The sequence below is a fragment of the Rhamphochromis sp. 'chilingali' genome (genome assembly GCF_963969265.1).
Source record: "Rhamphochromis sp. 'chilingali' genome assembly, chromosome: 2".
NCBI lineage: Eukaryota > Metazoa > Chordata > Actinopteri > Cichliformes > Cichlidae > Rhamphochromis > Rhamphochromis sp. 'chilingali'.
This window is the reverse complement of record NC_137930.1, coordinates 55,493,657-55,548,427: the sequence shown is the minus strand read 5'-3', so window position 1 is coordinate 55,548,427 and position 54,771 is coordinate 55,493,657. Positions and strand designations below refer to the sequence as shown.

Genomic DNA, 54,771 nt, shown 5'->3' with positions numbered 1-54,771 from the left:
GTTTCATGGACATCTATGGCTTTATTTCTTTTTGTATGTAGATTGGATGGGTTGCTACCACATCTGGTAAGAATTTCATGTCCATAGCACCTTTTGAAATATACTTACTTGGAAAAAAAAAAGGTGTTCAATGCGTGTTTGTGCTTGAGTAGGGCGTTTTATTAGAGTGATGTTAGACCCCAAGAAACTAATGTTATATTTCTGCTCATTTATTCCACAAACTGAAACTAAAGTTTTTTTTTATGCGTTAGTGAATAAAAGCAAAGTAACAGCAGGATGTGACTCAAGCTGCCCACTTGCTCTGATGTCCTGGTGTCCTCACACGGTACAAACGAAACAGGGACACTCATAAAAGTGTTGTCCTAGAGCCAGCGATCAAAAACTTCACAGGATACCTCGTATTTAGCCTTACACTCTATTTGAGAGGTTCAATGTATGTGGCTGGTACTGACAGAGGACTGGCGCTTTTCTAGTCTTACTGCCCAAACAAAGGACTTCAGACTACAAGCTATTTTAAGCACGCATTCATAGAGCCCTACGTTTTATCTACCTTATCTATTTTTCCCACAGCCCACAGGAGGACAGGTGCAGCACTGGAAAGCTTAAAAATGCAATAACGGAAAATACGATGGTGATCTTTATCTTTGGAGCTTTTATTAATTAGTTAATTATAACATAAATATAACTGAAAATGTTGTGTTTAGAAAATCCGAACGAGGACAATGCATCTAAGTCTGACTGCTAAAGCAAAGAGAAAACTTTTAGTGTGACTGTGGAGCCGATGGGAAAATGAGGAGCTTTAATTTGGAGAAAGTGACGTGATGCCTCTGGGGAACAGGCCGACAACAAACAGTGTTTCTGTGTGGCCTGAAGAGTGTGCTGCTGATTTAATTGGATATATGTACGGATAAGATAGCAGCCATTTGAGCCTGTGACATAACCGGTCTCATTAAACTATCAGCATTTAAATAAAGTTTACATTAATGTCTTGCTTTTATGCACAACATGAAAAGTGCACCTGACATCGCCAGTAACACGGAAAGGGCATGCTGTTTTTAACAGAGCATCTGGATTTAATTAACTGACTTTAAACTCCACAGTTAATCCAGCCCATGTTTTACATGAGACCTGAACTAAATCCAGATTTTCTGTGCTGCACGACACAGGTCTCCTCCTACAAACGAGTTAGAGCTACTTCATCAACAACTTTCGAGTGCACTAGATATGAAATCTCGAACAAATAAAAGCACATAAAGTTTTGGGTTTGTTTTGTTTTGTTTTGTTTCATGAGTTGAGCCCTAAAGAACAAGCGGTTTGGGATCTCGTCCGGGTCTCGCCTGGACTTTGGTTTTCCTGCATTCTTCTTTGTTACGGAAACAGATGCTTCTTCCTTCTCACGTGAGAATAAAACATTCCCGCTTAAAGTAATGAGTTTAAGGACTTACTGTACGTGTTTGTGCATGCTGCTGGCAGCAGCGACAGAGCTTTAACTTTAATGTGTTTTGAAACCATGATTTTACTTGATAAGGGGACATTTTATCTTTATTTGTGTATTTTTGTTTTTGCGTTGCTAAATTTCAACCAGTGTCTGCATGACACATCTTATGGTTATATTTAGGCATGGCTTGTGACACATAAGTGTCAAAGTCTACACTCTGCAAATGGTCTTACTAACGTGAACCTGTGAAAAATAGAGGGTCCAGGTCCACAGAGGAAAAAAGCATTTGAGATCTACAGTCTTATGTTTGCATTATTAATCTTAATGTTTTTTCACTCCAAATCAAACATTTTTATCATTTAGGTGAAAACTTCCTGACTTCTTGGTTTGATTTGAGCCTTTAAAGTGAAGGTAATCTCCTCATCATGTCCTGTGATTCGGACCCTTACATCTTCACCACCGACACCCTCCCTAGTAACCTCCGCTTCCTCCCTCCACTTGCGAATGGCCATCTGGGCTGGAGGGTGTACAATAATATCATGCACATGGGGGGCGTTTATAATGGGGAGGGCGGGCGCTGCCACAGAGCAGATGTCCCCTGCCCTCTAGCTGTTAAGGTGGAGCTAGAGGAACCTGTCCAACACACCTACAGCCTGGACACCCACAAAGGTAGACTCTCCTGTGCAGGTGTTTTCTCAATGGTGTTGTTGCCGATCTGGTCTCATACTTCTCTCTCCTGTTCTTGTGCAGGCATTTTTATTCACACTCTGAGCTCCGCTAGCGCCACTGCCACACAGTCTTTGTACTCTCACCGACACTATCCCAACCTGATGGTGATGGAGATCCTGCTGGAGCGTCAGGCGACCTCACAGGAGCCTGTCACGGTTAAGCTGGTCAGCTCATTCACACCTCAAAGCAAAGACATCAGGTTTGAGACCGGTCCTGATTACAGAGGAGGCAGGTGAGGCTAACAACATTTTTTTAGTAAAAGGAAAAACTGTTGCACAATCTAAATCCAGCCCTCTCTCAGCCACATCCAGGGACAGACAACCACAGCTGAGTACCCTGGAGGTTCTTGTCCTACTGTGCACCTCATCTGGACCCCCGTGCCCGTGACTCTGATGCTCCCTCCCGAGCACAGCGAGGCTCGCTGGGGTTTCATCCTGGTTGCAGCCAGCAGTTTAGACTTGGCTGAGGCCAGTTTTGATGAGGGCCTGAATCTGATGGCAACTGGTAGTCTGCGTCCATCTCACGAGAAGGCCTGGCAAGAGCTGTGGCTGCAGAGCAAAGTGGAGGTGACAGGGTCTGAGAGCCTCTGCAAGGCCCTGATTGGCTGCATGTTCTACCTCCTCAGCGCTTTCCCGTCCATACATGACACCTCCAGCTCTTTTGGTGGAGTCAGTCCAGGAGGGCTCTCTAATGGTGGAGAAGGCCAGGACTACTGGGGCCATGTTTTCTGGGACCAAGTGAGGCTAGATTCAGCCAATGGCCATGTGTTGTTGATTCTGTTATATGTTGTGTCACACAATGACTCTTCCTTCCTGTGGCAGGACATCTGGATGTATCCCGGGATAGCCCTTTTTTATCCGAAACTAGCCCGAGCTGTGCTGGAGTACAGGGTGGGGACCATAGATGGTGCTAAAGACAACGCCCAAAAGCAAGGCTACAAGGTATAAGACGATCGGTGGAGTGTTTTTGTTTTTTGTTTCTACTGTTTTTTTTTCTGTTCAACTCTGAAAACAGAACACACAAACGCACTCATGATGTGGTGGTACATCAGAACACAGTAAAGTAAATAACAAAGTTACAATAATAAAAAAATAAAATAAAGTTAAGTAAGTAAGTAAAGTTTATTTATATAACACCTTTCATCGACATGTGTCACAAAGTGCTTTACAAGGTAAAAACACAGTACAGTCATAAATACATCATAAAAACCCTGGTCTAGTTAAAAGCTTTTTGAAATAAAAATGTCTTTAGCTGCTTTTTGAAGGTCTCCACCAAATCCAAACACCGTAGAAATTGGGGAAGTGCATTCCACAGTCTGGGTGCAACAGCTTGGAAAGATCAGTCCCCTCGAGTTTTAAAACGAGTGTGGGGGACCACTAAAAGGTTTTGGTTTGATAACCTCATGTTACGAGAAGAGGTATGTGTACGAATCAAATCAGCAACATAGGGAGGGGCCTGTCCCTGTAATGCTCTAAAAGTTCAAACTAGAAGTTTAAAATGGAACCTAAATCTGATTGGTAGCCAGTGCAGCGACTGTAACACAGGGGTCATGTGAGCTCCCTTGTTTGAGGGGGTCAGTAGCCTCGCTGCAGAGTTTTGAACAACCTGTAGACGAGCTAGCCCTTTCTTGTTTAGACAAGTAAACAGGCTGTTACGGTAGTCGAGTCTTGTAGAGACAAAAGCATGTATTATCATCTCGAGTTCACTTATCGACACGATAGATCTAAGTTTTGTAATCTTCCTCAAGTGAAAAAAGCAGGTTCTTACTATCTGATTTAAATGTCCCTCCAAAGAAAAAGCTTCATCAAAAACAACACCCAGGTTTCTAAGGTTATGTTTCTGTGAGGAACCTAAGTCACCCAGTCGCCGTTTAATATCAGGTATTGCACTGTCTGGTCTGGTGCAATAATCAAAAGTTTCTGTTTTGGCCGGGTTTAGCTGTAACCAATTATTGTTCAACCATTGTTTAATGTTGGTTAAACAGTCAAGTTATTCGTGTTAATATTAGTTTCCACCAACAGTGGTGATTCCATTTGGTAGATTTACACAATTTCCACCCAACCAAACTCTCTAAATATTTGGTTATGGACTAAACAATAACATCCAACATGTTCGTTGTTCAGTTTTAGAGGCTCGCAGGCGGATTTTGTTATCAGAACAGGTCTTAAAACACATTCCTGACACAGTGGAATTAATATTCCTGTGCAGATATTTACAATAAAGTCCATTAAGACATTTTTTCAAATGTTGTGCTTTTTTTAATATAGGATGTGACATATTAACCTTCTGAATACTTTCACAGTTACCTGCAAGGATGCTGTATAAGCAATACTACAGGTTGGACATATAATCTGTAATATCAAAACTACTCAGAACCAGAGCAAATCTTAATACTATTAAGAGTTTCTGAGGAATTTCAGGCAAATAACTCAGTGTTAGATTGTAAAAAAAACAAAACAAGCAGTGGGTACAACAGTGAGGCAGAAACGACAGATTCAACTGTAAAATCAGATATACTGTAAAAGATAAACAGGACGACTTTGTTGAAACCTGGTATCCTTCCATCACTTACTTGGAAAGAGATTATGATCGTAATAGCTGTTGCGTGTCCTGGTGCATTCACAGTGCCCATATTTAGTGGAAAATCCATGTTCTCTTATAATCCTTTTTTTCTTGCAGTTTGTTTTTGTTTTGTTTAACTGTGTGACATTTTCTGAGAGTAAGAGTAACAACTGGGATATAATAATGAAAATCCTAGAATAAAGATGAACTTGGCATGAGAATAAAGCTGTATTAACACCTCAGACCCTAGTGGTTGTAATATTTTCTGTACATCTGCACCATTGGTGCACAGTTAGTATCTGCTGTATGCTATTGTAGAGCCATATATTTGACTCTCTGTAGGTCCGGCTTTACTTTTTAATAATAACAATCAAACAGAGTCTGAGTCTTCTAAAGAAATATGCTGTTTTACAGGGTCTAAAGTTCCCGTGGGAGAGTGCTGTGTCAGGGAGAGAGGTGTGTCCAGAGGACATTTATGGACAACAAGAGATTCACATCAACGGAGATGTCACATTGGCTTTCCAGCACTATCTCTACCTCACCGAGGTATGCTCGTTCACATCCCCACTCACTGTCCCTCCTACCTGGCGTCGTTAATCTAGCTCTTTGCTTTAGGATCTGTCCATGTTCAGAGAGGGACTGGGCAGCGAGGTCATCTATGGTGTGGCTGATTACTGGGTTTCAAGGGTAACCTGGAAGCCCGAGGACCAGAAATATCACCTAGATGGTACTCAACCTCGTCACGCCAAATAAATTCAGTGCATCAGTTACCCGCTTTAATGAAAGGATCTTACTCACACTTTGGTTTATTTTATATTGAACGTTAACTTCATGTTGTTTCCATTCAGGTGTCATGCCACCCGATGAATATTACTACAATGTCAATGACTCTGTGTACACAAACACAGTGGCCAAGCTTGGGTATTTGTATTCAAGATTAAACTTATAACTATAACACCTTATAACTTATGTCTTATCAATACCAGTAATAATGAAAATATCTTATTTGTCTTCAGTCTTCAGTTTGCTGTTGAACTGGCTGAACTCCTTCAGCACCCTGCGCCCAAGGAATGGCAAGCAGTGGCCGAATACATTAAGATACCTTTTGACGAAGAGCATCAGTACCACCCTGAGTACGACGGCTACATTAAAGGTTAATATTTGTTTCTGTTAAGAAAGAACCTTAAATATTCTTAACTTGATGCTAGAATATCCTCTGGGTGACAAACAGGGCATCCCGTGAAGCAGGCGGACACAGTGATGCTGGGATATCCTCTTGGATTGCCGATGTCCCCAGAGGTTAGAAGGAATGACCTTGAAGCATACGAGCCAGTGACAGACCCTCACGGTCCAGCCATGACATGGGTATGAAAGACACAGCATCCTCTATGGTCACATGAAACTGCTGAATGAACTAAATTTGAGGTTTGTTGAATCTGTGTCAACAAGAATTAACCTCCTTGGACCTGACATTCACATATGTGGACATCATATTTTGTCCCAATAGCAGAAAGAAATTAAAAATGCATGCCATGAAAGAGTTTGGGTCTTAGGAGGTTAAAGTAGTTATTAAGACAAAAGAGGATCCAAATCAGTACTTAATGTACTTAATAAGAAGTCTTACTTCTCACTGTGGTGCAGTGACTGACTTTTGTGTTCATATTTGAATCAAAAACTTTTTACTTTCCTTTTTCAGGGGATGTTTGCAATCGGCTGGCTGGAGCTCGGGGAGGCTGAGAAAGCTCAGCTTTTACTTGAAAAGTGCTTCAACAACATCCAGGGCCCGTTCCAGGTACCCTTTGGCTCACACATCCACATAAACACACACCTGACATTTACTGGGTGAAAGATTGATTACCTTTCCTCGCAGGTATGGAGTGAATCATCCGATGGCTCCGGTGCAGTCAACTTTCTCACAGGTATGGGAGGATTTCTGCAAGCTGTGCTGTTTGGCTACACCGGTTTTAGGTTAGTTCTTAATCCAGGAAATAAACACTTCGGTGTGTTCAGTCCACAGTGTGTTCACAGTGATACAAAGCTTCACATACTTGTTTTATATCCTAGAGTTCAGAAGGACTGCCTGGCATTCTCGTCACTGCTTCCCAACGACGTCTGCGAGCTTTGTGTCCGTGGTGTGAACTACCTGGGCAGCCAGATGGACTGGCTGCTGAGGAAGGAAGAAGTCTGTATCATACTGAGGGAACAGGAAGGCAGTCCAGGCAATACTAAGCCCTGTAATTTACAAGTTGTCCTGAAGGCATCAGGAACTAAAATCCCCCTCACACCAGGTAAAGCACAAGTTCAAACATGCAGTTTGAACATGCAGTTCTTCAGAGAAAGTTTTATTCATGAAGATAATTTGATAGTTTCTATGTTAATAAGAGACAAACACTTCTCACAGTATAGCAAAAAGAAATTATCATTTAACTGTTTATATGGGGACACAATATTGATAGAAGTGAAAAACATATGAATCTCATAATCAGGGAAAAAACTTCAAGACTGTGATCTTCTCCAGCTTACCTTATCTAGGCTGGAAGTGATGTCAAAAAAATAATGTGTGGGGCATGAACTCAAAAGCATAGCCTGCCAGAAAAAGATTTGAAACCGGTGTGCATACCTGAACCTGATCCAAACTTGTATACGTCTATATTTTCAGGGCAGCCGGTAACTTTCCCTCGAGAGCCCGGATACGTTTGCAAACTGATTTCAGCTGCTTCCTGCTGGCCTTTCTGAAACCTGAGCACCGATCCTCCGAAACATTTCACATGCTGACAGTTGAAAGCATATTATTTGTTTTTATTATATTTTGCTTGATTTACTAAATGTATGGAATAAAGAAGGGCAGTATTAATTTAAGTCCCCCAGCAGCTACGGATCTGAGCAGGGCAACAAATACAGTACTACACTGATGGATTTGTGTAATATTTGTGGACTTTTAAAGTTAATTAAAGAAATACAGAGAAACTTTGAGTCTAAATTACTGAGTTATTGAAGTTTGTGATGTCAAAGGAAATATGATTATCAGAGTTATTATAATTACGTATTTTTATTTAGTGTTTTTGTTTTAGTTTTGAATCTCTTCCTTTCACTTTAGTTCAGAGCAGCTTTGACATTTGAGTTTAATCTTTGTATATTTTTTATATTTTATGTATGCTAATTGTCCTTGATCAAGATGGGACTCACCAGGCACCGCATTGTAACAATATTATCACTTGATTTAACTCATGATATGATACTATAGCAATTTTAAACATTTTGTCATATGCAGAGTATTGCAGTAACATTTACTGTGATTTACCAACTGGAGTATTATCAGAATACAAGCCGCTGGCAGCCAGTTGAGTCGAGTCCCCTCGAGTTTGTTTGTTAATCAAGACTCAGACATCTGGAGACTGATGGCAACATGTTCGCCATCTGTCTGCATTTATAAATTAGACAGCAATTATTTGCAGACCTTCAGCAATCTGTCTGACAGTGATTGCAGTCAGTCCAACTCAGACTGCAGTTGTTTGCAGGAATGCATAATGTGATCAAATTAAACAAATCACCAGCCATCAATTTCTTTTATAGGTTTAAGGAGGTTGGTGTTTAATTTTCACTCATGTGACCAAGCCAATACCTTGAATTAGGAGATAGACTGGTCAAACTAAGTGTATAAAGTGTAGGATGTTGTTTTGTTTAACTGATTTAATGTAAATTTGCTCTTCCAAGGTTCCTCAGGAGATGTGGTGCGTGAAAAGGGCCCTCCTTTCTGCAGTGTTTGAAGAGTATTTTAATTTATTTGAAGAGATATAGATATTTGGTGTCTTTGTATTGATACATTATCACCGTGTAAAATATTGTGACACTCCCTAGTGTCTCTCTACTTGGGGATAATGAATACTTGCACCATCTCCTTTGACTACATTAAGAAAAGACTAATTTAGGGAGTAAGTTTTAGTGAACTATGTTAATTTGCCTGACACTAAGCACATCCACACTTTTTAATGGTGACTGTTAGATGATTAGAGTTGTAGTTAGATATGCCATGCAAAAAAGCAAAACACTAAACAACTTACAATAATTAAAATGCATTATAGACTTTTATTTATGACTGGAAGGATGAGGGAACAAGAGTATATACACAATGCATTTCTGTTTACTTTGACTTACAAACTACCACGACCTTTGTAAGATTCATGACTTCAAGCATCCTGTAGCTTTGCTTCCTGACAGGAGAAAACTATTTCAGTCTGCAGGGGGGAAAAAATCCAGAGGAAGGTCATCACTGTTTACTTGAAATACAATTGTGTCGTCTTCTTGATTTAGGCACACTAGAGTGCTTGTGTTGTGTGTGCTTGCGACCCTCTACCCTTTAATCGTCAAATCCCCTGTGGTAAACTATTATATAATCCAACACCATCTAGAGTCTTAGGTTTTTCTGATAATGAGCACATCCACACTTTCCATCCAGATGTTTACTAATAAGAGCCAGCCGAACTCTAAACCCACAGTTTCCAAGCGTGATTTTAAATAATAAAAAGAAAAAAGAACGAAACAAAGAATAAAATACATTTTTCTAAACTGGTCCACTTTGGTTATATTGCACTGTCATTCCTGCATGTTTGAGTGCTGGAGGGGCGGACCACGACAGATCTCCGATTGGTCCATTTAAATCTGGGCAGCGCAGTAACTCCGCCTTGAACGTCTGCTCGGGTTCGCACGATTTGAGTTCTCGTGTCACGAATTTCGGCACTCCGCCTCATCCCCAGCTATTCTGACCGGGGTGAGCTCCGCCCATCCAAATATTCCAATCCACAAATCGAACGCCTCCCGGGGACAGCGCTTCATGATTGGCTGGAGAGGTTTGAACAAGTTATAAACGGTTTCAGCGGGACAGTTTGTAGGGTCGCTGTTGTCTTCTTGAGTATTCATTAAAGTGGGAAGCTCCTCGTTTTAGCAAATTTGTCTTTTACGCAAGTATACAATTGATGTAGCTTTTTAAAAGAACGAGCCGTCAGAAAAGTGAACATCAAAGGTAAATATTTTGACATTATAGACAATGTTAGCTAAGGTCATCAACGTTAGCTGGCAAACGTGGTACTTTTAGGACACGGCAGAGCAGCTATCAGTAAAACGCGATAAAGATGTGTTATATTATGCGGATGTGTCTTAAAATTACTGTTGCAACAGTCTTACAGTAGTATTTAAAATAATATGCGTGCACTGTCTTAAGTGTCTTGTGTTAGCTAACCTAGCTTGTTCATTTGAAAACGTTGTTAATTTTGTTCACTTCAATACATTATTCAGTGCTTTTGGAATATTTAGCTCATGTAATGATGCTATTTTTATGGTATCTCAACATGCCAGGTTTGCAATAAGATATTAAAAACAAATCTCTTGGTCGACAACACTGTTAAATACCCACCGACCTTAATTGTCATATAGTGTAGTCGCGGAAGTGGAAAACTGCACTGTTCAAGTTTAGTATACGTTATCAGGAAATCCCACACATTAGTTAGTCTAATATTACTTGTATTCTTTGCACAGCTGTCCAAAGGTTAAAGTCTTATTGTAAAACGTTTTATTCTATAAAACAGTTTTTTAACAGGAACGATAGATAGATAGATAGATAGATAGATAGATAGATAGATAGATAGATAGATATTGGTTATTGAGATGAAAAAATGGTTAGTGCGTTAATCCTTTTAAAGGAACTCCGGGGTTTCTTTTTAAGCACATTTGGTTCGGATATTACCCGTGTAATACTTACATTCAGTGGCCACTTTGTTAGGTACATCTTGCTAGTACTGGGATGGACCCACGTTTGCCCCCAGAGCTGCCTTAATTTTTTTTATAGCATAGATTCAACAAGATGCTGTAAACATTGCTGAGAGAGCTTGGTCCACACTGACTTCAAAGCATAACACAGGTGCTGCAGATCCATGATGTGAATTTCCTCTTCAGCAACATCACTAAGATGCTCTACAGGTTTGAGATCTGTTGCTTGTTTGGCCGTTTGAGTGCAGTGAACTCACTGTCATGTGCAAGAAACAAGTTTAAGATGAATTTAGCTTTGTGACCACTGTCAGAAGAGGAGTACACTGTGACCTTAAAAGCATGGAAATTGTAAGCAACTGGTAACGGGGTGAAGTGTGGCGAGAAAATATCCCCCATATCCTCACCAGCCTGAACCATCAATGGATTTGTGCTTCCAAGTTGTTTTCACAAGATTCTGACTGTATCATCCAAATGTTGCAGCAGAAATTGTTGACTTATCTGATCAGGCAATGGTTTTCCAGTCTTCTTTTGTCCACTTGTGGTGATCCAGTGGAAAGTGTCACCTCTGTTTCCTCTTTGTAACTGACAGGAATGGCCCCCTGTAGTCTTCTGATGTTGTACGGCATCTGCTTTAACACTGAATGAGTTGGGCATTGAGAAATTTTTTTTTTTTTTTTTTTTGGTTTGTTTTTGTATTTTTTTTTTTCCCCATGTCGTAATTGTAATGAGTGTTTATTTGAGTTACCTTTGCCTTCCCATCACCTTGAACTAGTCTGGCTAGCCTCTTCTAACCTCTGGCATCAACAAGGCATTGTCACCTAGAGACCTGCCACTCACTAGATAATTTCTCTTTTTCAGGCTATTCTGTTCTTCTTTCTATGTTAGGAGATCTCAGTAGATCTGCAGTTTATTGAAATACTCAGACCAGCCATTTTTCACCGATTGACATTTATTATAATATTGGTGCATTTTATTTATTGGTGTGTCATATAAAGGAATTAAATATGTCGTCCTAAAACTGATTTAAAAAAATCAAAACAAAAACACTACAAACAAGAACAAAGAAAAGAAATGCAAAAAATATTGAGACAATGAGAAGGATTTAAAAAAACCAAACATTGCTGCATATGAAACATTTTTAATAAGCTATTTTGAAAAGGACATTTCAAACGCTGATGGTGCCCCATTCAATGAACTAAGTAGATTCCCCAGCTGCATTAGGGCTTCATAAGTCCTTGAATAAGGTGATTTAATGCTTTAAAGGGTATGGGTAAAATTTTAAGATTAGTAATTATTTTCTCAGCTAAACTGTAGCTGATGCTCCGTGTGGGGCTGCTTGAAACTAAGGTGACTCTTAACAGCTGATCCATAATCTTGGAGAGGGGAGAAGGGGCTCCACTGCAAGGGAAAAAGAAAGCAAGATCATAGCAAAAACTAAAGGTTTTCAATTTCCCCCCCAGTTCAAAACTGGTGTTTGGGAGGTGACTGTACATAAGCATGATTTGGAAAAATTGCATTTTCCTCTCTTTGATAATAATGTACTGAAGCTTCAGTACATTACATTTTTCCCCCATATCAATTTAACCTCACTTAAAGAAAAGACATATTTTTAGGAGAGCCCTGCTGATTTTGGCACTAAAAAAGATAAAAATGAGTCTTTTTTTTTTTTTTTTTTTTTTATACCCCTGTAAATTGGGTCTTAACTATTCTTGTGATCTCAGAACTGTCGGCTTTTTGTGCCTCAGGTCGTCACCATGAACCCTGTACTATCAGTGCTATCCCTCACGCAGATGTTAGGTGGCAAAGCACAAGACATCGTCGATGAAATCGATAATGTCCACATGGTTTGGCTTGAGGAGATACAACAAGAAGCCAATCGCATGTTCTCAAGGTAGGCTATAAATATGTTCTTCTATGTAGCTCTACTCTATAGATGTGTTTAATTTTTCTCTAATGGAGTGCTTTCTTTTCTTTGTTTCAGAGATTTTAATGCTGAACCAGAGTTGATGCCAAAAACGCCGTCACAGAAGAAAAACAGTCGCAGGAAGCGTGTGTCTTTGGGTCACCAAGAAGAAAATCAAGGAAAGCAAAGGTTTGTTTTATCAGTTCCTGGTTTTAGTGAAGGCAGTCTGAAGCGTGCTGTACCTTTTTTGTAACTCTTACGTTATCCTTTCCTGCTTAGATACTCAAAGGGAAGGCGCAGTAACCTTCGTGGCTCTTCTGTTAAATCACTGCAATTCACTGCTAAAGAGGATCCCATTTCTGAGGTCTCCACCTCTGACACCAGCAGCACTGGACAGTCCAAACGCACCACTCGCAGAAACAAACAGACAAAGCCTGAGGTGGTAGATGATGAGAGCCAGTCACCTCATGACAGCGATAAAGCTGAAGAAGTGCAAAACAAAACGCAGATGCTGGAGGAGGAGGAGGAGGAGGAGGTGGTGGTTGAAAATAAGGAGGTGAATGATGCTAAAGTCAAACCAAATGACACAGTTGGCAACGCCACACCTCCTGAGTCTCTTAAGATTCCCTTACCTGAAGCCGTTGTCAGCATCTCTCATGCAGACCGCTTGTCTGCTGAGCTTGCAAAAGAGCCTGAGCCCTCTCCTCGTACAGCTGCTAAGATTGCAATAGCTGAATCTGCTCAAACCTCAAGGCGAAGCTCTGTGCAGTGCTCCCTGAAGCTACGTCACTCTCTGGCTGGCCTGCGGCACAGTATGACTCAGGAATCTGTCCGCCGTGCCTCGCGCCGCTCCATGCTTAAGAGGAAAGCTACTCGTGCGGGTAACTCCACATGTAGCACCAAAGTTAGTGGTAAGAAAAGGACTAGTTTGCTTATAATTACTTAATTTCCCAATTATTAAAGGGCTGTTTGAAATGTTTGACTTTTTATTATTGTAGATGACTCTTGCGTGGAGGAGGAGGAAATGGAGAGGGAAAACCAGGAAGTGTGAGTGTTATTTTAAAAAAAGGATATGGGAATCGTAATGATATGGTTTTGTAACAGAGCTTTAAAAAAAAAAAGTTCTGAATGGTCTTCTTGAATCTACTGATCCTTAAACTAAATCTTTACCCAAAGCCAATAAGCACGAAACCTAGGAGTGATGTTGGATTTAACTTTAGGGCTCATGCAGCTGAGGGTGGTAGACATCTCATTGTCACGTTCTGTGATCAACAGATGCCTTCATGAATGTAAATGCACAAAGTTGGTACAAGATGCAAACTACAAATTATGCTCAAGAACAGGAAGCCCACATTAGACTTTGCCAGAAATCATCTAAATGAGCTGGCTCAGGTCTGGAAAGAAATTCTTTGTACAAGTGGAAACAAGATAAACTTGTACCAGAATGATGAGAAGTAGAAAGTATGGAGAAAGAGGGAAACCAAACTGAAGCATACCATATTATCTGTCAGACATGGTGGAGGTAGTGTTATCTCATGGGCCTAATGTCTGCCAGTGGAACCAGGTCATTTTTTGATGTGTTTATTGATGAAGTAGCAGGATGAACTGTGACATGTACAGGGCTGTGCTCAGACTCAGCCTAATGCTGCAAAACTAAAAGTGAAAACTAAAAAGCTGTAATTCCCAAGCAGTTAAAGTAAAATCTTTGTTAAACCCCCTGCATTAAAGCTGAAAGTCTGCACTTCAATCACATCTTATTCGTTTTTAAAAATCCACTGTGGTTGTGTACAGAGCAACAACATGTCTCGTGCGCATCACTCGTTCCGTGGCTGCAAACTCACCCAAACTGGCGCCCCCATCGTTGTTTATCAGTGAGATGACTCCTAACCGAGCAAGTATGGAAACTATTAACAAATACAATATATATTTTTTTTTAAGTCTAAATGTCATTTCATTTGAGACTTATTTGCACTGAAAACATTGTTTTCTTTCAGTTGTCACTGAGAAGCTGAATTTGCTGCCAGTTCGGAGGTGGGTGCTATATGACTGCTGTGATAAAGAGCACATTTACAGGAAAAACTAAATGAATTGTGTTTTTATTTATTTATTTATTTCTACCTGTGTTGTGTGGGGTTTTTTTTGTTTGTTTGTTTTTGTTTGTTTTTTATTAATTAATTAATTAATTTTTTTTTTTTTAAAGGTCAAGTCGCAGCACTAAGCGTAAAGCACCTGATACTATAGATGAAAGTCCGACAAAGAGGTGCTCTCCTCCCAAGAAAAGTCAAAGTGTAAGAAGCTCTTAATATGGTTGATGGACATTTTCATGTTTTAAGTGGATTTCTTAAGGTTTGACACTTTCTGTTTGCTCTGGATGAACAGGCAATCAAACCCCACATGAAGTCTTTTCTGCACACCGTCCAAAAGAATCAGATGCTGATGATGACTCCGAATTCAGTCGGCCGGACCGCAGTGATCAAGTCCTTCATCAAACACAACACTCCTCTGAGGATTGATCCTAAGGTAGGCTTCACACGCTGCAAGGTAGCATTATTTAATATGTACCAGCTTCTCTCCACATGCTCGGTATAGTCAGTGTTGCAGTGAATTTAAAGTTGCATTCAGTCACTTTTAATCTGACTAATGTGAAAAGGTCCTTTCATCAGTGAGCATCCCATAAACCTAAATCTTGTATGTATTTGAGAAACTTATGGGAGCTTAAAATGTGGGGGGACAAATAAAAACAAAAAAACACACTTCATAAATGTTGTGGGTCATATTTGTGGTCTGGTATGAATTATGCGGACCTTATTTGGATGTGCTTTCTCCTCTCCTCAGTTCAACACTAGCATAGTGGTAAGTGTAATGTCAAACATAGAAGCACTTTGTTTTTGGGCATTGCTGGTGTTTAATATTCCCGTTGTGTGACTTGATTAAACTTGTACTCATTTAGCACTTTCCCCATCCAAGCCTCTTTCCCACTGGCATGACATTTGGGTGTTTTAAATAAAAAGTCAAGTACTAAATGTAAAGGTGGACTCTGCGCTGCACTTTCTATGGGCATGAGATCGACCTGCATGTAAACAACCTGAAGCTTATCAAATGCATTTGTTTCACAGCGGCCGTGTGTGGAAGGGGCTGCTCTGTAAACATTTCATCAGCCTGATCTCACGGGTCACTAATGGTCTTTGTTTGTCATGTTGTAAGCTAACAGAAATCAAATCACTTTAAATAGCTTTGGTAATCTCAGTGTTGTCTTTGAGACATTATTTCATCATAAAGTAGAAATCCATCTTAACCTAAGCTTTTTATTTATTTTCTTTTGAATGTGATTGACCTGTTTGTGGATTAAGATAAAACTGGGGAAGTATATCGCACTGTTACTTTTGGGATTTGTACAGTGCTGTGTTTGTGCACTTGGTGGTTTTTCCCTCATGGCCTTCTTAATGCATAGTTTCCTTATTTTAATCTGCACATTTGATTTAACTGAACCTTTTAGAGACCATGAAACTGGCATTTTGGATGGATTTTTGCTTTATTTTTGTAGGGGGCCTTCTCCTCCCTCCCCCCCCCCCCTTTTTTTTTTTTTTTTTTTTTTAAATTTTATGATTGTTTGCCACCTTTTCACCTTACAGCATCTTGATCATATTTCTTTGTGACAGGATGAGGTTTTTATTTGAAAATCTACTTAATTTGTAACCTCTTTGTTCTATATTCTCAGACAAAAGAGCGTAACAAACTTGAAGCACTTAAAAAGAAGCAGGAGCAAGAGGAGGAAAGGATGAGGAAAATGGAAGAGGATAAGAAGAGGAAACAGGAGGAACTTAAAAGGTTAACCATGCACATATTTCAGAATCAAAGGCACAACTTAAATTTCTTTTAATTAACTTCTAACATCGTCTTCTAGGAAGAGGGATGAGAGGTTAAGAAGAGTCGTTGAGGCCAAAGTAAAAGAGGAGCAGAGGGAGGAAGAGAAGAAGAAGAAGATTGAGCAAAAAATGGCTCAGCTTGATGAGAAAAATGATAAGGTATGCAACAGCTCTGTTGGGCCTGAATCTGTATATTCCGCTTTAAAAGAAACCAACTCACATTTGCTCGGTCTTTCCCATTCTACACATTCATGCAGCGCGTGGCGGAGGAGAAGGCCAAGAAGAAAGCGGCCCTGAAGCGTCAAGAGGAGCTAGAACAGAAGAGGAAAATGGAAGAGGAGGCCAGAAAGAAGAAGATTCAGCAGGTTATTTGCTTTTTGTGGAGTATTGGCACTACAGCTCTTGTGCAGAGGGTTAAAGGCACTATATTTTCTTATACTGCATGCATGTTTGTTTGTTTGTTTGTTAAATCAGGAGGAAGAAAAGCGACAGCAAGAGTTGCTGGCCAAGAAGAAAGCTGAGGAAGAGGCTCGTAAAGCTCTCGAGCTGAAGAGGGAGCAAGAACGCGAGAGGGAAAGGGAGCTGGAGAGGGAACGGCAAGCTGCTGCGGAAAGGTCATATGATGATTTCAATACTTCTCACAGTATACAGGAATGCAGAAGAATAATATGTGGTCCTGATTAAACAAGAGCATATATTAGTACTGTTAGGTTTTGATTGGCTTTTCTAAGAATCCACTAACTGTAACGGTTTTTTCCTCTTAAACTGAAAATGTATCCCCAAAAAAAAGAAAGGACCGGGGTCTTTTCTCTTGTTTGGCTATACAACCAGTCTGCTCCATATTATAAATGACCCCGCTGCCAATTTAAGGACACCTGTTACTTGGGCTTATCAGATAAAATATATCCACAGTTGTTAACATTAACAGTCACCGTTACAAATATAACTCCAGATGTTTAGCTTAAAAGGCTATTGTTAACTTTAGTGCTAAGAGCTGTGGTGGCTCTGATATCATCCTGCTGCACTGGAAACTTTTTGCTCTGCAAAGTAGGACTTAAACAATGTGAATTTCAAATGATTAATAAATTTCTCACTTTCCAAACATCCATAAATTGTCCTTTATTACTCTCTGTCCCTCACAGATGGAAACAGTTAACAGGAAACTGTGATCAGTGATGTGGAGGAGTAGTGTATATACAAAACACCATACCTAACATACCTAAAGTGTTAATTACCTGAAATGACAAACAAAAAAGATTGTTAAAGCCTGTAAGAAAAGGATGTGATTTCACTCCAGGTTTTGTTTTTGGATTTTGTTTTTAAAGTTGATGTGATGTTTGTGCTTGCAGACAGCGAGTGGAGAAAGAAAAAGCTCTTGCTCTGCAGCGTGAAGTTGAGAGAGCAGCGAGAGAGAAAGAGATGAGGGAACTCGAGGAGAAAAGGAAGGCACTCGAGGAAAAAAGAAAACTGGTAAGAAACGGAATTTTAAACAAAACTTGATGTTTGAGCACTCGCAATAGTTACTCCTAATAAGAGAAATAAAAAGTGAGTGGAATTCCCCATGTTTGGGCTTGATATTTAAAAACAAAAAATAGAACTTGATTCAGATGATTAGGAAACATGGGTGTGAATACCCTGAAATTAAAGATGTGAGTCTGTGCGTTGTTGTTGTTATTATTATTGTTATTATTAATAATATTAGCAGCATTATTAAATAAAAGGACTAGATGTTACAATCCCTGATGATGCATATTACAAGCACCATTTTAATTGGCCCAAACTATAAGGTATTGGTCCTAATGTGAACCTGTGGTGGTGTTTGTTTTTTCTCTGTGGTGTATGTACCAATATGTGTTATTGCTGGGTGCTTTCCCAGCAAAGAAATGTGATGCAGCATCACAGTTCACTTGTCAGTGGCTTCAGTATTTCAGCTCATTTTTGTATGTGGCAGAGAAAATTACTTCAGGTACTTTCAATTTAGCAGAGCAAAGGAAATCAGATTTACTTCAATGTTTAGTCCTAAAGTACTGAACGGTGAAAGTGCACACACATAATCAGTGTGGCAGAAACATGCAAGTCTGTGGCTTTCTTGCATTTGATGTCATGGTCAGTGAGGTATGTAAAGACTGCAGCAGGTTCTCCACTGTCTATGCTAGAGCTTCTCGTTCACGGTGTTTGATGGGGATCCACTTCAGCAGATGTTAATTAGCAGGACTCTTTCAGGAAATGACTCGGAAAGTTTTCTCTTCTCATAAAAACTCAACACGTGGTAATCTCATTAACTTAATGTATGAGGACGTCTGTCAGCAGCTGTTTGTGACTGCAGCTGCTCAGCTGTCTGGTTTTTCTTCCACTAGGAGGAGCAGCAAAGGCTGGCAGCAAAAGAGAAAGCTGCTAAAGAGCTGGAAGCTGCTAAGCAGAGGGACGCTGCTGCTCAAGAGGCTGCTAAAACACAGGTACAGCAAAACCTTCAGTTCATCGAGACATCTTAACATGGGTACAAACTGGGGAGCAAACCCAAACTACAGAAACATTTCCTGTGTTTCTATGCGTTCTGTTATTTGAGATCATATAGTCAACAAAAATATTTCAAATGAAACCGCTTTTAAGGGTGTTTTTTTTGTTTTTGTTTTTTGTTTTTTTCCTAAACCTTATTAAATTTCCTTCTCCCTCTCCCCATGCAATACAGACTGCTGCTAACCTAAATGTGACTGTGGATATTGAGGTAATAACAATAGATATTATACTTTTTACATTAGATTATATTCATTATACCATGTCTCTTCATCTGAAGCCTTAAGCATGTGAAAATGATTACGTGTGTGTCCATGACAAAGGTAATAGATTAGCATTTAATTTAGTTTCTCAGTAGCAAACATTTATAATAAATGTTTCAAAGGGTGTAAATTAACGTGTAATTTCCCAATTTTCTTGAACTGTTCAGCGCTCAGTAATGAGCACACCTGTAGGAAAAGGTGGTGATCTCAACGTGACTGTTGATATTGAGGTATGTGATTGTTTTTATGTATTTTTAACACGCGTATATTTATTCTAAACAAAGACTAAATTATTTTTTTCCCTCCTCTTTCTGCAGCACTCCTCGCCACAGTCATATGCCATCACGCCAAAGGGTGGAGATAAACCTTTGATTTTGTCCAAAAATTCAGAAGACTATGGGATGGACCAAAACAGTGATGACTCTACTGATGACGAGTCTGCACCAAGGAAGCCTATTCCATCCTGGGCAGAAGGTATTTAATGATCTCTTAACTCTTCAGTATACCTGAAGTGCTTATGTGTTACATGTTAATCCAGCTCAGTTATAATTGATTGTCTCAAATTGTTACGGTGGATTCATACTAAGCTCAAAATTCACCATGGAGTCCTACTACTGCTACTACACAGCTCCAGTCAAAGAAATATTGTAACCTCCATGAACTAACTCTAACTCTAACTCTCCTCTATCTGGGTCACCAAGCCTGAATTTGTTTGCCTCAGGAAGACTGAGAATTTTTTTTTTTTTTTTTTTTTTTTTTTTTTTTTTTTCTCTCCACCATGTCTGGCGTTTGGGGTTTTCTTTCTTTCCCCCCTAAATTTAGGCTGAAACTCTGAGCCTAAATTTAGGGAATTGCTGGTGAAATGAAATGGCCCAGCACCATGATGGGTTTTTTTTTTAAGACCCTGCTTTGAAAATCTGAGACAAGTTGAGGTGCCCGAGATTCTCAGAATTTAGAAAGCCACTATTTTGTGATGTATATCAGGGCTCTAGAGTGCGACCAATTTGGTCGCAAATGCGACCAAATTTTTCAGTGGTGCGACTTAAAAAAAAAAAAAGTAAAAAAAGTATTTGGTTGCACCTGTGCGACCAACTGTTCGGGTAGCAAAAAAATAATAAAATTCTGCAACCTTCCCTGTGGTCAGCAACAGACACACATTATGCCCCTATCGTGGACTAAACCAATCAGAGATAGTAAGGGGCGGGACCTCTCTGATTGGCTGTGGTCCAGTTGAAAGTGCAGGTGGAAGAGAGAGGTGAGTAGCTTGAATAAAGCGATATCGATTCATTAAATCCTGAATCGACTTTTAAATATAACTGAGTTTTTTTTCCCTGGCAAAACAATTTCAACAACAACCAAACAGCAAATGAGAGCAGGTACACGGATTCCACACAAAGACGTAACACAGACCCGACGCATCAGAATCAGCTTTGTCTTTCTCGGCTTTCTCAGCCGACGGCCCGCAGACGGACACGCTGTCGGAGCTCGGCGATTCTGCGTCGGGTCCGCTCTGTGTTTGCGCTGATTCTGAGCTGCAAAAGAAGCAGCAAACTGTGCTTCACATTTGATCAATGTCGTCATGAATTTTGCTTCTCTCTCGCTCTCTCTCTCGCTCTCTCTCTGTACTTTCAGTTTCCCGTCTCCAATCTGTTTTCTGTATTATTCATTCGCTTATTACCCACCAGTCTACCGTTGTTTACAGCGCTGTCGGCTGTGTGCCGGTACGCCTAACTTTTTAAAGTTGCGCCCATGGCAAAAAGTTAGTCTACAGCCCTGTATATTGTTATTGGGATATGAGATTTTGGCCATACCTGCACATGTGCAATGTGAACATTTACAGTGGTTAAGATTGTATAGTTTGGCCACCAGAGGGCACTCTGTAACGTCCACGTTTTCATGTGTTCTGCACCCTGAACAGCCAGCTGGTCCAAGCATTTCATTCCCAGTTGGGCAGAGCACAAACGAATAAATACTAACCACAAAAACAAAACAAAAAAAATCAAACTTATTTGTTGGCACCAGTGGAGAGGAAGAAGTCTCTTCAATAGGGAGAGGCAGAAATCTGCTGAGATCTGTTGGACAACTGATTACTTGATCACAAATATAACTTCATTTCCTGACTGAACTTGAAATGTAATGGCTCCCTTGATATTAGCACACTTTAACTTGGGATGAAGAATCCTAGGTATGACACTACAGGAAACTTGAACCATGATAAGATATTTCAGACATTTGTATCACAGTTCTGGTCTCTACGTCACAATTTTACACCCCTACCAAACTGAGCTAAACCCACATGTGTTTGTGGATATTGCATGCTATTTAAAGCCCCTAAACAGACCTGTTTGTGTTCTCTCTCTCTCTCTCTCTCTCTCTCTTCCAGGTCCCAATCTGCAGCAGATAATAATGAAGCAATACTTCACCCCTCCTGATTTGGACTCTTTCTTTGGAGCAATCGAGTCACCACGACTAGAAAACATCTTTTACAAGAGCAAGCCCAGATATTTTAAACGTACCAGCTCTGCAGTGTGGCACTCGCCTCCAGCTGGAAAGTAACATCTGTACACTCATACAGATGTATAAACTGCTGTATAGTTAAAATTCTGAAAATCTGTTTCAAATAAAGTCATTTGTTTTGTTTTTCTGAATATTCTTTTTAAATGTATGTTTGTGTTTCACATCTTTGTCTCAGTAGGTTTTTGTATCTGTGGTTTGTTTAGCTTTTAGAGATGTAATTGTTTTGTTTTGGCTTGTAAATTAAAAGCAGGTTAACTGAATAACAACGGTGATGGTTGATTTTTGCTGGACAGTAAAGCAGAATCTCTTTTATAATATTTATGGTTGTTTTCTTCAATCTGGTATGTCAAACTTTCTCTATTAGAGGTATGTGCTGTAAAAGGATTTTGTCACTCAGCAGTTGTCATGACTTTTAGTTCAAAATGCAGCACTGTGTTGAAAGCTGGTTGTAAAGCTTAAAGCTCAGGGAAATCCTCTGCTAAGAAGTCTGCTGTGTGTTCCAGAATAGCTACTTAATAGTTTTGGCACCACGGCTGGGGAAAATTTTAAATTTGGTGCGTTTATTTCACTAAAGTAAGGTTTAGCTTGACTTAAGTTACATCGATCTAGATCACACATGCAGCCTCTCAGTTATAGACTTTGTAATTGGTTTAAAATCTGGGTTTTTAATTTCGTTTAGTTTCAGGCTACAACCGAGAATTCTCTGCATTTATTATTATAAAGTTCAGATGCTCTTTATTCGGGTTTACTGATCCCTAAAATGGGTGTCAGACAGGTCTTGAGCCCAGTATTGGACCCACTGGACAGCTTTGGTAAATGTAAAGGAAGGCCTACATTTTGGACTTTTTGTCTTTGTAGCTCCTGATAAAGAACAGTAGCTATAAACTTGAATGCTTTTAAATGTTTATTTCTTAGAATTTAAGCCTAAAGAGTCATGCTGACAGATTTCATTTATTTACTACAAAAGCAATTTTCTTCATCGCGTAGAAAAAACAGACGTCCTGTTGCAATTGCATTTCTTTTTCTTATATTAACATTACAAGAATGAACTGTAAATGTTTTTATCCTGAGAGAGAGCGGGGAGATTCTGTAAAATTAGACTGACATCTCTGTCAGACAGCATAATAAAAGAAATCGAAATTAAAAGGCGGCATTAAATATGTACCAGTTTCCATTGTAGTGTTTTACCTTTGGTCTACGGAATACGCAATGCATGAAAGACAAGACAGGTCCCAAGATCTACAAGATTTACTTGTTTTTGTTATGAATATTTTCATAGTTTGAATCTTCAGTGTTTAATTTTTGGGGAATGTGTCAGTCTTTAATTTAAACATAAAAAAAAAAAACAATGCACAATGATTAAACATAATTTCAGACTAATGCAGCCGCTGGCACACTGGTTTGTGTGCTGTCCACATAGCCACAAAAGCTTTTAATTTTAACGTGTCCATTCCGCACCTTTAACGGCTAACGTCAACAGCGTTGCAGTCACCTAAGTGCGTTTGCGCGTCGGCAAAACAGCGAGTTAAGTCCTTAGTTGGAAATTTAATGTCGCAAGCAAGCGCAACTATCAGCGATAAGTTTAGCGAAACGTGTGAAATCGTCGAAGAAGGTTGGTTTATATAACCGCTTCCTCCGCAGCTGGGTTTAAATGTGCAACCTGTCCTGTTGTTTGTGAGATCAGCTGACTAAGATTTGGTTGCTAGCAGCGATTAGCTGCGCTGAATATATTTGGCAACGCAACTGTTGTTCAGTTAGCGTGGGCTTCGATGCCTGCAAGGTGCACGAAGCTTAAATTTTGATATAATTTAGCCACCAAGTTGGCCTTATTCATGCCACTGCCATAACCTAACGTTCCTCATAGCTGTTAAGCCAGCCTCCGCTTGGGTCACGCAAGCAACCAGCGTTGTTTTTCATGTATTTATACTAAGCATTACGGTAGTGTAAGAAATACCTTAACGATAAAAGCGCTTCTGGGGAATTGGAATATATATATACTCCCTTCAAACTTAGTGACTTGCGTGTAACGAGATCGATTAAGAGTTTTAATATTTCAATTCAACACCAGACTGTTATTGTGCGGGAGACACCGAGAGGCAGCTTTTATGTTAAAAGCAGCACTTACCGTAATGCTTAGTATACGCAGGTACACCACGGCCAACAAGAACAACAAATAAAACAACGCGGGTGGTAGCCCGTTATTTGGCAGTAGCTGCAGGCTTGAACGCTGTGGTTTCTTTGCGTGTGCAGGTAAACAATGTTTGTGTCTCGTCTTATCACAAGTTCAGTGTCACGAAACACGGATTCTGTATTAACTAGGTGCAAATTTAAGACAGAAGTTGTCTGCTACTTTACTATTAACTTTGACCAACAGCTGCTCTGGTGTTTGCCTTTTTTAGTCCCAAGGTCATTTGTCTGGATTAATGTGAATACAGATGACGTTGTAGTGTCCACTCGATTATTTATATGTAGGGACATTTTTCAGATGTTTTAAAAGTAGTTGTGTTTAGTTTGATGCAGGCAAACAAACACGTGAAGTGTAAATTCTCAGTGTCTCAGTATTGATGGCTAGATACTTTTTTAAAATGCAACATACTGCAATTAACTGCCTGAATAATCTGCTTCTCCAGTTATGAACAGCCTTACATTTGATCAGCATTTAGTTATTGTTATGATCTTTCCAGAAATGACTTCTCAGATCCGTCAAAATTTCCACCATGACTGCGAGGCTGCCATTAATAGACAGATAAACCTGGAGCTGTATGCCTCTTATGTTTATCTCTCTATGGTAAGAAATGTTTCTGAGTCAGTGGTGTTATGTATCACAGCCCTGTGTTATTTCAAAGGCATTAAAAAGAGTGTTTTAATCTTTTTGTTTGTTTATTTTTGTTTACTCTCCTGACTTTTAGGCATATTATTTTGAAAGGGATGATAAATGCTTGCCAAATTTTGCAAAGTTTTTTCACAATCAGTCCAAAGAAGAGGTTGTGCATGCAGAGAAGCTGATGACCTTCCAGAACAAGCGGGGAGGCAAAATATTTCTGCAAGACATCAGGGTATGTAAGGATATTTTCGCTAATGAGTTAAAAAAAAAAAAAAGCCAAATTCATGTCTTTTTATATTAAAAAACAAAACAGTCTTTTTATTCATCAAGGCTTTACAATGTTTTTTAATTATAAAAATGGATGGACTGCAGTGCTTCAGGTTGCTTTAATATGAATAATTTTACATGAATCTGATCGGTGCTGAATCTTCTTGAAATATTAATGCGTTAGAAACCGGATAGAGATGAGTGGGGGAGTGGCGTGGAGGCCTTGGAGTGTGCCCTGCAGCTGGAGAAAAATGTAAACCAATCCCTGCTGGACCTGCAGAAAATGGCCACTGAACACAATGACCCTCATGTAAGAAGCAGGCGTGGAGGATGTACAGTCTCCGCTGTTCGGATATGACTATCTAGTAAGATGCAGCATATTGTCTTTTTCCGTCCCCCGCAGATGTGCGACTTCATAGAAACACATTTTCTGGACGAGCAGGTAAAATCCATCAAACAGCTCGCCGACTGGACCTCAAACCTACGCCGGATGGGAGCCCCTCAGAGCGGCATGGCTGAGTACCTCTTTGACAAACACACCATGGCTGAAGAGGGCAGTTAAATTGAGGCACATGTGATCATGGGTAATTCTGCTGCATGTCTGCCAAATACAGTATATACTGCATATGTTATAAAAGAATGCTGCTTTATTTGTGTTCATTAGCTGTTAGCAGAGGCTGTAGCGCAGACTGGAGTTGTGTAACCCTCACCTCATACTACGTGTAGTGTGTAAAAAAAAAAAAAAAAAAAAAAAAAAGACTAAGCAGGCCTTTAAATCATGCTAGTTATGCATTCAGGTTTCCTTACATGTCAGGTTTAGGAAGATTGGACCGTGGCACTGAAACGTTTTAGGCTGCAATAATTTAAATTACATGCATTGAAAAATTGTTAATCAACCATTTTTGTTTGAGAATTTAAAAAGCAAAGAGAAATTCTGCTTTGTTATCTGTTATACCAGTGGTGTTTAAAATTTTGTGACTGTAAAGTAAGGTAAAGGCACTTTGGACAGAGTTGGACCTACCATGTGTGTCATCACTTCATTAGCTCTTATTTAGCACTTAAGTCCAACCATCTTGGTGCATTTTTTGGCTTTTCAAGCTCCTCTTCAGGTAGTGTGGCACCATGTTGGCATTAAGCTACACCTCCCAAAAATTACACACTCAGGCTGAGGTATTTTGTCCAGCTGAAGCCCCAGGCTTCTGTGTACTGATAAAGCTACCACGGTATTATTCGCAATAAGGTTTTTCTGGCCTATTCAGTTATTTTATTCTTTTTCTTTTTTTCACAGAATATTTCTCATAGTTTAACCACCATCCACACATAAAAGCCAAGAACCATGTTTATAGACCACTCCAATATATTCTTGTTACAATATGTAACAATACTAAAACACTGGTTAATTTAATTATATTTATTATTTTATAGCGTGTGTGTGTGTGTGTGTGTGTGTGTGTGTGTGTTGTTTTCCATTTGTCTTTATTTTAAGAAACCTTTGGTTACTAGCACAACTCTAGTTCTCTGAAAACTGAGCTCTGTATCTCACTGTGAGACGCCTTCTGCTTTGTCCAATCAATGAAACTCCACTTTCACTACATCTGACTTAAACAGACGAGCCACCTCAAGAGCATGATGTAGGGCAGTGCGATGAGATAGCTCAGAAAGCTGAAATTGCAGCTAAATGCACTTTTAATGGTGGAAAAAGCCACTTGCCCATCTATCAAATCCTGAAGGAAGCATACTTGAAACAGAACACTGATAGTTCACAGCTAAGAATACAATTCCCTATCTCTCAAATATACACCATTTTTTAACATGCCAGGTCCATTGGAGCAGACAAGCTAGCTCTACCATCCATAATTATGAATAACATTGTACATTTTTGTCATTTTTTTAATGTCTCATAAAATCTTTCAGCTTGTTTTATTTTTGACAGTTAAATAAACATTAACATGCATAAGCAGTGAGACCTGTGAAAATGTTTTCTCATTGTATTTTATTTGGACTGATTGCTTCCTTCTGCAGATGTTAAGTCAAATTGTAGATTCAGTATGCTTGTAAAATAAAACAATAAAGTTGTAATGTACAAATAAATTAAAGTTTTTCATTTTATTTGGAAAAAAACTTTAATAGTGTCAAAAGAAGAATAATATATAATATTTATTAATAAAGACACTGATGCAAAGACTACCACAGATGAAGAATATACACATTTTGGCTGCCACTGATGAAACTGGAAAGTATTTTTCCATAATGCACTGAGGGTCAAATCTCATAAGGTCCTTTTTTAAAAAATATTACAAGTAGGTTAATTCTTCTGTGAGAGTTCATTGGAAAGTAAATAATTTTTAGTGGCTCCAGCTGATACAGTCCAGTGCCTGTTTTTGTGAGATATTTGGCACATGTGCTTAAAAAAAAAACAGTGAGTCACACCTTCTTTTCTTAGTCCTGCTCCCTCCCTCCTGCTGCCTTGTTCACCCCACCATCCACCAGAACGCCCAGCAGGTCTCCTTCGGCGAGTGAGATTCCTGAATCGTTGGGCGAGTTTTGCTGATTGGTTTCTTGCTGCGATGGCGCTGAAGTGGAAACTGTGTTCATGTTATTGCTCAACCCACCGTTGGTGCCCCCGTTGCTTGCCCTCATGTTGCCGCTGAAGTTCCCATGGTTACTAAAATTACCGTGACCTGTGCCGTTGCAAAGACTTCCCGTCGTGCCTGCGCTGTTGGTGCTTGTTACATTAATGCTGCTAGAGCTGCTGTTGGGATTACCGGGATTTGCTGCCGTTGTGCGAGAGGGCGGAGTGAACGAGAACACCCTTTCTCCTCCGCCTCCCGCAGCCCGGCCACTTGCTGGTCCAGGCTGAATGTCAGCAGATGGTAGGGTGTCCAGGGTGAGGCGAGGAGGGGGAGGGCGGCGAGATAGCAGGCCGTGTCCCAGTCTGAGTTTAGATATTGGGCAGAGTTCAGGTGGAGGGTCGGGGAAGGAGAAGGTAGGCGCACTCTGCGTATCCCCATCCTCACTCAGCCAGGGGAAAGCAGAGGATGGCGGAGGGGGGATGTGGTTAGGGGTGTCGGGAGGCAGCATCTGGGAGCCCACAGTTGGAGGGGCTAGAGAACTGCAGCTGTGATCCAAGTCATTTTGGGTTCTCCTAGCAGGTCGAGGACGGGGCACCGCAGGAGGAATGCAGTGAATTGGGGTTTGTGGGCAGCTATAGAAACCTGGTCTTTCGTACAAGGGTGTGGTGGAAAAGGCGTAGTCAGGATCTCCCTCCTGGCAGGCTTGACCTTGAGTCAAAGGTGCCTCTGTGTGCAAGTAAAGGGGAAAGCGGCTTAGTGGAGCTCCAGGGCGACGGCGGAGAAGTGACACCCGGGAGGAGCGAGGGAAGTTTGGGGAGTGGACACCGAGAAGACGACCAAGCCCTCCAAGCAGAGGAGTGGAGTAGTTGGCTTCCTCATTTTCTTTGATCTGCTCCAGATTGGACTGGAACTCCATCTCCTCCTTAGGAACACTGAAGACCAAACAGAAGGTTTGACATATGTTCAGCAAGTTTATTAAGAAGAAAGAAAGAAAGAAAGAAAGAAAGAAAGAAAGAATCATTAAACCTGATATCCAGCGCTGAGCCCATGAAGGAGGGTTTGCGGTGTTCAGCGCTGGCAGTAGTGTAGGGCGGCTGAGGTTCCGACTCATTCCAGTACATATCCCTCTCAACCAGAGGCAGGCTATCGTACATCTCATCCACAGATAACAATGAGACCTGGGACACAGTGAAAACCACATTGACTCAAACAATACACTCGCTGTCTAGGATCAGTTAGCAAATAGTTTGGTTTAGATTCACACCTGCAAATTGCGGTCCACAAGCCAGTTGGTTTCAAAGTCATCATCATCTTCACCGAATGGATTTATGAGTTGTTCAGCCACCTGAGACCAAAACAAACACACTACCTCAATGAAACTCAGTGGACAAATTAACAAGTCAAAGTCAGCAATCAGCATAATCCAGAGTTTAGATGTTAGTAATCCTCCTTTTTAGTTCTTGTTTATATTTATTTTTTCAACACAAGTGGTTATTTCATTTGTTGACCAGCTGTTTTTGTCAAAGTTGGGGATGTTTCATCTGTTCAATTAAAGAAAAATGTTTTCCAAGTCTTGTTCTGCACATCTTTAGTGCTCAATGGGATGAACTGTCCAGTAGCAAATTCCTTTCTTTTTGTGGCGGAAGGCCTCAACTTTAAGAACCACAGACATGATCAATCAGTGGTCCCTCACCTTCAGCCATCCAACATAGAAGAAAAACTGCAACAGGGTAAAAATAGGGAGGTAGAAATCCATTTCATGACCAGGGTATCCCTGAGTTGGATCCAAGAACTGACGACCGATCAGACACGCTAGGAAGAAGCTGTAGACTGCAACTGTTGCCACCTAATTAAAAAAAAAAGTCAGAGCATTAACTGATTATATGCCTTTAATTAGGATTGTTTTACACCATCCTAGAGAAACAGTTTATCTTGAGTTATGGCTTTTATTGCCGATCAAATGCATCTGGATTAGGGAGGGTTAACGATTTAAGGTATATGATGATTGTTGCAAGAAAACCATTATATTTTTAGTACCTAATATTACTGCTATCGGCTACTTTTTGGTTTCAGTGCTGAATGCAATATAAACAAAAACCTGAGTATAGACAAGAGGCAGGCTGATCCAGTCATAGCCGTACAGCTTCATACACTTCGCCCGTAAGCTATTCAACTCCTAAACAGAAAACAGTAAAAGTCATGCAAAACCAGAAAATATTTGCAGGCTGTGAGGCTTTGGTTTGCACACGGGCACCTACAGTGAGGAGAGCAGTGAGCGCCACGTCGTTGTTGATGCGACCCTCAGTCCGTGCTCTCAGAGCCAGGCTGACAAACCACATGCAGGGCACCCAGAACTTATTATGAGGGGAGGGCAAATCCTCCAAGTGCCTCAGCTCTTCTGATGTCATCAAACCTGAGATGGAAAAACACAACGTGTTGATGAAAGCAGCCAAAAGGTGCGTGTTCCTGCACGCATAGTCCTGGTGAACAGCCAGAGCTCGCCTCATAATCTTCTCATCAGTTCAGCCACATGAGAAGAAGACATTGGGTCTGAATGCTGTGCAGCTTCTGCACAGCATGCTATGTTTTAAAGAGGCAAGACTAATAACAGCAAACGACCCACCTGCCTGCACCAAATGCTCCATGGTTGGAAACCTCTTGTAGACTGCTGTGCTGACGGAGCGGTAGATGAGCACACCAGAGAGGTTGGCGTACCTCATAAGTGTCCTGCGGGTCAGCCGGGATGTTTCGTCAGCTCCTCGAACGTGACCTCCGACTAATGCTGCCAAACGGTCTGGCCAGGGTACATTCTCAAACTGTCCCCACCAACGGGACACGACCAAAGTCACATAGAAACCTGGTTAAGATAAATGAAGTGAAACTTTCAGTGATGCCCTCCTGACTTAAAAGGGTTAGGGTTAGTGAGCCACAACTCACCCAACACAAATGACACAGGGATGAGCTCTGCGTAGCGGTCGCAGTATATCGACAACTTTTCAAACAGCCTCTTCTGATCATCGTTTAACACAAACCTGGTGAGGGAAATATCAAAAGCACTGACGCGAGCTCTGTTAAAACAGCAAAGTGACTCTTTTACTTGCCAAAGTCAGAAGGGTTGTTACTTTTGTTAATACCTGCCTTGTGAAATACATCTCGCAGAACACTTAAAGCTATTTTAAGAGCTGTAAAAGGGGTCACAGATGCCCTTATGTAGCAGGGTGCTACTCAAACAGACACGCAAACATCTACTCATAATAAGAATGAACTTTTGAGATGTTTGTGAATTTTCATTTTTGTAGATAACACTGAATGGCACAATAAAAAGGAGAGGAAAGCATGTACAGTGATTTATTACACCATCTGTGATAAAAACAAGAAAACACAACATCTGACCACTAAATCTAAACTCTTTGTTCAGGAATGTAAGTTAATAATAATAATGTGCTTTACAATATTTTTCTTTCTGCTTAACAACAACAATCATATTTTAGCAATACAAATATCACTTTGTTTAAAGAGCCATAAACCATTACAGAAACTGATTTTAGTTATTACCAATACTGTTAAATATAGAGCATAAGGGACATAAACCTTACATTGGAGTGGTAGTCTAATTAATTTACGAGTGCTAGTTTTTTTTGTTTGTTTGTTTGTTTTTTTGAAGCTTTAAAGTAAAATTACATTTAAAGTTAATTATGTTCCTAATCCAACTGAGGCCTAAAAGATGACTCATAATTCCCAGTTTTGGGACCAAAACAGTTAACTCTCTCTTAAAAACAGAAAAATGTCATTATGAGAGCAAAACTCGTGCTGCTGTAATGTGACTTTCCTACCTGTAAACAACACTGAAGAAGTAGTAGAGCAGAGTGAAGATGATAAGCTCCCTGTAGAGCAGTTTGTAGATGCTGCCCTTCCATCGCAGGAGAAGGTGAAAAAAGGTCCCCAAACCCGCATCAGCAACTCGGCGGGAGTACGTCACTGTCATCGCTGCTGCTGCTTGTTGGCCAACGTGCTGGCTGACTGAGGCCTGACATGAAGGAAACCAGCGTGGTGTTGTCCTCCGTGCTTCGTCTGAGCTCAGGTTCGGCGATCAGCCCCTTAAGACCAGTGTGGTGACAGATCTGAAAGGACAGAGAGGTAAACCAAGCAGCTCAGATGGGTTGATTTGTGGTCCTCATTTAATCTGATTGGAAAAAGACACCTTGAAATGTGATGCGATTCGGATTTCAAGGTTGTGAGAGAGGTGATATGCGCAGACTTACTTAAAGAAAACGAAAATGGCCATCATGCTCTCTGCGGTTCAAGATGTGCGGTGGCAGCGTTCAGGGATAATGTTGGAGAAAGCAAAGCAGGAAAGAAAAAGCGAGCGAGGGCCTCCTACACCTCCGGTCACTTGATGTGTTAATCTGTTTCTCCAACAAAGCTGCATTGTGAGGCCAGCTCCTGTTAATCTGAGCAAATCTGAGGGCAGCAGAGAACCCACACTGCCACAAATAGGCTGGTTACGAGTATAAATGCTGAGTGTGTGGGTTTAGGTTAGAAATATGACTCTGTGAACCAAATCTCAGCCTGCTTCGACTTTTTGTAATTTAACACTTTTTCTACATCTCAGAGGTGTGCATTAGGTACACACCTCTGAGCTATTGTTCTAGTGTTTCAATGTCAGGTCACCTTTGCTGTTTTTTTCCCATCTGTAGCAGGATTTCATCATGGCAAACTCCTGGTCAGGTGAGAACGTGTGTGACCCCCCTCTGCTGGAAAAAATGCATACAGCTGAATCGCTACTGGTCAGAGTGTGTTAGTGATTAACCCTTCCTGTATAACCAGAAGGACCAACAGCAGGGCGAAGTGCAGGGTGTTTGGTTTCTGCTGCTTTTGGCAGATTTTCTTCTGCACTGGCAACATCTGTGAATCAGTTTTACATATTTCTGGTGAGTATATCCTCTCTATTTTTTTCTCCTTAATTCATCTCACAAGTGCAGTTTAACAGACTGAGCACAATCAGCCTGCAAAGAAAAGAAAATGTGGTATTCAGAAAGGGGAAAAGATCTTGAAGTTAGTTGCACTGATTTTAAGTTGCAGTATGTAACTCTGTGTTTTCTGCATCTTAGGTGCTTAATACCCACACACGTCAGAGTCATCCTTCCACAAACTAAATCATCCCAGGAGCTATCCAACAGCATTTGATGAATCTCTGCACAGCCTGAGAGATAACTTATGGATGCTTTTGAGGGAATTCACAGCGTCCAGATTTCCTCTTCTCCACCTTCAACTTCATCGAGCCCGGGATATGAAGTCCTCAAGGCGGGAATATCTGGGATTGCAGTATACTCCTCTGCAGTCTTCTTTGGCACACAAAATGTGTCTACTGTCAGGCACAAGTCTAGCAAGGTCATCGAGGAGGAAGGCTGTGTTGTCGGACAGTAAGTGTTAAATCTTGGAGCACTGGATAAACTGATAAAACACATTTTTTAACATAACACGTGCCAGTTGCTGCTTATGTATAAAGATTCATGTATACATTTATCTTCCCTTTATCCAGATTCTCCAGAGATAGTTGTGTAATTCTGCACATGGTGTAAAATGTATCTAAAAGTAGCACATTGCTTTGTCACAAGTCCTGCTCAGTGTGAAGTCTGTGATTGTGGGCGCGTGCACTTGTAACAAGGTGACCGAGTCAGATATGCAAAAGTGCAAACAAAGGTCTGTGTTTAGTTTCAGTGTAACTCCAACAGTGATTGGTATTTTCTTAGGCATGTTTTGTAAATGAAAAATCCTTCTGCTGTTCAGCGATCATGCAAAAGTTGGAAAACGTGCCGGTGTTGGCCTGAGATGGAGGATAAATGCTTGAAATGTAATCCGCACAGAACGTTTCGAGTTTTAGCATCTTAAACCCTGCAGTCAGCAGTATTCCTAATTCTTTCCTACTGACAAATTCACTGACAGGACATGTCAGAGATTAAAAAAATTTAAGAAAAACTGGACCTTGGAGTAGCCAAGTTCATCCGCTGAAGGAAACCATTGTAGCTCCCTGTCCTCTCTTCTGATTGGCTGCTTCATGTAAACCAACACAGTCTCACAGCCTTGTGTGAAATTGTGATCTATTAATTAGTGTTCCTGGACATGATTTATCCCCACCCTTATCACACTGGTCTTACGTCTACTGATTTGTGCATTCCTTTTAATGGCCAGCAGGAGGCGACTCATCTGGTTGCAAAAAACCTTGCTCTGTATTTTTAGGACATATTGAAATGATTAGGCTTAGAGTCAGGAGGTTGTCTAAGAATGCTCATTGGCTAAAGACTCGTCAATTAAATGTCATTACCCAACAAGTGGGCTTCCTTCTTGGTTTTAAAGTCAGATCCACTCCTTGCTCATCACGTGCGGTTTCAGGACTTCATAAACAGCTGAGTAGCTACATCGGTCTCTTACACCATCTATAGTAGGAGTGTCAAAAATAAGGCCCAGGTGCCGGAATCGGCCAGTTAAAGACTCCAATCCGGCCAATTGGATGGCTTTAGAAAATGCGAAGGAAGGAATAATCCTAGACTTTTAACTGTAAGTTTTATAGTTTTGCCAAATGATAAAGACCTCCACCATGGCCATTCATACTACACCAAAGTAATTAAGTAAAACAATTCAGTGACAGCAAAGTTCCTGTTTTTTCCAGAAACTACTTAAGAAATTTCTTTTTTGTTTAATAGTAATAGTAATAATAGGCCCTCAGTAAAATAAAAAAATATATACTTACAGGACAGCCTGGGCAATGAGATACCAGAACTCTGTAATTTTACACATTTATTTCTTACAATTTACACCCAAAAGAGTCATGCTGACAGATGTCTGTAATTAATGCAACAGCATTTCTTTATCTCATAGAAGAACCTGAAGTAGATATTTTACATTATATATATATATGTTAACACATAACACTATGTTACTATATCTCAGGGATTACGTGTGTAGTTAAAGAAAGGATAGTTTAACTGGTCCAGCCCACAATATAAAACAAGTTTGACATCCCCGCTCTGTGATTTTGGCAGACCAGGTTTGAAGAGCAAGTGGATGGGGCTTCTGATTTCACAGTAAAAGGTGTGGGGCTGAGATAACCATATTAGAATATTGGCTCTTAGTGACATCAAACAGATCCAAGAATAGAAAAAAATGTAAACTTAGAGTATTGGCGCTGATATTATTATTTGTAACTTCAACCATATTTCATATGAATATAAAACCATGATGAACATTAAAGTTCAGGGACCCTGGAGGCAACCATAGGGGATAAAATCTCACCACCCTTTTGGTACAATAAGTTCAGCACGTTTGCAGATAAGACTGCAAACTAACTTTGGTTCATAATTAACTTTTTTATTTAACATATTTACCTTCAAATCAAAAACTTTCTCAGTTTTGGTTTTACAATCCTCAGCCATCCTGCATGGCTAAGGGGAGAACGCCCTCACTGCCCCCAATCCAAGATCGTGGCAGTGAGCAGAGCAAATCTCAAAAACAGTGAATCCAATTTGTAAAAAAAGAAGGCTTAATCAATCGCAATACAGTTAAAAATGACTTCTTCTGGTTGTTCATGCATAATAAAATCAAAAACATTTCTATTTCTCTATCTTTCTGCCTGCTACACTTTCCTCACAGACAGGGCTTAAAGGTTTACACATTAAAATTATATTTTTATTCAACTTTATTGATTCTTGACTATCTTTTGATCAAACTTCTGATTTAATTACAGCAGGAATCAGGTCACTGTAAAATCAAATTAGTTCCCAGAACTTAAAAAAAGTATGCAAACTTGTTGCCTCAAAAAAGCTAATCTTACTTAAGATAACTAAGTTAGGGCAACTTATTTATTCTGAGTACCCTGTACAACCTAATTAGTTCCAGGAACTTAAAAAAGTATGCAAACATGTGGACTGAAAAAAAGAGAAAAAGATAACTATGTTAAGACATCTTATTCATTGCCAGTACACAGTACTAAAAATAACTTGTGGGTAAACAATTAGTATTGCACAATCGGAAAAATCAAGTTCTACTAAATGAAAAAACAATTTTTAGTAACTTACTATTTTTAATTTTGATTACAAAAAAATAAATAAATGCAACTAGCGCACGTTATGTTTTATCATCCTTGAATGTAAGAGATTTTAACACTTAATATAAAGTATATAAACACGGTAAGTACATAAGGCTCTGTCACTCTGTGCTACATTGCACTTACAAAAGCTGGATTTTAGGCCTCTTGCTTCATTTCTGTGCCCTGAATGGCTTTTACCCAGTGAAGAAAAATTATTTGTATGGTTCCATTAAGTATGATAAAGTTACTACAAAATAAAGTAAAATAAAAATTATCAGCTGATATTTGGGGATCAGAGAGGGGGGACTCACTGATTTTCCATAGAGTGACTCTGTAATCGGTTGTCTCTGGTCACGCAAAAAGCATACACCTAAGCAGGTAGACCCGTGACACCTTGTTGGTCCACGTACAGGACGTGCCGGTTGGGCAGTCGGGTGGATGTCATCATGTGACTTGTGAGAGCGAAGAAGAGAGAAGAAGAAGGAGGAGGAGGCAGGAAAAAGGAGATACACTCATTTTCCTGTCTTGGCAAAAAAAAAAGGAGAAGAAAGGAGTGAGTGTTATTTCTAGGAAGTGCAAACCAGAGCTGGCATTGCTCTTGATTTTCGTCTTGTTTCTGACTGAAACTGCTGCTGCTGGGCGGTTGATCGTCTGCGCAGGCGTCCGCATTCCTCAGCTGTGATTGAAAACGACTGGGATTAGTTTCACTGAAACTCGCTCGGACATTAGCTTGGTTTATGCTATATTTCTTAACAGCAGCAGCAGCTCAGGGAAACTGGAGAGGAGCAGCTGACAAATACGCAGACGGGCTGGGAGGTTTATTTATCTGCTGTCCCGGACACTGACAGAGAGGGTAAGGGCGGATACTGACGCGGGACCTCTCCGTGGTAAAAAAAAAAAAAAAAAAAAAAAAAGAAAGGAAAAAAAGTTGGAAATGTAAGCTAACTAGCTAGTTAGCTCAAGGTCTGCTAATTATTTAGCTGCTTTGTGGACCGATTTATCTGCAACTTGGGGATAAAAGTAACTTAAGCTTCCTTTAAATTCAAATGTCGGGATTTTTAATGCTGTATCAGGGGTTTCCAAGCTGTGGTGCGAGGTCCACCCCGGGGTCTTGCAGTGAGCGCACTGTTGTAACCAAGAAGGCTATTGTTGTTAGATTGTGTTGACACTGTAAAAGTAAGTAGAAATGAATCTCAGGGTTTTGTAAGTAATCACACTGGCTCTAAGGTTGTTATGGTTTGGTGTTTTTTCTTTTAAGTATTATTTGGTTTTCTACAGTTTTAGTTTTTGTTTACATTTTATAGTGTAGTTTTAAAAAGTGGTTCTAGTTTCAGTTTACTTTTTATTTCTTGTAGATGTTTAGTTTATTTATCATTGGTGTTAATTTTAGTCTTTTAAATTACTGTAAAATCTACACACTTACTACCAACATGATGTGTTAAGTAATCAGATTGTACACTTAGCAAAGCCTAAATGGCAACTGTGTCAGGATCCAGGGTTGTGATCTAAACTATTACCTGAAAAGCATTAATATACTAATGCTGAAGGCCAACATTTGATTTTGTGATCCTTTTTTTGTCGAGCTACTTTTCATTTTATTTTTATATTTTTAAATTGGGGAAACCTCTGGGTTTTAAATGTGAAAATGCTCTGGTTGTATTTTTGTAAACACGGCATACCAGCCATTAGAGACCTGTTAGTAGAAGTAGTAGTAAATTGTAAACCTCATTAGGGTGTAGTTAAGTACAGGATTGGTTTTATTTTTATATATTTATTTATTTTTATTACACAATTTATTTTTTGTGGTCTTGTGAAGGTTGGTAGATCTGGATCCAGAACCAGAGACCAGAATGGAGGGAGGAGGCCAGGTCGGGCCCACGTCAATCCGAGGCCATGGCCAGCTCTCCCGGCTTCGTAGCTCCTCCCTGGAAATCAGGGAAAAAGGGTCCGAAATCCTCAGGGAACAGCTGGATGCTGCAAAGAAGGTATAGTAACCTACTTTGTGGTTGCGCACACACAGAGAAACAAAAGATAGTGTGACCAGGAAAACAAGGCGCTGACAATGCAAATGTTCTTCTCTGTTTTAAATGTGGTTGTGTCCCTTTCCCCTGCACATCTCAGGAACTGAAACTAAAGGACAAGGAGTGCGAGCGTCTGTCGCAAGTTAGGAATCAACTGGAGCAGGAGCTAGAGGAGCTGACAGCCAGTCTGTTTGAGGTCAGCAGTAATCATCGCTCTCTGCTGAGTGCACTGTAATTCTGACAGCTGGTGACGAAGAAGGTGGTTGGTGCTATGCCACAAAAGTCCTTAAATCAGCAGTTTGCATTTCTACAGAACCATCACTTCCTTTATATAAATAAAAATTTCAGGTTGATGTGATTTTTAAGCAACATTGTAATTGCTTTGAAAAAATTTTGACCCACTGACACTGGAGGAGTCCATCTCTTTGTTAAGAGCAAGATTTACCAAGTTTGTTCTAAATTAGCTCTGAGGTTTAGCTACTAAAAATGCATCAATATATAAATAAAGATGCAGCCAGCTCAATTTAATAGTGAACAGAAGTCTGTTAAGAGCAGCGCAGATTAGCGGTTCAAAACATGCAGATAATTTCTGATGGAAAATAAAGTATATTTCAAAATCTTACACTCTTAAACATATGCAGTAAGACAAGCTGCAGAAAATACCTTTCAGTCGCAAAATTGACAGCACACTTCTTACCAAAAGTAGCTTTTTAATGCCACGAAGGTCATGTTTTTCCTTACATGTTCTGCTGTGTTGACCAGCCAGTCACTGTCTTTGTCTAGCTGCTGAGCTTTGAACGTACAATTTTAATTAGTCTCAATTTACCGGTACTTTTCAACAGGAGGCTCACAAGATGGTGCGTGATGCTAATGTGAAACAAGCAGCTTCAGAGAAACAGCTCAAGGAGGCTCAGGGGAAGGTGTGTGAAGTTTCTTTAAAAAAAAAAAAAAAAATTAAAACAGTGAAGAACAGAAATCTTTCCTGAATCAGAACAGTTTTTTTTCACATAGTTGAAGGTCATAAAATAGCCTCAAATGATCAATATTACATTTTTTTGTGTCTGGCTTGCAGATTGATGTTCTGCAAGCAGAAGTGACGGCACTCAAGACTCTGGTGTTGACGTCCACACCTTCTTCACCAAATCGCCAGCTGCATCCACAGCTGCAGTCTTCAGGTACCAGGGGATCGTACAAATCGCACATACGGAACAAGAGTGCCAGTGGTGCATTTCCACTCTCACCTGCAAAAAAAGAAGTTTCCATTCAGCCTGTGTCCAAAGAGGACCGAGAGGTAAACTGAAATTTTTACAGTTGTCTCTCCTCTACTTCAGGTATGCGTCCATATGCGTCCCACTTTATTCCAGTCACTTTTATCACTTTTAGCCAGATTCTCTTTCCTTTTTTCCCTTCTTTCTGCTAACCTCTCCGACTTGTTCTTCTTGTCTTTATCTGGGGTCTCTTCCTCTCTCAGCCTGCTGCTCCTGCCCTTCTCTCTCTGATCTTCTGTCTGATACCTGGCCAGTCTGTCAGTATGACCTATGACCCTCAATGGCAAAAACAGATAGAGGGGATAGGCACTGATGGCAGACAGGTAATCTGCATTCCTTTACATTTCCTACATTTCTCTAATCTTTCAAATTTACCTGCATCTTGACTGTGATTCTAGACTGTGATATCTGTTGAGTCAAGAGTGTGGTGAGTCTGGTCTGAGAGCTTTTCTTTCAGTAGTTTGTATTGAAATTTGTCAGCGTGTATGTAAGGTGAACAGGGACTTCTTGATGCAGCTGTTTGTTTCTTACTGGAGGTATCTGTGTTGAACGTACATTCGTGATACACAAAGTTTATACCCAGTTCTTGACAGATAATCACTGATATGTTGGCTAATATCGAGATATTATAGATATTTTTGAAAATTGCCAAGCATGACACACTCACTGGATTGTCTAGTATGACTACAACAAAAACAAAAGATACCATTTTATGTCGCCATAATTTTGAGAATTTGTAGAGCTGGTTCAGTAATGTCAGTGCCTCTGGCTCATTGCTAAAGTGTGGTAGGGTTACCAAAACGAATTGTCCCTGGTGTCTCTTATCCATATTACCCAAGGTTGTAACTTTCGGGCTCACAGTTTTGCAGCTGTTGTTTTTTTTTATTTTTATTTTTTTATGAGTTTGAAATTATTGTTTGACTTTTCTATCATAATGGATTAATGTTTAACTGCAAGTGATGTGTCATTTGTGGAGATATTGTCTCTAGATCCTGTCCATATAACTGGTGTTATGTCTTACTATGAACAAAGGTTATTATAACGAACTAAAACAAGTTTTTAGAGAACTAAAAACTACCAGAAATGATATTGTGCATTTGAAAACAAGCTAAAGAAATCAAAAACCAAAATCAAAATCTTGTCTCTCTGGAGATATTTGTCTATGCAATGAGCCTGAGGAGACATTGTTGCTGATGTTTGACATTGAGGATGTCTACATGACTGTCAGTCAAGTGGTTATAATGATGCATTGGATTATTTTACTTCCCTGTTGCTAGTACCGCCCATATACTACTACTACTACCAACAACAACACCATTGATAAGAATAAAAATAAAGAATAAAAAGTAAAACTAACATTAAAAAAATGAAAGCTAAAGTTAAACAAATGGTCAAAATGGAAATGAACAAACCGTTTGGAGCAGTTTTTAGCTTAAAGAGCTCAAAGTGTCCATTCAGCTAGAAACAATTTTCAATATTACATTTTTTTTTTTCAATATTGAAGGAGGCGCTGTAGATCTTACAGCCACTGAAAGTGTTCCTGCCAAATTCAGTATGAAACTCCATAATTTTCACACTGTGGGAATCCCTTCCTACAACAAACTCCATAACTTGGACTGAGCGCTGTCAAACAGCCAGTTTTGCCTGGGACAGTTACTGAGTGACCTGACCTGGAGTTATCTGCACAGCAGCATTACTAAGAGCTGTTTTAATTCTCCAGATGACAAAATGAGGTGTTTCAGTATTTCATTTATTACATCCTTTAGCAGAGGATGCATCGGACCATCCTTTATATGAAAGGAGAGGAGATGATTACATCCCTTAATTCATAGCGATGGTGGACCTTCACTACATTTTTCACCTTAAAGGATCGACTGATGTGTTTTGAATTTTCTTTAACTGCTTGTTAAACCCACAGGTGACCTATCAGCGCTGTCTGCTTTATTAAAATGGGCTTCTTGTTGAGACTTGCCTTGTTTGAAGTATGAAGAACATAGACACTCTCTAAATCCAGATTATGAGCTATATGAATTGACCAAAGCGTGCTCAAGGTTTGCTCCAGTCCAGTCTGTTTTGGTATTCCCAGACTTCCTGATTATTTTAAAAGGATTTTCACTTCAGGTCTGCTGAGATCATTTGTCTTCTATCATATAAATCCTAAATAAGGTGGTGGAATTTTATGGGCTTTATATTGACGATATTTCCTTTTTAAACTCTGATGTTTTGACAGCCCGAATTCTTTGAATACAAGATTTTCTAATCTTTAGTATTTAAACACTTTTGTGTGTTCAACAGTGGATCATGTATTGTCAGTCATCGGTCTTTTGGGGATTAAACACGTCTTTAATCTAGATGTGTGTCAGAGAATCAGTTTTGTCCAGTTTGAGTGAAGGTTTGGCTTTCTCTCTGCAGATGGACTCCATTTTGTTTGCTGAGTTTTTGATGTGGAAGGAACACCCGAGCCTGGACCGCTCCTCCGCCTTCCTGAGTCGTATTTACAGAGAAGACATCGGGCCCTGCCTCTCCTTCACGAGATCAGAGGTCATACTCACTGCTTCTTTGTACAGCTACCATGCTGCTTCGTGTGTATTTTAACCTCCTAGGACCTGGCGTCCACATATGTGGACATCACATTTTGGGTTATTTAGACCAAAATACTCAATTTTGCTCTACAAGGGCCTGATATCCACTTATGAGGACATTATACTGCTACTGTTTATCAAATTTTTAAACGATTATCCTCATATGTGGCTCTTATTTTTTCTTAAAAACAGAAATAAGGTAAAAAAAATGTGGCAATTCTTTGTTTTTACATTCATCTGGCCCCAATATACCCAAAAAATGCATGCCGTGGAAGAGTTCGGGTCTTCGGAGGTTAATGTGAAGTTATGTTAAAGTTATTGATTCCTGTTCTCCACAGCTGTCCCACCTGGTCCAGAGCGCAGTGGAGAACAACTCTCTGACCATTGAGCCTGTCGCCATGTCGGCAGTACCGATGGTTAAAGCCTCAGCTGTAGAGTGTGGAGGTCCTAAGTGAGTTACCCGACTGTCATCCTGTCGTGTTTCACCACTCACTGCTCTGATTTGGTTGGTTTGGTTTTTCCATCGATGGTTTATGATCAGAGCCTTTTGTCTATTTTACAATTATGACTGAGAGTGGTTTAATCAGTGGGCACATTTCTAATCACTGCCTGATCTAAAATTGTTTTTGTTTTTTCCAGTGGCTTTAGGGCTGCAGTAGAGACGTAAGTCCTCTCGGGAGCTAATAACCCTTTCAGCTTTTCACTAACTCTGCTAACTGTGGCATGAAATAAAAAACTGTCAACACAGATGTGTGGAACGATATAAACAAATCTGTAAATTAATGAACCAGACGGGATCCCACTTTCATTCCTTTTGTGGCTAACTTTCTCTCTGCGCACTTCTTTCACTCAAACGACTTGTAAAGTGTTCTCAGTATGTTTTACTGCTGAAGAACGAAAGGCCCGTAAGCTCATGTTTGCTGTATCCTGTCCTAAAACGGATGATTGTGCATCTACGTGTTGCTGCAATAAATTGTTGACACGTTGTTTTCTCTTGTAGAAAATGTGCATTAAGTGGCCTGTCACGGCTTTGCAAACATCGCATTAAACTTGGCGACAAAGAGAGCTACTATTACATCTCACCTTCCAGCCGAGCACGGGTAAATATCACTTCCTTTCTGTCCAAGGCACACCTGTAGTCTTGTTTGCACACCCTTATCAAACAGTTTGACTCAAGCAAACACATGTTGTTTCTACCTCAGCTGTTTCTCTCAGGCAGTCTTTCTCTCTGAAGGAATGTTTGGTTTCTGTGTGCCTCGCCCTAAGCATGCTTTGCACCATATTAGCATTAGTTAACTCCACCCAGCAAATGATGCACTCACGCAACAACTTAACATCTTCTGTCTAGCTGAAGCCTCAAGGCGGGTAGCTTTCATAGTATATCATTTTTTTTTCTCGTGTTTTGTATGTTTTGTTTTATTCTCATTAGAGGCCTTTAATGTGATTTTCATCTTCATATGTACAAATTGCAAAGTTTAATTATCATTCATTACTTTTCTGCAGTTATAGTAATAATGTTTGAATGATACAAAATCCCAAGACATGCCAGTGTTATAAAAGTTTGCGTAGCCACTGTGTAGAGTCGTGACCTTGTCACATATTCACTTTTCTAGATCACGGCTGTCTGCAATTTTTTCACTTATATCCGCTACATCCAGCAGGGCCTGGTGAGACATGATGGTAAGTTAACAGGGACACAGAAATAAATAGTTTAAGCAAATGTAATTATTATGCAAGTCATTTTATGCAATGCATGAGGAATTTTAAGTAGTGAGTAACTTATTTTACTGAAAGATACAAATTGTACTGGAAGTAGGTAGTAGGTAGTATTTTTAAGTACAGCGTAAGTAAGTAGTGGGTAGTTTCATGGTAACTTTCTTCCACTGTATTTTTTTGGGGCACGATCCGTGTTGTGATGGATTAATCTTGCCTTTTTACATCAACTTTATTTAATAATCATTATGTTGATGTTTTATTAATAATCAGTTGTCCTTTTTATTATATGATGTATCATTTAATAATTTCTTCTTTCCCAGAAAACACATGAAGTTATGCACTACATAGAATTACTTAGAGAATAATGTGTCTTCCTTTAAAATTGAATTACAGGTGCATGGCTCTGTTACCACTCAGTCTTAACTTTGCCAACAATCAACATCTTTCTTTCTAATTTTTTTGTTCCTCCCATGTTCAGCGGAGCAGATGTTCTGGGAAATCATGCGTCTTCGTAGAGAGATGAATGTGGCCAAATTAGGTTTCTACCTCACTGACCAGGGCTAGGACGGTACCTGGAACACTCAACAAGAGAGCATAGCAGTTACAGCCTTGGGTAACTGTGGCAATGCACATGTCTTTGATCAGGTTGAACAGTGCTGCAGCAAAGGTCACCAACAAGGGAAGCAAAACATGTTTGTCACTTTTGGAAATGCAATAAAACAATTAGAATCAAACCAGCACTCCAGGAATGACATTAAAGTCCATGTTTTAAAAAAAAAGAAAAAAGAAAAAAAAAAGATGATATTATTCCCAGACATGTCGGAGAAGTTTTTTCTGTTGCACCACATTCCTGGAAAATAACTGTTGTCCCCAAGAAAGTGTGGAGAAACTTCTTACTGAATCACCCACGGAATACAAAATTTCTCATTTTTATACAATAGACTGTGTGTCCTGATTCAGGCATTAGCCTGCAAAATAATGAGCACAATCTTAACCTCAAGTATTACAAATATGTGGTGTAATAGTTTTATTGTTTCCACACAGCAATGATTCAGCTTGTTTTCTTTGTACTTTCAGTTATCAGCTCAGACACCACAGCCCAGACCTTCATTCTGAGCATGGCCTTAATTTTGTTGGTACACTTCCTGCTCTGCCTTGTACAAAGACTTAACTTAGTCACCTTCAGCTTCTCGTTAGCCCTGTACCTAAAAATCAGATGTATCGTTAATTATTACCCACCCATGCTCAGAGTAGGGAGAGCTTTACAGTGACAGGTGAAAAAAGCTTTTAAGATGTGATTGAGTTTTGCACATCTGTAGTTAACAGTATGAACATAAAGTAAAAGCCATAATTGACTTTGCATGAATGCAGAAAATAGCCATAGTGTATATAGGTTGTATCTCATATTATAGATTTATTGTTACTGACTTTTTTAAAAAACAGAAATCTTTTAAAGGTAACAATGAAGTATAGTGTGTCAGAACGTGCAATAACTGCTTCTAAGCCTTATGCAGGGCTTTGAGGTTCCTGACCTCAGTGTACTCATAATCAACTGTGTAAAAGCTGCATTAAACACGAGGCATTGTATACCAGCTGTCACTTTTGTACCATGTCTCTTTTATTATTAGAAATCCGATCAAGAGAGGGAGACTCCGGAAGTTTGCTCGGGAAAGACTCATCACTTCAATTAATTTCAACCCAGTGCAACCAGATATCCCAGGGGTGATGTTTGCTCTGGGCACAGATTTGGGGTTAGAATAAGGTCATAACACTTACATACGCCAAACAGGTTCTCAAGCAGGAATACCGAGGAAATACTGAGACTGTGTCCAGCTCAGAGGGGCTTTATGAAGCCGACATTCCAGTAAGATTTGAGTTTCCGGATTGGAAAGACTTCTCTGAGCTGCTGTTTTGATGACCTCTTTGTACCGATTACAGCAGACCTTAATAAATAGTTTGCCCTGCTGTTTATCAAAGGGCACGGGAGGAGAAAAGATGAAATCAAGACGAATTTCTTATAAGCTGAACTGTTATTGAACACAGATGTGATACTTATAAATTAAGATGAAAAAAACTGCAGCTAGTCAACTAAATACATAAGAACATTTAAAAACATTTAGATAATTTCACAGGAATATTACAACAAAAATCAACCAAACTCTTACAAAGGATTGATTAACTTTTCTCTTGGCAACATCCAGCAGTCACCAGCGCTTCTCTCTTTGGGAGATATCTGCAAGAAACAAATTCAGTTATTGAAATGTTAAATATTTTTAGTGATGTATGAACATGTTTGTATAGCTCCGTTAATCATTACATTTCAATTCAATTCAGTCTGTTGAAACTAGCCCACCAGTGTTTGTGTAAAATGAGAAATCTGCATGCAGATGACTCGCCTTCGAAAACAGAACATGCCCATCACCAGCACGACCACGCCTCCAAACACAACTATCACTGCGGTGACGATGGAGACGGCCGATAGCGAGGAGGGCTCTGGGTCATGTGAAGAGGTGTTCAGAAGTGACAGACGTTTAGTACGTGCTGAATGGTGTTTAAAATTCACATTGGGAAATATTTAAAGTGATCTGAAACCAACCTGAGCACACAAAGGAGCCTGGTATGTTCAGGCACTCCAGGTGTTGTGGACAAGAAGTCATTTCCTCACATTCATCGATATCTGCAAAATCAGCCAAACTGACATATTTAATGGTATATTTTTAACTAAAAAACAAGTTTACTGAATGATTTATTAAAAAAAATAAATGACTAGGGCCCAGCCGCAGTACCTTCACAGTCCACTGGGGGCTGCAGCCCAGATATTGAAACAATTCACGTAGATAATATACCTGACTAAACTGCTAAAAATGTGTTTAAAATAAACTCCAGCAATTAGTTAAATTGCCCTTTCTGGAGAATTGTATTTTTAATTTTCATTTTAGAATTTTCCTGGTTAAAATTTCTTCCTGGAAGTTGGAATTTCAAATTCATTCTTGAGCTTAAATGAAAGTTATTTTTTAACAATTATAATTCCTTAAACAAAAAACATAATGTTAAACTCTGGCGTTAAAAGAAAAGAACAACACATGCCATCAGGGCTTGACTAGACAGTTTAGTTTTCGTACCCTGACACGATGGGGGTGCTGGGCTCCACTGCTGGCTGTTTGGATCACAACTGATGGATGAAGCTCCCAGCAGCTTGTAGCCAGAGTGACACTGATACAGGATCACCGAGTTACAGAGGAGATAGTAGCCAAATTGAATCCTGGGTATTGGACCGCAGCGGGGATCTGTGAGAAAGTCAGTGAAAAAATAAGGCCATCCCAGCTTCATACTCGACACAACTTGTTTTCCACAGCCTCACCCGAGTCCTGCTCTTTCCACGGGCTGATGTCAAGGTGAGGGATGAGGGGGTCAGAACAGGCCAACATGTCCTCCGAGGTCTCGGTGCGTGAGAACGGGTCGGCAGGGACTTGTGTGACGTGGCTGTTGTCACAAATGATGCGGGATAAAGAGACTGAACGCAGATGTTTCCTCTGAGCGCGGGTGAACACTCCTTCCCTCTCCCACCAAAACCTTGAAAGACAAGCACATATTTTAGAATATTTTAGAATTTCACTTTTTTGCATCATATTTTTAATAATTTAATTTTAGCTGTGGCCCACCTGTCACCGTCTCTCAGCGCTCTGAACTGTCTCGCGAGCAGGCATGACAGGAGCGGTCCGACTCGGCCTCCGGGCAGAGCTGGCTCAGAGATGGCACCCACCCACACGTCGATGTTGTGTGGTGTCCCGTATAAGAGTTGGAATTTGTGAGCCAAAGTGAAGTTGCCCAGAATTTCAGCCAGGTCCAGTGTGTTGTTGGGAACAGAAAGGCCACAGAACTTTCGCCAGGAGCTGTATCCTGATGGAGGAGATGAGTCAGAAGACTGCGGGTTAAAGATGGAGTGAAGAAAGTGAGATAAGCATTAAATATATGGGGCTCATGTGAAAGTGAACATAGCCAAATACTGATTTTACCAAGTAAAATCAGTATTTCAGGAAGGCAGATGTAATAGGAGGGAAATTAGAACCTTCAAACTTAAGTGTAGATATACAAAAATGAAATAAGGTGAGATTAGGTTGCATAGCTGGATTCTCTCAAGGTTTTTTTGTGCAGTGACTGTTGCATTAGCATCACGTGATAACGTGCATTAGGAACTAGTTGGTTTAGCTCTGTGAGAAGTCACTCCCTGAGGGAAATTTCAGAGGGCCAGTTTTAACTCTTAATTAACAAGCAACACAAATAACTATTAGAGGACTACAGGCCACCTGGCAGGGTTATTAACACATTCCTACATCTGGGACTGGTTCATCATGAGTCAGCACACACTTTTCATGGCAGACTTTCAAGGAAACAAGTATAACTACTATTAATGATGCTGTGATGTTGTGCACGTTGACTTACATTACAATAACATCAACTGTGCTCTCATTTTTTTTGCAGCTAGAATATGAAAACACACAGTTTAATACAAGAATTAGTATACAGTATTCCCATGTCATATCGTGTTTTACCTTTCCAGACACGCTACATTTCCGATTTATCTGCAAATTTATATTACAGTTTCTGCGTGTTTTAATTTTTAAAATTGCAATTTATTTTTGCAGTAAAAATAAGCATTATCTAGCCTAAAAAATGAATAACAAAGTTATAATAGGGTTTATAAGAGCATGGGGAGGATTTCTATGGCTTAAAATATACAAAAGTAATATAATAAACATATGGTTTCTACTTTGCAGATTTCCCCAGAATGGAAACCCTGTGATAATAGAAGGAATACTGTAGCTGCAGAAAAACTACAACCGCTGGTACATGGTTTTATGGTCTTAACGCTACTGTAATTTCTTTTAAAATATTAGACTAAAAGAGGTAAATGCAGGTGTTGGTAACTATGGATTGTGGATCCTGATTTTTCTTAAATCATTTAAAAGAGACCTATTCTGTGTGTGTGTGTGTGTGTGTGTGTGTGTGTGTGTGTGTGTGTGTGTGTGTGTGTGTGTGTGTGTGTGTGCGTGTGTGTGAGAGAGAGAATTTTATTTATTTATTTATTCCAATTTCTTTCGTTGTATATGTCATAAATGGCAACAATAACACAGTCTGATAAGATGTCATCAATAAGATGATTTCCACAAAGTTTCATCAGAAATTGCCTCAGTTGAAGGGTAACTGTCAAGAAGCTTAGAGGCTGCACTCTGTAGATGTCATACCAAATATTGACTTTTAAGGCTGTTAGAATTGAACAAATGTGTGTTTATATATGTCTCCAATTTCCCAAAATATGAAGGGTAGCTCAAGCACTTTGCAATGTCCTATATACTGTAACAATAGTGGATACTGATAGTAAAAATGGACAAAGTTTAAAAATAAAAATAAAGACACTGTATGTGCAAGTAATCTCCACCCACCTGCCCCTCCTCTAATATGGGGGGCAGCCAATCACAAGAAAGTCTGTTTAAAAGGGGAGGTTCTAAAACATCTTGTTTCAGATAGAGGCGGAAGTGAGAGACTGTATTAAGGATAAATATAAGATACTGCACATATGGATTACTTTTAACTGTGACTGGTGCAAAGCTACTCTAGCTGACTTCAATAATGAAAACATGGAGCTGGAAAAGAGAACAATAGGACAGACAGCAGATGGGATATCGGTGCGAGAGGTTGCAAGTCTTGATACCGGGCAGGCCGTGGTCTCGGCCTCTCTGGAGATTAAGGGCTCCGAGGTCCAGAGGCATCCCACCCTGTGCCTGAAAGAGTCTCTCTGTCAGCTCCTCCACCATCATCTGACCGGGAGTCTGCAGCTTGGCTGGAGACAGCAGGAGGCCACGCAGCACTGGGTCTATACCACCTGAAACAACAGGAGGAAATTAAAACAGAAATAGAAATGCTGAGTACATGTAATCAGAGTAAAACAACAACATTGCTCATTACCTTCCTGCACAACCCTCCAAGAGGCAAACAGTGAGTGATGCAGCAGCAGAGAGGGATACTGCGAGTTAGCATTATATCCTGGCCCCAATCTGGTCACTACTGGTTGCACGGTGACGTGAGCAAAACGAAATGCAGCAGTTGCAAAAACATTAGCAATGCTGGGATCCATGTCAGGATCATAACCCTTGTAAGGAGGCATCAGATGAGACATGGCATTCTCACCAAGGACCCGTGGCAGGTAGTGCTCCCATGTTAGGATCTTAAAGGATTTAGAACACCAGTCAAAGGGATGAGAACAGGTAGATGTGATATGTTGTTCATCAGATAATCCTGCAGATACCTGATGAATGGCTCCTATGATCTTGCGGGCCTCCTGGTACAGGGTGTCTGGGCTCCAATGAAGGTTTAGCAGGTGCAGCTCTTTGACCAGTCGGTTGTGCTCTCTCAGGAAGAGCGTGTGCAGTGCAATCAATCCCAGATGTTCATTGGCTCTCGAATCACCTGTGAAGCATTAGTCATGAGCAACAGCTGCACTGAAGCTTACAGTGGGTGGAGAATTTACAACATTCGCCCACTCACCAGCTTGAAAGCAGGATGTGGTGTTCTGTCGGTGAGCAGACCTGTCTGATGTTCCTGAGGTGGTGGAGTTGCGAGGGCCGCAGGGGTCCAGGTGAGCCTGGAGGCGAGGTAGGAAGGGCATGTAGGCGAGCTCGTGATCTGAGTGCTGGGAGTTGATGGCCATTGAGCCCAGAGGAGAAGATTGGTTTCTGAGAGCAGAAGCCAGGCTGGTGGAGCTGCCGTACACCATGCTGGCATCGACAAAGGAGGTGATGGCGTTGAGCTGCTCCCGCTGACGATGAGGCAGAACTCCAGCACCACAGCTGGGAGCAGAGCGGAAGAAAGGCATGCAACTCTGGACCCCATTACGAGGATCAGATGGTGGGATCTAGTAAAGAAAGTTGTCTTTAAACTGCTGCAGATGAGGGAAGGACATTCTTTTCCATAGCAACAATATAAGGGAAAAAAATGATGCAAGTCTAGTCTTTTTTGGGAACAGCTGTCAATTTCAAATTTCTAAAACAATTTCACCTCCAGGAGTAAAGAATAAAAAATATCAGACATGTGTCTACTCGTGATTCAGAACTACCTTTAGCAGCAATAACGTGAGGTAACTTTATCAGTCTCTCGCATCATGGTGGAGGAATTCTGGCTCACTCTTTGTTTCAAGATTGTTTCTGTTCATTGAGGTTTGTAGGCATTTGCACGGCTCTCCTAAGGTCCTCCCACAGAATTTCAGTCAGGCTGAGGTCTGGATTTGATTGGCTCATTTGAACACTTTCATTCCTTTCTTTTTCAGACAGTCACTGGTGTTCATGGGATTGCTGTCCTTATACATGACTAGATTCATAGTTGACAAAATGACTGGAAGGTGCCCAGGATCTGTGGCTGCAAAACAAGCCCAAATCATCACCCCTCCACCACCTTGCTTGTCATTTAGTGCAGCGGTCCCAAACCTTTTTTGCGCCATGGACTGGTTTATGTAGGACAATATTTTCACGGTCCAGCCTTTAGGGTGTCGAGGATAAATACGACAAAATAAAACCAGTACTGGTACAAAAAAAGAAGATTTATTCATAACACACGGTAAAAGACCCAGGGAAACTGAGTTAATGATAAACACCCTGAAAACCATAAATTCTCTCGCCCAGTACCAAATGACTCTGTGCAACCTTGCACACCTGAGCCGTGCTGCCATGTTCTTTTTAGACAGAAAAGGATTTCTCCTGGCAATCCTTCCAAATACTTCTTCAGTGTTTTTGTAATTGTACTGTCATGACCTTTAACACTTAACATGCTAATTGAGTGCTGTAGGGTTTAGATGTAGATCTTTTTCTTTCTTTTTTTTGGCAATTTCTCTTAGCATTGCATTTTCTGACCTTGGGGTAAATTTGGTTGAATGTCTGCTCAAGATTGCAGCATTGTCTTAGCACACACCTGAATGCTCCAGACCTTCAAACTGCCTAAACTTCTTAATTCCTATGAAAACAGTCAACTGAACTGTGAAGGTTCACAGTATCCAGGTCATCGTAGTCTAAGGAGCTTGGAAAGAAAACTTCTCAGATGAGAGGTGAAACGTCTTCAAGCCACTTAAAGAAGTCCAGACGCTTTTCTTTCCAAGCTCCTTAGACTCAAGTGAACTTTCTTTTCACAGAACTTTACGTACAACAGCCAATGAGAAATCTTCTAATTGGGCGTAATGAGAGAGTATTTCCTGGTTTATATTTTCTATTTAAACCATTGACAGTGTTACCGAACCTGTGTTTGGTACTAATGGTAAGAGATAATCTGCTATACAGTAAATATACAGAAACTGTGCAGGTTACGGGTTTGGCATTTAGCATGTGAAGGAAAATAATAAAAAAAACAAAATAAATTAGAGCCTTCCAAGAGAGCTGGTGAAATGCACCTGGATGGGAAAGCAGGGTGAGTCTCGGTTGCAGGTGTGGGTGCAGTCAGCTCCAGACTTAAAGGCAGCCGTACTGGGACTCTGAGGCGTCAGCACCAGATCGTGGTCTATCCACTGACCCCAATCCACCAGCAAGTGGGACAGAGTGGAGTCCACAGAGATGTTGTCATTGTGAGTGAACAGCACTTCCTGTGACACCAGCCGCACCTGGAACATACGAGATGAGGAGGAGGAGTGATGGGCTTACAGCAGCTGGCAGGACAGAAGACGACTGAGAGCTGCTGCAGGACTCTTACTGGAGGCAGGCTGGCATTGTGATAGGTGTGTTTTGGTTCCCACCCTCTGGGCATCCCCCACACATCCTCATACTCTGGAGCCAACCAACGGGAATACGGGATATTAGCAGCCCCCCATCTCGGATGTTGTCTGTACAGCAGCAGAACACAGAGAGATGGTTACCTGAAAACAACGATCTCTGTTGCGCCAGCCTGTCGAATTTTATACATGCTCTGACCTGTTGTTGCACTCGCCTGTGACGGATCTGTAACGCTCAGAGAGACAGTCTATCTGACAGCTGGGCGTCTGCAGCTCAGCGGAGCAGCCCGTCACATGCAGCAGATTCTCCGTATCTTCTTCACTCAGCATTTCTGAGGGAGCACGGTAAGCACAACAAGGTCCAAGTTAGTAACACTGAAACATAAAGAAATATATATGAGAAAGATCAGATCAATTGTTGTGTCCTTTCCTGTCAAAAGCAGATACAAATGATTCAAATGATCCAAATGATCCAAATCTATTTCTGGAATTTGGTTTTGCTGAGCTTGATTATGCTTCAGTAGCCTCCATGAGTCAACTTATGCTGACTAATATTTTCTGGCACAATATGTAAACTGTATTGTTTGTAGTCATCATTGTAAAAATATCTTCTGTCCTCCTAAACAAGAGATTTTTTAATACCAAAAACACCCATACTTGGTTAAATAAAGCACATAAAACAAAGAGTTATAGAAGAGATAAATTGGCTGTGTAATATTATATCCTGAAACAAACTAAAAATATGATGTAGAATAAAGCTTGTTTAATCATTCATCAGATTAAATGGCCCGCAGGTTTACATGGTGTTCTGCTGCTGTTCAGTACCATAAGCGTTGGGCTGCATCATGGTGTTAGTGTAGACCATCTCTCTGATCAGCTCCACTGTGTTGTCCAGCAGTTCAGCAGCCCGGATCTGGGTCCTGGTTGTGCTTTCAATCTGTTTGAACTGAGCCAGCAGGTCACTGGGTCTCAGAGCGCCTTCAGACAGCGACGTCTTCACCCTGGAAACATTCAGAACTGTGTATTCAGTCCCTCGCAGACGTAAAATGATTTATTTTCTTCTATGTGTCAGCCTGGTTTGAGATATTTTCAGATATATTTTAGACCAGAATAAAGAATTTCTACCTTTCACTCGTGTGGGTGTAAGCAGCATCAGTCAGCTCAATCGCCCTCTGAAGAGCCTCATCAACAAACGCAGATCCCAGATACACCACTCCTGAGACCATAACAGAGCAGAGCAGTTAGAAAGGCTCCAAAGCACCTTCTCCTTTCAGAAATTATCAGAAATCCTACCTGAGGTGTTGCCGTGCTTCACTTTGGTCAGTGAAGCATGACCAGGGATTAAGAGCAGGACAACAACCAGTTGAAAAAGAGATGCAGACACCTGAAATGAAACCACATTAACCTTCAAATCTTGAAAAAAAAGGTCAAAATTTCTGCATAAACTTTAAATTGTACATTAAAGCAGAAACTCACCACAAGTGCTGTAGTCATTGTGATTCTGAAAACTTTTCAGTGTGAGCAAAGAAGGATCGCTTCAGGTTCAGAGAAGGAATCGGAGGATCTTACCGCTGCGTTCGCTCCGACTCATCTTGAGTGCAAGCAAGTGTAGGTGTGTGTTTGGCTCCAAGTGTCAAGGGTGCTATGTATACACTGTGAGCAGGGCCAACAGGTATGTGCAGAATCCCCTTATCTGTCCTTCATGGTGACAGAAAGGCAACATCAAACGCAGGACTCGCAGCCTCGACCTAATAACCTCTCAAATCAAATTTACGTCTGTGCTCTCGCCCTCGATGAAAAGCCTCTGTCAAATCAGCGTTACAAATAAATAATCCTACCCATCCCTCAGCAGAGCAGAGAGAGTCTTTGCTGTAGTAGAGCACTCAACCAAACAAAGAGGCGGCTGAAATATTAGATGTCAAAGTTACTTTAGTGGCAGATTTGTTTAAAAAAAGCAGTTAGACTTCACAATGAGAAGCTAAGCTTAGTATTTGGGGATTTTTTTTTAAATTAAAAGGGTGTCTGTGTCTTCAACACATGCCAAACATTTCAATCTGATGGTCCCTGTGCCAGTGACACAGACAGGTGGGGTGAGCTGGAAGCGGGGATTCTGGGAAATGACCATGAACCGAGCACAAGGATGAGGCAGAAAGATTTCAGAGTGTTTCTGTCAACTGTGAGGCTTAACAACTCAAATGTATGCTTGCTTTCCCCCCCTTTGATGTTCCAGGTGTGTGATATCATCAAATGATTCACCAGTCCCATTTCATTACGCTGTTATTAATATTATCTCTGTTGACCCACCGTCTACTCCATGTGCTCCAGAGAAGAGTCGATGTATCCACAAAGGTACAACCAAATATTTGGCATACAGGTAGATCAAGTGTCAGTTGACCCACATTTCCTCACTTGTATATAATGAGTTCTGGTCAAGTGGATTATTTCAGGTGATCATTTCTGATAGTAAAAAAAAGCCACCTGGTTCTTAGCAGGTCTTAAAACTATGTTATTGATGCTAAAACACCTTTAGCATCAATAACTTGAAGTAATTATTATTACTATTATTTATTTTCTATATAACTATCAGTTTCATATTATTGAGCCAAGTCTTTGTTACAGTGTTGCTTCAGTTCTTTGAGGTTTGTGGGCATTCAGTTATGCTCTGCTCTCTTGAGGTCACAGCACAAGATTTTGTATACAAAGGAGTTCATGGTTGACTCAATGCCTGCAATGTGCAGTTTCTCTGAGCATGGACTGAGCTTAGGGACAGTTTGCTAGGACAGCTGACATGTCATGAATGTTAATTGTTTTCCATGGATAAATAATCTTTCACATTCAGAATGATGAGCTTTTTGGAGATATTGCCTTCTAAGCCTCCCCAGACTGATGACAGCAACCGCTCCTTCTCTGTGATCTTTAACGTGCACCCATATGCTCCTGCAAATAGACAAAATTTCTGCTTTTATAAAGGTCATCACACTTGCTGAGAGAGAGTAATCGGAGAAGCTGCTACCAGTTTTAGTAAAAAAAATAATGACGTGGTGTTATAACATCTATATTATTCATCTGGGTTTGCATTTTAATAATTTAAGAGCTGCTAAGGACCAGATTCATTTTATGATGTCCCTAT

General features: G+C 40.3%; 6 protein-coding genes across 13 annotated transcripts; 4 read left to right on the top strand and 2 right to left on the bottom strand.

Annotated features, from left to right (window-relative positions):
- Positions 1-1,146: 1,146 nt before the first annotated feature.
- pgghg (protein-glucosylgalactosylhydroxylysine glucosidase) lies at positions 1,147-7,709 on the top strand. 2 transcript variants are annotated; one of them, XM_080874503.1, is made up of 14 exons: positions 1,148-1,398; positions 1,802-2,107; positions 2,189-2,399; positions 2,469-2,904; positions 2,989-3,108; positions 5,144-5,275; positions 5,345-5,456; positions 5,578-5,650; positions 5,746-5,882; positions 5,961-6,094; positions 6,426-6,521; positions 6,600-6,697; positions 6,794-7,017; positions 7,389-7,709. In XM_080874503.1, exons 2-14 carry the CDS (start codon positions 1,864-1,866, stop codon positions 7,463-7,465), a joined length of 2,094 nt encoding a protein of 697 aa, XP_080730629.1. In that variant the 5' UTR covers positions 1,148-1,398; positions 1,802-1,863; the 3' UTR covers positions 7,466-7,709. The 2 variants fall into 2 exon arrangements, with proteins under 2 accessions (XP_080730630.1, XP_080730629.1); XM_080874504.1 differs by lacking the exon at positions 7,389-7,709 and having other exon boundaries at positions 1,147-1,398; positions 6,600-6,648; positions 6,794-7,009.
- A 1,882-nt stretch (positions 7,710-9,591) lies between these two features.
- incenp (inner centromere protein) lies at positions 9,592-21,821 on the top strand. Of its 2 annotated transcripts, XM_080875106.1 has the most exons (20): positions 9,592-9,749; positions 12,238-12,383; positions 12,474-12,584; positions 12,675-13,306; positions 13,394-13,442; positions 14,187-14,290; positions 14,390-14,426; positions 14,596-14,683; positions 14,775-14,915; positions 15,231-15,248; positions 16,114-16,223; positions 16,300-16,420; positions 16,519-16,626; positions 16,736-16,875; positions 17,611-17,731; positions 18,619-18,717; positions 18,951-18,986; positions 19,206-19,268; positions 19,356-19,512; positions 21,422-21,821. In XM_080875106.1, the coding sequence occupies exons 2-20, from the start codon at positions 12,247-12,249 to the stop codon at positions 21,592-21,594; spliced, it is 2,445 nt and encodes an 814-aa protein (XP_080731232.1). In that variant the 5' UTR covers positions 9,592-9,749; positions 12,238-12,246; the 3' UTR covers positions 21,595-21,821. The 2 variants fall into 2 exon arrangements, with proteins under 2 accessions (XP_080731232.1, XP_080731233.1); XM_080875107.1 differs by lacking the exon at positions 15,231-15,248.
- A 1,217-nt stretch (positions 21,822-23,038) lies between these two features.
- fth1b (ferritin, heavy polypeptide 1b) lies at positions 23,039-26,685 on the top strand. Of its 2 annotated transcripts, none has more exons than XM_080874060.1 (5): positions 23,039-23,167; positions 24,240-24,343; positions 24,465-24,611; positions 24,831-24,956; positions 25,050-26,685. In XM_080874060.1, exons 1-5 carry the CDS (start codon positions 23,104-23,106, stop codon positions 25,206-25,208), a joined length of 600 nt encoding a protein of 199 aa, XP_080730186.1. In that variant the 5' UTR covers positions 23,039-23,103; the 3' UTR covers positions 25,209-26,685. The 2 variants fall into 2 exon arrangements, with proteins under 2 accessions (XP_080730186.1, XP_080730187.1); XM_080874061.1 differs by lacking the exon at positions 23,039-23,167 and adding an exon at positions 23,632-23,805.
- A 135-nt stretch (positions 26,686-26,820) lies between these two features.
- Positions 26,821-31,858, bottom strand: best1 (bestrophin 1). The gene is made up of 8 exons (XM_080874054.1): positions 31,053-31,858; positions 30,157-30,251; positions 29,843-30,076; positions 29,478-29,632; positions 28,913-29,065; positions 28,484-28,564; positions 28,246-28,397; positions 26,821-28,151 (listed from the first exon to the last, which is right to left on the bottom strand). The coding sequence occupies exons 1-8, from the start codon at positions 31,202-31,204 to the stop codon at positions 27,086-27,088; spliced, it is 2,088 nt and encodes a 695-aa protein (XP_080730180.1). The 5' UTR covers positions 31,205-31,858; the 3' UTR covers positions 26,821-27,085.
- A 156-nt stretch (positions 31,859-32,014) lies between these two features.
- On the top strand, positions 32,015-44,478 carry rab3il1 (RAB3A interacting protein (rabin3)-like 1). 5 transcript variants are annotated; one of them, XM_080874055.1, is made up of 12 exons: positions 32,015-32,150; positions 32,331-32,642; positions 37,122-37,290; positions 37,427-37,522; positions 38,169-38,246; positions 38,399-38,617; positions 41,007-41,135; positions 41,515-41,627; positions 41,816-41,839; positions 42,177-42,276; positions 42,790-42,856; positions 43,371-44,478. In XM_080874055.1, the coding sequence occupies exons 2-12, from the start codon at positions 32,437-32,439 to the stop codon at positions 43,454-43,456; spliced, it is 1,287 nt and encodes a 428-aa protein (XP_080730181.1). In that variant the 5' UTR covers positions 32,015-32,150; positions 32,331-32,436; the 3' UTR covers positions 43,457-44,478. The 5 variants fall into 5 exon arrangements, with proteins under 5 accessions (XP_080730181.1, XP_080730182.1, XP_080730185.1 ...); XM_080874056.1 differs by lacking the exon at positions 41,816-41,839 and having other exon boundaries at positions 43,371-44,477; XM_080874059.1 differs by lacking the exons at positions 32,015-32,150; positions 32,331-32,642 and adding an exon at positions 35,712-35,858 and having other exon boundaries at positions 43,371-44,475.
- Positions 44,479-44,652: 174 nt separating this feature from the next.
- Positions 44,653-53,918, bottom strand: epx (eosinophil peroxidase). Its single transcript, XM_080874052.1, has 17 exons — positions 53,118-53,918; positions 52,935-53,025; positions 52,767-52,857; positions 52,467-52,642; positions 51,841-51,973; positions 51,623-51,752; positions 51,327-51,533; positions 49,439-49,805; positions 49,200-49,360; positions 48,860-49,118; positions 48,606-48,776; positions 46,555-46,792; positions 46,254-46,465; positions 46,015-46,179; positions 45,489-45,569; positions 45,289-45,385; positions 44,653-45,125 (listed from the first exon to the last, which is right to left on the bottom strand). Exons 1-17 carry the CDS (start codon positions 53,133-53,135, stop codon positions 45,068-45,070), a joined length of 2,655 nt encoding a protein of 884 aa, XP_080730178.1. The 5' UTR covers positions 53,136-53,918; the 3' UTR covers positions 44,653-45,067.
- Positions 53,919-54,771: the final 853 nt, after the last annotated feature.

Excerpts from the sequence above, each read along its gene's own strand:
- best1 (XM_080874054.1), bottom strand. The coding sequence starts at position 31,204 with ATGACAGTGACGTACTCCCGCCGAGTTGCTGATGCGGGTTTGGGGACC. Across the intron at positions 30,077-30,156 it reads CCCTGTGTCATTTGTGTTGG|GTTTCTATGTGACTTTGGTC; the intron begins GTGAGTTGTGGC and ends TATCTTAACCAG. Across the intron at positions 28,398-28,483 it reads TTGTGGACCGCAATTTGCAG|GTCTCATTGTTATCTGTGGA; the intron begins GTGTGAATCTAA and ends ACTGTGTCCCAG.
- fth1b (XM_080874060.1), top strand. The coding sequence starts at position 23,104 with ATGTCGCAAGCAAGCGCAACTATCAGCGATAAGTTTAGCGAAACGTGT. Across the intron at positions 23,168-24,239 it reads GTGTGAAATCGTCGAAGAAG|AAATGACTTCTCAGATCCGT; the intron begins GTTGGTTTATAT and ends TGATCTTTCCAG. Across the intron at positions 24,957-25,049 it reads CTGAACACAATGACCCTCAT|ATGTGCGACTTCATAGAAAC; the intron begins GTAAGAAGCAGG and ends CGTCCCCCGCAG.
- pgghg (XM_080874503.1), top strand. The coding sequence starts at position 1,864 with ATGTCCTGTGATTCGGACCCTTACATCTTCACCACCGACACCCTCCCT. Across the intron at positions 5,457-5,577 it reads CCAGAAATATCACCTAGATG|GTGTCATGCCACCCGATGAA; the intron begins GTACTCAACCTC and ends GTTTCCATTCAG. Across the intron at positions 7,018-7,388 it reads TAAAATCCCCCTCACACCAG|GGCAGCCGGTAACTTTCCCT; the intron begins GTAAAGCACAAG and ends CTATATTTTCAG.
- rab3il1 (XM_080874055.1), top strand. The coding sequence starts at position 32,437 with ATGGATGCTTTTGAGGGAATTCACAGCGTCCAGATTTCCTCTTCTCCA. Across the intron at positions 32,643-37,121 it reads GAAGGCTGTGTTGTCGGACA|GTTGGTAGATCTGGATCCAG; the intron begins GTAAGTGTTAAA and ends GGTCTTGTGAAG. Across the intron at positions 37,291-37,426 it reads AGCTGGATGCTGCAAAGAAG|GAACTGAAACTAAAGGACAA; the intron begins GTATAGTAACCT and ends TGCACATCTCAG.
- incenp (XM_080875106.1), top strand. The coding sequence starts at position 12,247 with ATGAACCCTGTACTATCAGTGCTATCCCTCACGCAGATGTTAGGTGGC. Across the intron at positions 16,224-16,299 it reads AAACAGGAGGAACTTAAAAG|GAAGAGGGATGAGAGGTTAA; the intron begins GTTAACCATGCA and ends ATCGTCTTCTAG. Across the intron at positions 16,627-16,735 it reads GAAAGAAGAAGATTCAGCAG|GAGGAAGAAAAGCGACAGCA; the intron begins GTTATTTGCTTT and ends TTGTTAAATCAG.
- epx (XM_080874052.1), bottom strand. Across the intron at positions 51,753-51,840 it reads ACAGGCGAGTGCAACAACAG|ACAACATCCGAGATGGGGGG; the intron begins GTCAGAGCATGT and ends GCTGCTGTACAG. Across the intron at positions 49,806-51,326 it reads CACCCTGCTTTCCCATCCAG|ATCCCACCATCTGATCCTCG; the intron begins GTGCATTTCACC and ends TTTCTTTACTAG.